Below are 72089 nucleotides of genomic sequence, written 5' to 3'. Positions count from 1 at the left end.
ACAAACATATGGACACCAAGGGGGGAAAGTGGCTGGAGGGGGTGGTGGTGGTGGTAGTGTGATGAATTGGGAGATTGAGATTGACCTATATACACTAATATGTATAAAATGGATAACTAATAAGAACCTGCTGTATAAAAAAATAAATAAAACAAAATTTTCTGTAAAAAGATTAAAAAAAAATTTGGTTTAGGAGAGGAGTAAAGGATGAGGCAATAGCCAGAGAGGTTGGACAGCAGAGAGTGAGGAAGAGATTCGTGTTGCAGGAGAGGGAGGAGAGACCTGAAGGAGTGAAGATCTTCTTGAGGAGGACAGGATGAGATCATGAGTGCCCCTGGAAAGACTGGGCTTTGGCAGGAGGAGGGATACTTCCTCCTCACATATTGGGTTGGAAGGAGATGCTGGTGGATTTAGGGTCTGATGCCTTCCATTGCCTCAATGAAGCAGGAGTCAGGACATCAGCTGTTAGGAGGAAGAGAAGGGAGTTGTTGAGAAGAGAGAAGAAGGGAGGAAAAGAGGCAGTTTAGAGAGGCTGTATTGGTCGAGGTCTTGCAAGAAGTAGATGCCAAGACAGGAGTAAACATGCAAGGATTTTATTTATTTTATTTTATTTATTTATTTGCTTTTTTAAAAAACATCATTATTGGAATATAATTGCTTCACAATAGTGTGTTAGTTTCTGCTGTATAACAAAGTGAATCAGCTATACATATACACATATCCCCGTATCTCCTCCCTCTTGCGTCTCCCTCCCACCTTCCCTATCCCACCCCTCTAGTTGGACACAAAACACCGAGCTGATCTCCCTGTGCTATGTGGCTGCTTCCCACTAGTTATCTATTTTACATTTTGTAGTGTATGTATGTCCATGCCACTCTCTCACTTCGTCCCAGCTTACCCTTCCCCCTCCTTGTGTCCTCAAGTCCATTCTCTACGTCTGCGTCTTTATTCCTGTCCTGCCCCTAGGTTCTTCAGAACCATCTTTTTTTTTTTTTTTTAGATTCCATTTATATATGTTAACGTACGGTATTTGTTTTTCTCTTTGTGACTTACTTAACTCGGTATGACAGACTCTAGGTCCATCCATCTCACTACAAATAACTCAATTTCGTTTCTTTTATGACTGAGTAATATTCCATTATATATATGTGCCACATCTTCTTTATCCATTCATCTGTCGATGGGCACTTAGGTTGCTTCCATGTCCTGGCTATTGTAAAAAGAGCTGCCACGAACGTTGTGGTACATGACTCTTTTTGAATTATGGTTTTCTCAGGGTATATGCCCAGTAGTGGGATTGCTGGGTCGTATGGTAGTTCTATTTTTAGGTTTTTAAGGAACCTCCATACTGTTCTCCATAGTGGCTGTATCAATTTACATTCCCATCAACAGTGCAAGAGGGTTCCCTTTTCTCCACACCCTCTCCAGCATTTATTGTTTGTAGATTTTTTGATGATGGCCATTCTGACCGGTGTGAGCTGATACCTCATTGTAGTTTTGATTTGCATTTCTCTGATGATTAGTGATGTTGAGCATCCTTTCATATGTTTGTTGGCAATCTGTATATCTTCTTTGGAGAAATGTCTATTTAGGTCTTCTGCCCATTTTTGGATTGGATTGTTTGTTTTTTTTGACATTGAGCTGCATGAGCTGCTTGTAAATTTTGGAGATTAATCCTTTGTCAGTTGCTTCATTTACAAATATTTTCTCCCATTCTGAGGATTGTCTTTTCGTCTTGTTTATGGTTTCCTTTGCTGTGCAAAAGCTTTTAACTTTCATTAGGTCCCATTTGTTTATTTTTGTTTTTAGTTCCATTACTGTAGGAGGTGGGTCAAAAAGGATCTTGCTGTGATTTATTTCATATAGAGTGTTCTGCCTATGTTTTCCTCTAAGAGTTTGATAGTGTCTGGCCTTACATTTAGGTCTTTAATCCATTTTGAGTTTATTTTTGTGTATGGTGTTAGGGAGTGTTCTAATTTCATTCTTTTACATGTAGCTGTCCAGTTTTCCCAGCACCACTTATTGAAGAGGCTGTCTTTTCTCCATTGTATATTCTTGCCTCCATTATCAAAGATAAGGTGACCATATGTGTGTGGGTTTACCTCTGGGCTTTCTATCCTGTTCCATTGATCTATATTTCTGTTTTTGTGCCAGTACCATACTGTCTTGATTACTGTAGCTTTGTAGTATAGTCTGAAGTCAGGGAGCCTGATTCCTCCAGCTCCATTTTTCTTTCTCAAGATTGCTTTGGCTGTTCGGGGTCTTTTGTGTTTCCATACAAATTGTGAAATTTTCTGTTCTAGTTCTGTGAAAAATGCCATTGGTAGTTTGATAGGGATTGCATTGAATCTGTAGATTGCTTTGGGTAGTATAGTCATTTTCACAATGTTGAGTCTTCCAATCCAAGAACATGGTATATCTCTCTATCTGTATCATCTTTAATTTCTTGATCAGTGTCTTATAGTTTTCTGCATACAGGTCTTTTGTATCCTTAGGTAGGTTTATTCCTAGAAGGATTTTATTAGTAGAACCATGTGTGAGAAAAAATGGGGAGGGAGCCAGAAGAGGATGGGAGAGCTGTCAGACAGTGATGCAGGTCTGACTCCAAGTGAAGAGAGAGGAAAGGAAGGGTGGGTAGAAGTGTACTAGACTGCCATGAAATCTAGAGAAGTTTCAATAGGCCAATGGGAAGCCAGAATTGGCCATCAGAGGAGTTCCCTGTTTCCTTGTTGTCCCTGCTGAGCTCAGCCATTGGGAAGCAGCACCTGGGAAGGTGGTCTTAGCATCAACACAGTGATGGATTTCAGAGCACAGCTGCTGGGGCCTTAGGCTAATTATGCTCCCTGTGAGGCATTCTCATAACTGCAACAATGGGGAAGATGAACTTACTAGAACAGATGTAGTCATGCTGCCAGGCAGTGTTGGGCACCCATTTGAAGTTTGTGATTATGAATTTAAAGTGAAAGCCAGGGCTCCCCTGGTGGCACAGTGGTTAAGAATCCACCGCCAATGCAGGGGACATGGGTTCGAGCCCTGGTCCGGGAAGATCCCACGTGCCACAGAGCAATTAAGTCTGTGCGCCACAACTACTGAGCCTGCGCTCTACAGCCCGAAAGCCACAACTACCCACATGCTTCTACTTCTAGAAGCCCATGCATCTAGAGCCTGTGCTCCACAACAAGAGAAGCCACTGCAATGAGAAGCCCACGCACCTCAACGAAGAGTAGCCCGTTTGCCGCAACTAGAGAAAGCCCATGCACAGCAACGAAGACCCATCGCAGCCAAAAATAAATAAACAAACAAACAAACAATTAATTAATTTAGAAAAATAAAGTGAAAGCCATCTTTCCTTGGAAACTCAAATTTAAACGCTTCATGAATGCATGACTGAGCTCTATGGCTCTAGTGGACAGTTGTCAACTTCTAATGTGAACAAAGTTTAGGCTAACATCAGTGTGGCTAGCATTCCATGGGTGAAGGTTTGAGATCTTGACTTCTCATTGGTTTGTGTTTTGGATTGGTCCCAGCATATTTGTTGAGACAAAGTTCATTCCTTCAGTTGTACTGCCCCAGCCCACCTTCAGACAGAGGTGGGATTGTCATTGTTCAGGAGAGTCATGGTCAGCTATTTAATTCTCATAACAGGTGCCAATAGATATCTTCTGACAAATTGATTTTTTTTTTAAAAGGAATTCCTTTATTTTTATTATTTATTTATTTATTTATTTATTTTTGGTTGTGTTGGGTCTTCGTTTCTGTGCGAGGGCTTTCTCTAGTTGCGGCAAGCGGGGGCCACTCTTCATCGCTGTGCGCGGGCCTTTCACTATTGTGGCCTCTCTTGCTGCGGAGCACAAGCTCCAGACGGGCAGGCTCAGTAGTTGTGGCTCACGGGCCTAGTTGCTCCGTGGCATGTGGGATCTTCCCAGACCAGGGCTTGAACCCGTGTCCCCTGCATTGGCAGGCAGATTCTCAACGACTGCACCACCAGGGAAGCCCCTGACAAATTGATTTTTATAAATATTTTCCCAATAGCAAAAGTAATACACGTAGAAAATTTGGAAAATGCAGTGTCTGTCATCTGCCCATATTCCTCAATCCGTCCTGGAGGTCCCCTACAGTTGATGGACAGTTCCCTTATCTGTCAGTGACTTCCTTTCTTCAGCATCTCTGTCCCCTTTGTGAGGACTTTATCTTCTTGAGGCCACAGGGGGCTGTTTGGCCTCCACACAGGGCAGGTCGAAAGTACCAGGGAGTTAACACCCCAGGAGCAGTCCTCAACAATGGGGGTGAGAGTGGGTGGGTAAATACCCCAGCTGTCTGACCCTTAGTGCCAGACAACACTGAGGTATGTTCCACACGGCCTCTCAGAGAGTCCCTGGGGATTTCATTCCAGTTGCTCACACTGGCAACCCACTCACCAATGCACTGCTTTTTGGCTTTCTTCCCTTCTCTGTTTCACTTTCCCACTCCCCTTCTAGTGCTTCCTGGGATTATCTCCAAACATACTACCTGCACCCAAATCCTTGTCTTAGGAGTAAGGAGAACCCAAACTATGCAAGAGCAAAGTGGTAGGAGTCTACTACCTAGAGAGAGACAGTTAACATTTATACTTTCCTTCTACTCTTCTCTCTCTCTCTCTCTCTCTATATATATATATACACATTTTTCCACTTAGAAGTAACCAGTTAATATTTTACATCTTTCCTTTTCTTTTCCCAGTGCTTCATGCTATACATCATATTTTGTTGCTGAATTCTTATTTAACTGTAGTATTGCGGACATTTGTCAGATTGTGAAAATTATGATATAGAAAATAATCGTTAATGACTTTCTAGTGTTTCTTTGGATATGTGTTAGATTGATTTTTAAGATTACTGATTTGCTTTTAATCAGTAATAGAAAATTATTCTAGCTGGGTTCTTTTCAAATAATATAACTTCTAACTATGTATGACTCAACTTTTAACAAATATTTACAGAGGATTGCTTGAAAGATATGCAGTCCACTCTTTAGATAATGTAGATCTTATTCTTGGATCCACATCGGGTAAGTCTAATACCATGGGTAAATGAGTTTGGCTTTCCTCCTCTATCACCTGATAGAATTGCTGTCCTAAATTGAGCTTTGGAATATCTGTCACCCTCAGTGACCCTACGGAAATTGCCATAGAAACTTAGTGTTGCTTGGATTGCTGGAAAGCTGTTGAGGGCACTGGGAGACTGCCCTTTATGAGGACTTGGAGGGGAAAAATCACTCAAGTCTCAGAACAAGGAAGAGTAGAGTATTCCTGAGGAACTGGTTTTTGATCTTTTGTACAATGTCAATTTTGTAACTTTCACATTTTCATTTTTGCTGTGTTTCATAGGAAGCTCACAGCCTAATTTAGAGCCTACTTTTGAAAATTTTATAAGATCAGTGTAAATAACTGAGTACTGACTTTCCTTCTACATGAATCTCCTTTCTTCTACCTCTCCCCCATTTTCTCCTTATACCTTATTTCTTTATCAAATTTAAAAAGATTTTTTACAGTGGGTAGATTTTGTAAGTCACCTAAAAAAATATTTTAATGATATGCGGTATATCCCCACCATTCGTATCATATTTAATGATATGCATATTTAATGATAGGCGGTATGTCTACACCATTCCTTCCTCTCTTGTGTGGCGTCCCAGGGACTATACTTCTGGGGTATTTTTGGAGTGGGGGAGCAGCGAGGACTGTCCTAAACCGTCATCTCAGCCAGTTCAGACGGGGCTCAACAGTTTCACGTGCCCCTCCTCCCTGGGGTGGGCTCCTCCCCCTGCGGCGTGGCCCCTGCCCCTGCAGCGTGGCCCCTCCAACTGCGGTGTGACCCCCCCCCCCTCCAAAGCACTCAGCCAGCTGTTGATGTATAACTTCAACCCCTTCTGCCCTGGGGTGGAGATCTGCTGGTGGGAAGACGCTGAACCGGCCGCAGGTGCAGGCATCATTTCTGCTCCGCCCGCTAGTACTCTACATGCTAGGCGCCGTCAATCTGTCACGCGGAATCTTCCGCAGGCCGCCTGCATCTCCAGCCTCCCTCTGTGCCATGCCCCACGCCGGTGGCGGGGGGCAGGAGGAGGCCCCCTTGGGAGGGTTGTCCTCTGCCCACCCCTCTCTCCCCTCCTCTTCCAAATTCAGTTCCCTAGAGCCTTGCATATTGATTCTCAAGAGCATCATTTGGAAGAAAGGGAAAAAAACCCCAGCTGAATATTAACTGTGTTTTTCTCTTTATATTTCTGCTAAGAGAATCGTAATTCTCCTGGGCAATGTGCAGGCCTCTGACTTACGAGGAGAGAGTGAATAGAGGAAGAAAAGCATAGTAACTGATTTATCTAGATTTATAGGGGTGAAATACATGCATATATATGTATTTCAAGTGTGTATACATTTAGAATAGATATTTTAGTTTACTTTATAGATATCTATATGTGTGTGTGTGTGTGTAGTATATATGTATGTATGTATGTGTGTGAGTGTATTTCTCAGATCTGATCATGTCATGCTTTAAAAGCCTTCCATAGTTCCCTCTTGTAATAGGACAAAGTCTAAACTCTCCTCGGCATCTCCTCCATACACAACCTCCTCCTCGTCAGGCTGCCTCCCCACCCCCACACGGGAAATACTGTTTGGCCTGCTGTGAACCTAGCCCTTTTCCCTGTCTCAGCCTTTGCAGAAGCTATTCACTCTGACTACCCAGCTCCCGGCTCCCTCCCCGTCAGGTGCCTCCCTTGGAAAGTTCTATTCATTCATCTCGAGTGAGCTCACTGTCCGTCCTGAGCTAAGCCTGTTGAGATGCCAGTGCCTAGCACAGTGCAACCAACACTGGATGAACTCTCAGATCTCCCCCACCCCCAGGGAGACATGAGTGCCCTCCTGTCTGCCCCAGACACTCAGCCCACTAGTCCCTCCTGAGAGCATTTCTTAGGTGCCTGCGACTCCCATTACAACCCTCAGGACAGGGCCCATGCTCCTCCTCCAAAAGAGCATTCTCAGCATCCTGCACAGGGCCTGGCACATGGTTGCCACCCAGTGCATGCTCCTTGAATGAATGAATGTGTACTTATAGATCACTATCCATGTGACAGATAAGCTGGAAACTGAAAACAAAATGTTGAAGGCCTTACCCAAGAAGCAATAATCAGGAACAGTGGTAAAGGCTCCCACACAGATGACTAGTTCACTGTGGAAAACTGAATTTGGTTTGCAAAGACGTAGACACCACCACAGCTCTCGAGGAAGGCAGTGGCTGTTTCTTTTTGGGTCCCCACCCCCCCATCGTCATGGGCGACCTGTGGGTATAACGGATTCATAGTTCCTGTAGCAACCAGAAAAGCAGCACCAGGGAAGGAGGTCGGGGGCCCCTCCCCCGGTCTGGGGGAGACCCTCTAACTGCCAGCTGCCCCCCAGACGTGAGGAGGGCTCTGCTGCTGCTGGGTCCAGGGCCCACCCCTCTAAGCTTCAGATGGCTCACGTCCATACATGTGTTGGGGGAAATTCAAAGTTGCACTTCCAATTTCCCACTCCCATTAGCCGTTACACTCTTGGCAGGTTTTTCGGCCTTCTTGATTGCAAGATCTGGGCTTCAGGCCTGGTGAGCCCTGGATACACCTATAAGATTGCAACAGGGTCAAAGGATATTTTCATACTCTGGGACTGAGCAGCCTTCTAATTATTCTCTTTATTATCATTTTTCCGACTTCCTATTCCTTCTTTCCTTGTATTAAATTTCTAACATCTATCAGTACGTAAGATCCACGACAGCACAATACTGTGAGCAGCAGCTGGTACATGGTAGATACCTTGCTGGATAGAAAATGAATGAATGAATGGCTGTGTATTGGAACAAAATGAATGAACGCTGTAGGTACTCCTTTGGTTGTTTTTTCAAGTGGACTATCTCCCTGTAATCTGTGCTGGCTTAAGTCTGGCTCTGTCTGAGGGCTAGATGAGCTGGTCTAATTCTTCTGGCCTCAGGATTCTAGGACAGTGAAGCAGGGGGAGAAGGAAACGAGGGGCCTGAGAGAAGAGGTGGCCGGGAGACCTTTCGGGAGCCTCACTGCCCAGTGAGATTTCCTCTGGCAGCTTACCTCCTTTGGCCAGGAGCCTGCGCCTGCCCACTCCACAAAAGGAGCTTGGCTGTGGTTACACCGTCAGGCTCCAAAGTCAAGAACAGTGAAGGGAGGAGGGGCCTGCTCTGTGGGGCCAGGGGTTGGGAGGGGGGTTGAAGGGCAAGGAGTCCGGGCTCCATGTGGTATCCGGTTTTAAACAACTCTACTTAGAAATAGAAGAAATCTCTCCGGAAAATGGGAGGGCTCTGGCATGCTGCCCAGGCCTGAGGAACAGCAAGTTCCTGCCAACTTGTGACGGAAGTAGGGGATTTGTGGGAAGGGCAGAGGGAAGAGGGCATTGAAGGGAGTGGACACAACTCAGCAACATTTTTCCTGGTTAAAAACCCTGTTCGGAGGTAAACATGTTTCTGAAAATGAAGAGAGTTTTTATTCTTCCAGGCCAGCCTACTTCCTAGGCTGGGAATAATGCAATTATTCCCAGGTGTGTGTGTTTGTTTTCAAAGAAGGAATATTATAAACTATTCATGGTCCCTGCCTGAGAATGCTTTGGAACAATGGAGTGCAAAAATCAGCCCCACCTCTTCGTGTTTCTGAGGCATGAACATGCCTTCTAGATTTTCTCTTCCAGGACAAGGCTGGGAAACTCTCCTGGGAAGCTCATTTCCAGCCCATTAGAGCCAGAGCCAATCATGGCCTTTTTAGGCTGGGGAGGGTAAGGGATACAGATGTGCCGACAATCTGCCTTGGCTGACTGCTCCGGCAAGGTGAACTCAGGGAAGGAAAGCTCTGAGGGGGAGCAAGGGGCCTTGTTGAAGAGGGGGAAAGGAGTTACACATTTATAATTGCAGAGAGGTCTAAAATCAGCATGGTTCCAACGAGACCCTAAGTGGATAAACAGACCCTCAGTCTGCAATAATTCATTCTCCTGTCCAGAACCCCAACCCACAGCTGTCCCTGGTGGGTTGGGGCATTTCATAATCTCTTTGACTTCAGAGCCTCACGGTGGCCTCCAGAGCCAAGGGAGCTCCCTCTTTTCAGGAAGTGGACTGTTAATCTGGTTCACCTGGGAAGCCCACCTGGAAAACCTGTGTGAGGGCAGGGGAAGGCAGAGGGGAGGAGTGGATGCTTTTTAAACCCACCCCCTTCACGAGGCTTTCTGAGAAGGTGGATCGTCTGTGCTGCTATAGGAACTCTCAGGTGTTGCTGGTGGGAAGGTGACTTGGTACAACCACTTGGGAGAACTTGTCACATTATACAGGGAAGACGAAAATGCAAAACCAACCCAGAAATTCCATTCCTAGTTATTTGTCCTAGAGCAGCAGTTCTCAAACCTTTTGGTCTCAGGACCCCTTTTCACTCTGAAATATTGTTGAGGACCCCAAATAACTTTTGCTTGGGTGAGTTATATTGACCAATATTTACCATATTAGAAATTAAACCTAAGAATTCAAAAACTTATTAATTCATTTAAAAGTAACAATAAAAACTCATTACACACTAACAACGTTTATGGAAAATAACTATATTTTCTAAAACAAAACAACTTAGTGGGAAGAGTGGCATTGTTTTATAGTCTTGCAAATCTGACTTAATAGAAGACAGCTGGAATTCTCATATCTGCTTCTGCATCTGTGTGTTGTGATATCTCATGTAGGTGGTGGAAAACTCCACCATTTACTTATGAGAGATTGAGAGTAAAAAAGCCAAAAAAAACCCTTTGTATTATTATGAAAATAGTTTTGACTTAACAGACTTCCCCTGCCCACCCCCCCACCCCCCCACTGAGATCATCTCAGGGGCTCCCAGAGGTTCTCTGCTATTCCAGAGAACATTTCTAACTTCTCTCCCAGTAGATATATATGAGCATGTTCAGAGTGGTATTATTTATAACAGCAAAAAGAAACTCAACTTAAATGTTTATAAATAGTAGAATTGATAAATAAAAACTATGAAATATTCATAGTATTGCTGAGTCTCACAGACAATACTTTACAAAAAACAATAAAATATGATTTCATATTTATAGAGATCAAAAACATAAAATATATTATTTAGTGATAAAAATATATGGCAAAACCTTAAAGGAAAGCAAGGATAGTGGTTATCTCTGGGGAAGAGGGAAAGGAATACCACTGCCAAAGGATATACATGAAGTTTCAGAGATATTTCTGTTTCAGTTATGATGAGCTGGTTATGCTTCAGTAACGAACAGCCCCTGAAATCGCAATGGCTTAGATACAACAGAGGTTCATTATGGGTCAGCTAATAGGGACTTCACCAATTGGTGTGTCTCTAGTAAGTGTGGTGGGGGGAGGGAACATGACAAGGCATGCACTGGCTCTTAAAGGCCATCTAGGAGAGGCACTTGTTCCTTCTGCTTACATCCTATTGGCCAGAGCAAGTCACATGGCCATGTATAACTTCAAGGGAGTGGGGAAGTGCCATCTGATCATGTGTCCAGAAGGAGGGAAACTGAGACATTCAGGTCATTTGGTATTGTTCTACTTCCTTAGGACCATTTGGCTTTAAGTGGAGTGGTAGGTTCATAGGTATTTGCTTGTTATATACATATAAATTTATAGATAAATTTATGCTTATTATTATATACTATATATGTATATATGTCTTATTTAAATATATATGTATCTTTATTTATTTTTTAGGTATAAAATATTGTAAAGAAAGAAACAAAAAGAGAGAAAAAAAAGAATAGGCCTTTAATTGTGGTGTACAAATTCATATATTTGGATAAAGAAAAATGGAGACCAAGAGAGGAGAGTGTGAGAGCTAAATTGAAAAACATTTGGAATTCCTGGAGCAGCGGTCTTTAAACTGAGGTAAGCATATTCCCAGGTCCATGAAGACATTCTAAAAGGTTCCAATACAGATTCTACTAAAGAATCAATTTCTAGATGCTCACTTCCAGATGTCCTCTTTACTAAAACTGGTCTCCCTGAGAATACTCCTGTGTTTGAGCTATTCTCCTTTCCCCTTTCCTCTTTTCAAAGTGTCCTTTTCCCATGTTTTTTCAGAAGAAAGATGTGGTCCATCCTGTCATTTTGTCATTGGTAAAAATCTCCAGACTCCAACCAAAGAGACAATTCAAAGTACTGGTTCTAGCTGAGAAAGTAAATTACTCTAAAGATAGGATTACAAATCCGTTTGCAAATCAGATATTATCCCATCATTTTAACAAAGGTGGAGGAGAAACTAATGAACATTTAATAATATCACATGATAAATGATTAATAATAATATTGTCATTATGCATGAACTCAGAAAGAGTTCAGAGAATCAAATAATACCACTACAATAAAATCCCTCCATTCTGAACAAGTTTTCTTGGCACTTATATTTTTAAAAGTGAAAAATTAAAGCTAGAATTGAGGCTGAACCCACTCTCATTCTAGAGAGAGTAATATTCATCCATGGATATATGGATAAAACAGCACCAATGCTTTCTCATTAAGACAAGCATTTCCTAATAAAATTCTTTGGGATAATAGTATTTTATCAAAATATTTAATGATTGTGTGATATATTTATGTTATTTTGATGAATTGTGTGTTACTACTAATTGTAATGATAACTCATTCTGGAAGAAAATCTTCATGCTGTAGACCAGTGCTGTCCAATAGAACTTTCTGTGATGATGGAAATGTTTTCTATTTGCTCCATCCAATACAATGTCCATACGCCACGTGTGGCTATTGAATGCCTGAAATGTGGCTAGTGTGAATGAGGAACCGAATTTCAATTTCTATTTAATTAAAAAAATTTTAATAGTCACATGTGGCCAGTAGCTACAGTATTGGACAACACAACTTTAGAGCTCTATGGCCACAGAAAAGGAAAAAAATTAAATTTGAATCTGTATACATTTTTAAGAGAACTATGACAAGGTGATTAATAAAATATTTAAATCATAAATTTATGTTATATTAGGGTAAAGTTCTATGGGGAAGAGAAATGGAAATACAAATTCAAGGAGATAAAGAAATAATGTAAAATTTCTGACTGTTAAAGGAGTGAGCATTCATGATATTTTTAAAAGGATGATGGAGGGTATCAATTATTTTAATGTTTAAATTCTATTTGGATACATTTAAATGAGTGACAATAGTAATTTTTAAATGTTTAAACTATTAAAATATTTCACATTTACAATGGACTTTAATCTTTTGCAGTTATTTAAACTTAAGATGAAAAATTTTAGATACCAACATAAAAATGTTTGAGGGGAGTGCATAGTGTCTCACGATTCTTTTGAGGGATATGAAAGCAAAATGCTTGAAGACCCCTGAACTAGATGGTGTCCATTGTTCCTTTCAACTCTTCGGATTTTGTGGATGTGGTCTAAGAGGTCACTCTAGGGAGTGGGCACTGTAAATAATATAGGAAAACAGCCCCAAAGGTAAAGCTTCCCTTACAAACAGGAGTCCTAACAAAAAAACAAAATCCAAACAAACAAGCCAAAATACAAACTCCCCTTGTCTCTCTCTTACGTGCACACATGTACACACACACACACACACACACACACTCCCCCCAACAGACCCCACTTCCACACTGGGAATTCTGGTGCAGGCGGCTCATGAACCACACTTTTGGGAAACATGGTCTTGATTAGCAACGTGGGGTGGTCTGGCCAGTGAAAAATCTCCGGAGGTGGGGCAGCCTCAAAGAGGATCATTAAAGATCAAAAATTCCTTTTGAAGTTGTTTGAATTGCTGCAGCCTAAACCCCCTTGGCCTGAATAGAACCTCAACAGACACACACAAAGGCCTCCCATGGGTGGTTGGTTTGGTTTTGGTGGAAATTGAAGCAAGGGCCTGAGTTCCACATCTGGGTGCAGACCCAGGACAGTGCACGCAGGTCACAAAGTGACTCGAACTGAAAGAATCCAGCAGAAGCAGAAACTAGGAAGCAGGGGTGATCCCAAGAAGATAAGTCTATTCTCCCCCTCCCACCCAAGGCAATAGCCTTCTCATGGAAGTGGGCCTTAGGTTGGGGTTCACATGCTTTGCGTTTTGTGAGGCACGATGGGCCCAGCTTGGTTATCCTCATTCTCCCATGGCATCCCTGCAGTGTTGCGCAACTCCAGGTGTCAGGAATGGTTCAGCCCATTCCCAGTGGCAGCAGGAGGGCAGGAGGCACAGAGGAGACTGAGCAGGCAGGGCCCTGAATGACCTCAAGTCACTACAACCACCACCCACCCCTGGTGCTGAAGGGAATGGGAAAATATTCCCGTGACCCAGTGAGTGCTTCCCATGCGGGTGAGCGCTGACAGCCGGAGAGGGGGTGCTGGGTCATCCTGGCAAGTGAGTGGTGAGGAGAGTGTGGTCATGTTGTGGGACCTGGGATTCCAGATTGGCAGCTCTGACTCAGCCTCCAATTGGCAAAAGTCAATTGGCCTCCCTTTCCCAAGGGCTTCCACTCTCAGCTGGGCCCTGCCCAGGTCAGGCAGGCGGGAGGCCTGGTGCTCAGCACTGGCCCTGGGACCAGCTCCCAGGAAGCAGCAAGGGACCCAGGCGGCCTTGGCACCATTTCAAAGGCTGGCTTCAGACGCTTATCAGTGGGCTTTTGTATAAGGCCCAGGCTGAGGTTGCATAAGAATGTGCAAAATGCCAGGGAAGTCAGAACAGCTTTTTAAAAATAAGGCTCAGACCATAGGCAGGGTGCTTCCACACCACTTGGGCCTTAGTGAAGGAAAATGCAAACATTAGCCCAGAGGTGGAGAAAGAAACAGACACTACCCTGTAGGAAGATGGGGGGATGACTCAAAGAGACAGGAGATGCAGGGAAAGGCAGGGTCTGCACTTTTTTCTTTGACTGTTGTGCCATTTGTCATCTCTGAATGCCTCAGAGCCTGGTGTCACATCACATGGTGAATGCCTAGGATAAGCTGAAAAGAGCTAAGAGTCAACAGCAGTGCTGATGGCCACTATGAAGAATTCTGGAGACTTTAAGCTATGGTGACAAGGACAGGGAGGCATGCATGCATTTAACAAACATTGAATCCTTGAAAAAAATCTAGAAAACACAATCATTCTCAACCTTTATTTTAATGCAACTCACATGACCTTTACCTGCATGAGCCACCCCATAGACACTGCCAGATTTTGACACAACCGTCAAATTTGTGTGCAATCCCTGGCTCTCTAGCCCGCATTCCATCTCTTCCTCTCCAGCTTAGGAGCTCAGGAAGAATGCATGTAAGAGTATTGCCATTATAGGGTAAACTTGAATTGCTGTAATTCATTAAAACAGTAAATTCTTTGCAAAACTGAGAATGAAATGAAGTTGCATCTCTTTCATCAGTTCTATTACTTTGGCTCCAGCTTCATCCCCTCTATTGTAAGGATGACCTTCTCTCTTTCCCCAGGTCATTTGTCCTGTGATAAGCCCAAGAAGTCCAGGTTCCCAGGATGATTACCTGGAACCCAATGGTCACTCCTGGTCTCTTGGGCCACTGGTGCCACCTCAGATGCATGCCTTCAGGCTGGGGGCTCCTCAGTCACTGCCAAACCCAGGGCTCTTGGGTGGGCACCAAAGCCAGAGGGGCCAGAGCCTGGACGACAGCTTGCATGGTTGCTGCCGTTGCTGCCAGTTTGTAATTCCATGACCTCGTTTGAGCACCAAAGCCTGTCCTGGTTGCTCACACTTCCTCTAACCCTGAGGCTGGGACTTCTCTTGTTGCTGATCCTGGAGTTTGTGGCACAGCCAGCAGCCCTGGTACAGGTCCCACTGGCAATTGTCCTTTGAGCCCAAGACAGGACAATCCCTGGCCCCTTGAACGCTATGCTCAGCTAAAGCTACTGCCCAACTGGAGCCACAGGGAGCCACTTCCCCTGGGCAGGCTGGGCCAGGACAGCATGTGGGGACAGGTTCCCATGTCTGTCTCTGGCTGACTGAGGACCACAGTTCCATTCTCCTCTGCATTCCTACAGCCCAAGCCCACAGCCAGTTCCTATCACTGAATGAGTTATGTGTCTTTCAAGGAGACAAACTCCTCTGGGTTTCCGTAGCAACAAAGTCCTTGGAATCCATCTCGTAACCAAGGGGTTGTGATTCAGTCTTTGAGAACTGCTGAACTTGGAGATGGGCCCTCAGCACAAAGATCTGCTCATCCCCAAACCAAGCCAAGCTCTGAAGGCATCCTCCGTCTTGTTCTCAGAGGACCGTGTCTTGTTCTCAGAGGACCGTGTTGCAGTGGTATCATGCTGTGACATCAGCCATGAGTATCGGCCACAGGTCGTGTTAGTCAGGGTTCCACTAGCTTCTGTAACAGTTAAACCCCGATTTCAGTGGTTTAACACATTAAAAGTCTACTTATCACTCACATAAGAGTCCAGTGCCGGATTCCCAGTCAGCAAGTGGCTTTTTGTCATGTGGCTATTTCCATCACGTGGCTCTTTCCATCCTAGGACCTGAAAGTCCTCTGCATCTAACTGGCGGATGTAGAGAAATCACATCCTCTTCTTTTTTTTATTGTGATAAAATATACATTAAATTTACCATTTTAACCATTTTTCAATGTACAGTTCAGTGGCATTAAGCACATTCACATTGTTCTACAACCATCATCACCATCCATCTCCAGAACTTTTTCATCTTCCCAAACTGAAACTCTATACCCATTAAACACTAACTCCCCATTCTCTGCTCTCCTCCAGCCCCGGGCAACTATCATTCTACTTTCCGTCTCTATGAATTTGGCCACTCACATAAGTGGACACATATAATATTTGTACCTTTGTGACTGGATTATTTTATTTAGCATAATGTCTTCAAGTTTCACCCATGTTATAGCACCTGTTAGAATTTCCTTCCTTTTTAAGGCTGTATAATATTCCATGATATGTGTAAGCCACATTTTGTTTGTCCATTCATCCATTAATGGACACTTGGGTTGTTTGTACCTTTTGGCTCTTCACACCCTCTTCTTAGCCATCTTAACCTGCAAGTGACACCTTTCATTTGATCACATTCCTTAGGAGAACCTATTACATGGTCCTACCTACATGCAAGGGAGGGTGGGAAATGTAGTCCCTGGCTTGGTAGCCACTTCCCAGAAGTAATTAAGCCTGTGGAAGGTGAGGCACAATTTGTTGGTGGACAACTAGCCGTCCTTCCCATCCCCTCACCTTTGTACTTCCTATAACAACTATTTAGCATGGCTCAGGAAAAATGTCTTTTTTTTCCAGTTTCAGTTCCTAACAGGACGAAGGTTCTGAAGTCTAAATGCGCTTTCAGTAAATAACTATAGTAACATTTGTGTAGTCTTTTGCATTTTTCCATGTCCTTTTCATATGGTGTAGTGGTTCTGATTCTGTCTCTATTGCTTTCTCACCGGCTGATGTTTATAGAGCCCGCAGTGCTACAGTAAATCCAATAAATAATAATTATTAATCTTCACAGAAACACGAGGTATGATTATCTCCCCATCTGTACAGATGAAGATACTGAGGCTCAGAGAGATTACGTAACATGTTCAAAGTCAGCCAGATCATAAATGACAACTCCATCTCTCTGTACCTCCTGCTTAGGGAGCCATCCTCATGGATTTGAGAAATAACCTTGATTTCCTTCAAAGGACACTTTGAGCCCCCAAACCAAACTCTGCCCCCAGAATACACTCCTTGCACTAGAACTGCTGGACTCTCTCCAGGACCCAAGCTGAGCCCCTCTGGAGAATATGGTAAGAGAGGGAGGAGAGATCCTGTCACGCAGGAGCCTGTCCTGTGTTCCTGGTCCCGAGGAGCTTCCCAGGACCCTTGGAGCACAAAAAATATCTTCCGATGCTGCTGCTCTCACCACTTTCCAACAACATTCCCGGAGCGCCTCCTGTGTTCCAGGCCCCAGGGATGTTCGTAGGAATACAAAATGATTCCCAGGAGCCCAGGAGAGGTGATGTTGGACACACCATGTCCAACCACCATGAGACAGACACGGGAACGAATGCTCTCATATCATATGACAAGCAATATAGACAGACAAAGTGCTGCTGTGGGAATTTGGATGAGGGAGGAATTAATTTTGCTTTGTTGTGGCAAGCTACAGCAAGAAGGTGACATCAGTGCTGGCTGTAGACAGCTGGGAGAGGATTGGGGAGAGCTATTTTAGATACGAGGGACAGTAAAGTCTCGATGGTGTCAAAGAGCATGGTGTGTTTGAGGATAAAGAGTAGGTACTCTGAGGGTAAAGCACGAGTGGAGACAGGGTGGGGGAAGAGACTTGGGGAGATTGGTTGGGTAAAGGGCCATGATTCTGCAGATGAGGCAAGGAGATTATTAACTGGGGGCTAATACCACCAGAACCATCTTATACAATGCTTCCTCTGGCTGGGATGAACAATGGGAAATGGAACTGGTCACCCATTTCATTCCAACCGCACTCATTCTCAGAGGGCAGGCTCAACCCAGCCATCCTGGGGTCATCCCAGACACCACGTACCAGGGTCATTCCGAGTAAAGGCCAGCAAAGAGACCACCTGAGGACATCCGTAGTCCCATAATGACCCTTCTCCCTTAGTCTATAGGTGAAGGACTCGTGATAGACTTTCTCTCCCTAGTTGGCTTACAGGGCCAGACTAAGCTGAATCCTAAGTTGGTTATCTCGAAGCCAGGGTCTCTATCTGATACCTGCAAAGACAAGATTGAAGCCTGGGGGGTGCCAGGACCACTGTGGCTTCTCTCTTGCCCCATGGACTGAGTGTGAAGAAGGAAGCAGAGGGAGACAGGAAAAAAGGTGGGGGAGGTGACAGGAGAATAGTGTCAGAACCCAGTTCACCATCCACGGCAGGCACTCACCAGCACCCCAGCACATGAGGCCTGGCTTTCCCACCCCCGTTATGTCAGAATGGGACTCCCAGACACGTTTTTCTAAGTAATTTACAACTAGAGGTGGGAAGCAAAGGGATTCTGGGTTGACAGTGAACCTGTGGTGAGAAATCAAAATCTGAAGCCAGCACCTGCCCCGCCTAAGAAGCGGAAGCCCTTCTCGCATGGAGGCTGTGGGCCAGAGATGCTTTACTGAGAACCCACCTGTGCCAACCCTGAGGGTACAGTGTTGAAGGGGACATGCTTCCTGCCTCCAAGGACTTCACAGTCTGGTGGCAAAGGCAAACAGGTACACAGCTCCTGGCCTCCCAGGTGCCATGCACTGTGTAAACTGTGATGAATTCTAGTCTCTTCAAATGGAAAATCTAATCAAGATACTGGGTTATCTGGCTTCCCCTTCCACAAACTGGCCCTCAGTGGGATCCATGTCTAATGTTATGAAAGACACACTATATCATCCTTAACTACTCATAAATGACACTGTCAAACTGATACAAAAATCTATTCAGAAAAACAACTCAGATTATCTCATCAACACATGTTATTCTGTTGGCAAAGGCTCTAATTAATTATTTTATTTTCCTCTCCAATTTTGTTCTAGTCTTCAAATGACTTTATACAGCAAAGTTCTGGATTCCTTAATTCCCCTGAGCCCTGCCAGGTCTGGGGCTGTGGTAGTGTTCAGTGGTGCGGCTGCTGAAACATTCCGAATTCAAGGCAGGCCCATGACTGGGCTTCATAAGAAACCACGAGTCTAAGCTGCTGATACCTTAGCAGAGCAAGTTTTTTAAGATCCAGGATCTATTTTGAAGGAGTGGAATAGAGGAAGTTAAGAAATGACATTGATAAGGATAAAAGGATCTTTGGATGAAAGTTATAGGAAAGTGGGTTTGGGCTCAAAACAAGGAAGAGTTTATCATAGTTGGAGCCATCCAAGACTGGTGGAGGTAGTGGGCTTTCTGTTGTTGACAGAGGCCAAGCAGAGGTGTGATGACAGTCAGAGGTTCTTATACTGGGTGGGAGGTTGAATGAGATGAACTCTACAGCCCTTTGTGCTGAACTTAAGTCTTCTCCCCACTTTCAGCTGATGGAATAAACCTGGCCTGGCAACATCACCTCTCCTGGGCTCCATTTTATCATTGCTGAGTTGGAAAGAGGGAGCAATTGTCAGATCCCCTGCTGGCCACTGTGGGTGAACCCCAGACCATTAGCCCTGGACCTCAAAGGTGAGTGAGCATAGTCTTGGGATCTCTGCATCCTCAACTCCATCTGCTGACTCCGAAGCTGCTTCAGTCCTCAACACTGGAGACCAGAAAGGCTGGTTTGTCTTGTTCTAATTATTATTTAGATGACTATTTGGCTCATTCCTGAGCAAGGCTTAAATCAAGTCAGACCTGTTAATTGAATCAAGGTCATATAATCATATTTGGGCATTTAAATGCAAACCAATTATATTGGAGCCCAAGCATCTTATATACAAGGAGGGAGTTCTATTACATGTCGGGAATGTATGATAATACACAACCTAACCCCTAAAGTGGAGGGTGGAGTACTCCAGGGCACTCCTGTTTCGATGAAGTTGTAATAGTTATTGCTCTGGGCACATTCTGGGAAGATACTGGAAACATCTCAAACAAGTATGACATTGACATTACCCCAGCTTGTCAAACCCATTACATTTGGAACATGTCTTTCTGTAGCATTTGTCTTGGCATATAAATGTGTTATCAAAAATTGTAGGAGGCATTACAAGGAGCCCTCTCTTGGCCTTTCGGGTCCTCAGCATTCCCTGCTCCTCTCCCTTGACAAACATATGCCTAGGGCCCAATTAGGCATTTCTGTTTTTCACTTGGGCCTCTTTCTAGTTTCCAGGCTGAGTCTGCAAGCCTCCAAATCTTGAAGTCCTCAAATATTAGCCTCCTCTGCAAAGAGAGAGGAAAACACGGAGGAGTAGGTAAGGAAGTCATTGACGAGTTGAAGGGGGGACTAGTAACATGAAGCAACACATCAGGAAGAAGGCACCAGACTCAAGACTAAAGTGTTTGTCCCTAAACGCTCTAAGACTCATCCAGGCATAACAGCCTCGGGGGGCTTCTAGCCCAGAGGCTCCCCGTATATTCTGCGCTCCGCGCTTGGAGGGTGAGATACCAGATGCCTGTTTTCTGTCCAGTGTTAAGAACTGAGCTGGCAGGCTTTGTCAGGATCACTCAGCCTGAAAATCAATCAGATGCCATCACTGGAGATGAAAAAGAGGCATTTTCTGCTCTCACATTTTGTCTATGTCTCTGACACGAAGGCATCAGTTGCCTCTGAAGAGAAGCATTCTGGGGAGAGTTTCACTTTCACCACCATCCTGGTTAGGGAGCTCTTACAGCCTTGGAATTGCAAAAGTCAGGGAGGGGCCACTCACTAGAGGTGGGGACCTTGCTGCAGGTTTCATTGTAAACACATGGCTGAAATGTGTCACACGTGGGCAGGCATGCTAGTGTGTCCAAAATCAGCCTCTAGCCAGAGGACACTGACTTCAGCAAGACCAAATGAAACAGCAAGCTGATTTTTTCCAATAGGTTTCATCAGACCCACAGAGCACTAACCCTAAACCTGATTTTGGATTACCCTTTTCTTGCTAGGAATTATATTAAATGATTCTATCTGGAACTGAAGGTCTTGATAGACTGGTGTAGCTTCTCAGTCTTTTGAGAATCTGCTATCAAGGGCTCATACTTATCCCAGGTCAGCCCTTAACCCCCTCCCCTGCAGGGCACCTGTGACACAGGCAAGCGCATGATGTCTGGCAAGGCTGGCAGGACTGTTAACTTTAGGTGAGAATGTGGGTGTTACCACATCAGAGTAGATCTGAGAAAATATTCCAAACCAACCTGGCCACACTGGGAGCTCAGTCCCTAAGAAAGAATCAAGATAAGGGCGACCATCTTACCTCTGAGAGGGCAGTGCAGGGTAAAGGCCACGCCTGCTAAGTGCAGAGCTCAGGGAAGACAGAGGCTCAGCTGGGCCCTGCTCAGTCACTTGATGGACTTCCATAAACGCTACGCTGGAGACTAGGGTGTGTGAAGTAGGAAAGAACACCATCTCTGCCCTGAGCTCTGAGATGGTGGCTGTAAGCCCCCAAGATGCCTACAGAGCTGAAAAGTGGCCTACATGTGGCTTGGCTGAAGGATAATAGACTCAGGCCTAAACTTATTTGCCTCATTCACCCAGAGAGCTCTGACCAGGAGCTACTTTCAGATGACATAGATCCCCACAAGACACTTGCCTCTTGCCTGTGACACTTCTAAGAGTGACTCTTGCCACATGACTGTAGTGACAAGTAGAGCTTTTCTCCAATGATGTCATTGAGAATTCCAAACTTCCCAAAAAGGAAGAGGCTATGACTGGGAATACAGACTTCCCAGTGTATCCTACTTCTTATACTCCCAGACCTGTGGGCATAAAAGGAAATCTTAGAATGATGAGTATCCTGAAAATGAAAAGAAAAATACTTTTCAAGTTATGAAATCTAGTTGTTATCATTGCTAGTTTAAAATATATGGTGCCGCTTAAGTTTCTAACACAGGAGGTGGCCAGATTCAGAGTTCGAAGTAGCTAAGTGGTTGTTTTGGTACAGGTGTTTTAAGGACACTTAGTGGAGAATATTGGGGCAATAGGTTGGTAGTCACTTTCCCAGCAGTGCTCTGAGGTCTTGGGTCTCATAAAAGATAATCATAATTTCTCCTTTTAAGGAAAATTGAGTCTAAATGTAGTTTTTCCTTCCTCTGACTCCTTATTTCCTAATCCTATCCATTCTTCAAGACCTAGCTCAAATGCCACCTCCTTTCATAAGCCTTCCATGATTAACTTTAGTTGGAATTTCCCTCTCCCTCGTCTAACTGCCATGGCACTTTATCTACACCTCTCTGATGGCCACTTTCCACTTTCTATAAAGTAAGTTACACACTTGTTTTATGTTAATACATTTCAAAAGATTGAAATCTTACAGAGTATATTCTTTGACCACAATGGAATTAAATTAAAAATTAATAAAATAACTAAATAATTCTAAATATTTGGATATTAAATAACATACTTCTCAATCACCATGGATTAAAGAAGAAATTTTAAGAGAAATTAGAAAATATTCAAATTGAATGTTAATGAAAATTCAATATTACATTTCAAAATTTGTAGGGTGCAGGTAAAGCAGTGCTTAGAGAGGAATTAATAGCACTAACCTGATCATATTAGAAAAGAAGAAAGGTTTAAAACTAATTATCCAAATTATCACTTTAGAAAGAAACAAATAAGGAAATTAAACCCAAAGAAAGTAGAAAAATAATAAAGACAGAAAATCAATATATTAGAAAACAAATTATAGGGATTTTCAACAAACTTGAAAATTCGTTCTTTGAAAATTTTCATAAAATTTATAAACCCCTAGCAAGACTGATCAATTTTTAAAAAAAAGAGAGAAAATGCAAATTACCAATATATGGGATGGAAGAAAGGCTATCATTACCAATCCTACAGGCATTATAATGGTAATAGGGAAATACTATGAACAACGTTACGCCAATAAAGTTGGTAACAGGTGAAATGAACAAATTCTTTGAAAAATACAACTTACCAAAATTGACACAGAAGAAACAGAAAATCTAAATCATCTATATTTTATAAAGAAATTGAATTTCACTATAAGAAGCTTGCCACAAAGAAAACCCTCTGCCTAGATGATTTCACTTGCGAATTATTGATTAAGGAAAAAAATATAAATCTTGCATAAACTGTTTCAAAAAGGGAGGAAAAGGAAAAGTTTTCAAATTCATTTTATGATGTCAGCATAACCCTGATATCAAGACCTGACAAAGACATCTAAGGAAATGAAATGACAGACCAATATACCTGTGAACATAGACACAAAAATCCTTAACAAAATATAAGCAAATGGAATGCAGCAATACATAAAAATAATAATTCAGTGTGACCAAGTGGAATTTATCCCAGGAATATATATAAAATGCATAAAACCCCTCTTTAGTAAATTTTCTTTGAACTTTTAAATGTTATGGACATGTTTTATTACATTGGTTTCTAGCATCTGTTAAGAACCAATCTCAGGATTACATAAAACCTCTTTTACTATTTTTGTAATTTCCTGTGTCTATAATTATTTCAAAATAAAGAGTAAAAAACAAACTAATCAAAAACAACAACCAAGTTCAAGAACACCATAACAAATCTTTATTGCAAAATTATACTTGAATTAAGTATTACATTTCTTGTGGAAATCAGCTCTATTACAAATTTAGAAACCATTTAAATATGGGTTTGAAATATCTGCATATTGAGCAATACTTATACATGTATGAAATAACATTATTTTCCCCAAACATGTTCTTTTTCTTTATTTCCCATATTTAATCCTAGTTTTAAATGCCTTTTAATTTCAAAATTGTCCTATCTTTGTAAGATAAAATCTGAAAATTTAATATTTTATTTCTTGTTGAAAAATAATTTTCAAGCCATAACTCAGGGAGGGGTAAAGCTCTGAACGCAGGTCCAGCTTGCTGACTTCTGTAAAAGAGGCCACAGCACAGCATCCCCCCATATTCCCTTCTGAACTGGCCCCCTGCAGTGGCGAGAGTAGTTTGTTGGGTCATCACTGTGATCTGGTGTCAGTGGAATTGGGGGAGAGAGTGGGAAGATGGGAATGGGCCCTGTATTTGTGGCTAAGGTTAACTGGACTTCATACTCCAGGCACAAGAGAGTCACTAAGGCTTTTAACAGTGAGAAACACCATTAATCTCTGTTTAGGAAGGTACCACATTTCATCTAATCTAAGGTACCTGATTGTGTAATCTACCATTATTATGAGTACCTCTAAAAAAGAGGAAAGTGCAGCTCAGAGAGATTAAGTCACTTGCCCAAGGTCACACAGGTAGAAGCTGGACTTTGAATTCAGGTAGTCCATCTCCTGAGCCAGCACTCTTTAATGCCACACTATTATTCACACTCACAAAAGGCAAAGGAGGCTGACAAAACTGTAGGGATGTCAAATAAGATTAGGTCATCCATGCCCGGCACAGGAACAATTTGTAAAGGGAACAGTGTGGTGGGCAGAAACCAGGTTGCAGCGGGTGGCGGAGGGACTGGGTTTGAGGAAAGAGAAACACCACGGTGGACCTCTTTCATGAGGTGCAGCAATTAAAAGGAGTTGGTGGTTGGATTTTTTTTTTTTAGTGTTGGGAAGGACTTGGGCAGCCTTATTGGTTGAGGAGAAGGAGCCAGGGCAAAGAGAAAATAACCAGGGCCGGGAAATCTGCAGAGGTAACAGGAATAGGATCAGGAGTGGAGGTGAAGCCTGGAGGAGACAGGGGACACGTCCTCTTAGGCTGAACACACGGACCCAGGGCTGTTTGGAGATACCGGCACGTTTACGGGAGCAGGAGGTCGAGGGGCTCATACACTGTTTCCTTGGTGGAACAGGTGGTGAGGCCATTAGCTGATAGTGAGAGAAGTAGGGCCTTGATGATGAGGTGCTTTGGTATGGTGACTATGGAAAACAGGAAAGAAAGGGACAAGGAGCTAGACCCCACATAACCCCAGGAATGTCCTCCAAGACTTTAGCCATATTATGCATTTCCAACTCATTCCACAAAGCAACCTCTGACTCATCCTGAGAGGAACAGTCCACGTCTCACCTATGGGAGTAGCTTGCGGACATGCTTGGCTGGTGCCATGGCATTACTGGAAAGCAGATTTGGTTCCTTTCTTTAGGAGGAACGATTAGAAAAGAGTGTAGTTTCTAGATTCCTAGATTGAATCCTGGCTCCAGTATGCCCCAGCTGTGTGACTTTGAGTAAGTGACTTAACCTCTCTGTGCTTCAACTCCTAATCTGTACAACAGGGATAAAAATAGTGCCTATCTTATAGGAGTGTTGTGAAGATTAAGTGAAGTTATATGTATGAAACGTTTTAGAACTATGCCAAACACATAGTAAGTGCTCAAAAATGTAAGCTATTATAATGAGATCTTATTCTGATCTCTTATCCTAGTTGGCCTTGAAAGAGGCAGAGAAAGGTCTGGCTGAAGCTATCATGGACCAATAACTCATGGGAAGGCTTTAGAAGTCACTCATTTTTTCAACCAGCCAATGTAGATTTTTCTCTAGCTAGTGTCCTATCAATTATCTGCCAGATGCCAACGCAGGATGCCTGGCTTGCACTGACTGCTCTGGCCCCACCCCTCCTCTCTGCCATCTCTTCTCTAGTGTCCAAACATTTCTCCCTTTCTCAGGCAGAACAGTTTTCCAACCCTAATGGTCCCAGGAGAAGCTCAGAGTCTGCTCTTAAGTGCCATGTCGATGAATTTCTTCCCTCCAAATTCTTTTCTCCTTCATATCATTGTGATTAACTCTTTTACGTGTGTGTGTATTTTTTCTTTTGAATGAACTTTCAAAGAGTGAGATCACATCTTTATTCCTTTTTATTCCTATGGCCACTTAGCTTTCTTAAGATGGCTGTACTCAGTCACAACATCCAAGGGATTTTCATACACAACAATTAGTTCTCATCAGTATGTAGACCAGGAAAAAAGACCACTCCTGAGGGCACCAGCCTGGCCACTCTTAGACCATTTCCCTGAAAGTGATGATACTTCTCTAGACTCAAGGTGACTGTCCATCTCAAACGTGTCATCATCCGCATTCATGCATTCCACAAACACTAAGTGTCCACCTGGAGCGTGGAACTGTGCTGTGTGCTAGGCTGAGTGTTACAATGGTGTGCAACCAACATGGTGATCTCTGCTTTCTGGCAATGTGACCCATGCATCTTCCCCCTAAAGTAACCACTACTACGACATCTGTCACCATAGCTTAGTTTTGCCTGTTTTGGAACTTTGTATAATGGGATCATAGAGTATGTGTCATTTTGGGTCTAACATCTTCCACCCAGCATTACGACCATGGGCTGCACTGTATTGCTCCCAGTAGCAATGGCCTGTTCTTTTTTCTTGCTGTCTAGTAATCCATCAACCAACTATACCATAATTGGTTTATGTACCCAAGCTTTTATTTGTTACTCCTTTACCGGATTGATGTGAACAGATGAGAAATAGCTTATGAGCATGGAGGCAGAGAGAAGCTTGAGGAAGTTCATTGTTAGGAATTCACAGAATTGAAGGGGATTTTTTGAACTCTCATGGGCCTTGAACTGGATTTGGGGGGAAACTTTAAGTCTCTAGGGAGAAGGGATGCTTCTGGGTTATACTGACTGTGTGGCAGGCCCTCTGCTAAGTGTTTGACCCTCTTTACTTCAGCTAATCCTCAATAACAACCCCTCTAGGTATTATTAGCTGCATTTTAAAGATGAGGAAACTGAGGCTCTTTGAGTTCAATGACTTTCCCAACAACTGCAATAGGTATGTAGAAATATGGGGAAGCATAATTAGAAATTTTAAAAGTTGAATAAATTTGTAGATAAGATTGATAATTATGGGTACAAAGACTGGAAGGGATAGATATATAAAAGATTCTTCTTAAAGTTCCGTTAAAGATTAGTGAAATCACAGAAGCTTAAAAATTTCTTTCACTATTATATTGATTTTTCAATGGAAAAAAGTGATTTGGAAAAACACTTTGAATCCTTCTTTGCACCTCCCAAACCACCATGCTCAAACTTTGCGACTCAACTTAGCCTCTTTCACCTCACTCTACTTTTCTCTTTCCCAGCCTTCAGATCAGATAAGACTGCCTATCTAAGTTACCATATGACCCAGCAATCCCACTACTGGGCATATACCCAGAGAAAACCATAATTCAAAAAGACACATGCACCCCAATGTTCATTGCAGCACTATTTACAATAGCCAGGTCACGGAAGCAACCTAAATGCCCATCAACAGACGAATGGGTGAAGAAGATGTGGTACATATATACAATGGAATATTACTCAGCCATAAAAAGGAACGAAATTGGGTCATTTGTAGAGACGTGGATGGACCTAGAGACTGTCATACAGAGTGAAGTAAATGAGAATGAGAATGAGAAAAACAAATATCGTATGTTAACGCATGTATGTGGAATCTAGAAAAATGGTACAGATGAACCGGTTTGCAAGGCAGAAATAGAGACACAGATGTAGAGAACAAACGTATGGACACCAAGGGGGGGAAGTGGGAGGATGGTGGTGGTGGTGGGATGAATTGGGAGATTGGGATTGACATATATACACTAATATGTATAAAAGAGATAACTAATAAGAACCTGCTGTATAAAAAAATAAATTAATTAAAAAAAAAAGACTACCACGTGTTTCATCTAGTTTCTCCTGTGATCTTACATTCTCCAAATACACGCACACCCTGTTTTGTGAGATGAGGCCTCTTTTTGGAGTCATCCAAAGTCAGCTCTTTGCTTAGGAAGCCTTGCTCTGGTTTGATAATTTTCTGCTCTACACTCATAAAAACTACTGGGACATTTATGGTTCTACATACATAAAAACATTAGCACCCTGTTGTGGAGATGGGCCCCTCACCACCTCTAGTGTGTGAGTCTGGCTTGTGCAGCCTGGTGCAGTGGTCTTCAGAAACCTCCGACCTCACACAGAGACCGAATCGGCCCCTTGGCACATCACAGCTTCTGAGACGCGGACAGGCAGCTGTGCCACTGGCAAACCTCTGTTTTCTATGTTGATTTGCCCACTTATTATTACAGATATTGACCCAGCTGTTGTAATGAAGACCTGACATAACAGAGCCTTAAACCAGGCGGAAGTTGATTTCTTTCTCTCCTAAGCAATCCAGGATGGATAGAAGGGCTCCATCTTGTTGGGGACCCAGGTTCCTTCTATTTTGTTGCTTTGTTAAACTTCAGTTATTGCCTTCACCTGCTTTCTCCAAGGTGGCCTGCCACCATATCTACATCCCAGCCAGAGAGACGGGGGAAAGGGGTAAGGAGGCCATGACCCTCCCTTTAACATCCTGACCAGGTACTGCACCCATCAACCCTTGCTTAGGAGGTAGAGCTGCACTGCAGGAACGTGGCCACAGAGAGTAGTGGTTAAGCACTTGGACTCCAGGGCCAGGCCACTTGGGTTTGAATCCTGGCTGTACCACTTGATAGCTAGTTCACCGTGGACAAATTATCTATTCATTCAATGCCTCAGTTTCCTTATCTATAAAGTGAGGCTAGGGCTTCCCTGGTGGCGCAGTGGTTAAGAATCCGCCTGACAATGCAGGGGACATGGGTTTGAGCCCTGGTCCGGGAAGATCCCACATGCCGTGGAGCAACTAAGCCCGTGCGCCACAGCTACTGAGCCTGCGCTCTAGAGCCCGCGAGCCACAACTACTGAGCCCACGTGCCACAACTACTGAAGCCCGTGTGCCTAGAGCCCGTGCTCTGCAACTACAACAAGAGAAGACACCGCAACGAGAAGCCCGCGCACCGCAATGAAGAGTAGCCCCTGTTCGCCTCAACTAGAGAAAGCCCGCACACAGCAACGAAGACCCAATGCAGCCAAAAATAAATAAATAAATAAAAGCGAGAATAATGATGATGATAATAATAGTACTTTCCCCTCAGCATTGTTGAAGCTTAAGTGGGCTATTATGTGAAAATGTGAAGCTTTACATTTATATGTAAGTTAAATTTATATAAATTATATATAAATTTGTATATTAAGTGTGATGCTTAAATGAGCTATTATGTGGAAAGTGCTAAGAATAGTGTCTGCCATACTATAGGAGCTTTATGTATGTATATACATGTATACATTAACTAGTATTGTGGAGGTGCTTTTTTGGTGTAGCATGAAGTCGTGGTGGTTGTCGGTGGCGGTGATGATGGTCATAATGGTGGTGGTGTTGACCGTGGTTGTAGTAGCAATGGTAGGAGATGAGGAATCAGGTCACGTAGGTCCTCATGTGCTATGGTAAAGAGTTTGGAATTTATTCTGAGTATAATGGGAAACTGTTGAAACCTTTTGAGCAAGACCGTGGGGTGACCTGATTTATAATTTCAGAAGATCCCTCCGGCTGCTGTGTGCTGAGCAGACAGAAGAGGAGCAAGAGTAGAAGCAGGGGGATTAGTCAGGAGGCCCCTGCAGTGGTGCGGGGTGGCTTAGACCAGAATGCTCGTGAAGCAGAGGGTGACGACAGTCAGGGGTCACCCAGAATGGGTCAAGCTCACTGGGGTCATCACACAGCCTTAGCATGGCTGTTACCGAAGCCTGGAAAACCCTTCCCCCAGAACATCCTCTGGCTCACCTCCATCCCTTTATTCATGTCTTTGTTCAAATATCGCCCCTCCCAGAGGCCTTCCCTGACCATCCTAGCTAAAACAATAAATTGCCCTACCCTGATGTATTATTCTTTATAGCACTTATCTAAAGTCATGTGATTTATTTTTTCCGCTCACTTGTTTGTCTCTTTCCCCCGCCCTATAACATAGATTCTGTAAGAGAAGGGACTTGCTTATCTCCCGCGGCGCCTGACATATGTTAGGTGCTCAACAGATGCTTGTTGAATGAATAAATACGTGAAAATTCAAAGTGCTGGTGAGAAGACTGGAAAGTGTCACCTCCAGAGGCAGCTGCACTCGCAGGAAGAAGGAGCCATTGTATCAGCCACCCCTGCTTGATGGGGGTAGAGAAGACATGTAGGTGGTTTCAATTTAGCTCCGAGGTCAGGCTTTATGACTTATTTGTTTATTCGTACCCCACCTCATTCCACAAAGGGTTAAACGTGGCTTATAGGAAATGCACAGTGCGTTCGTGAAATATAAATGCAGAATAAAATTAGGATGAGGGAAAAGACCAATCAGAATAGATTCTCTGGACGACAGGGTCTTATACACCTGAGATATCTGGGTAGCAAATGTATCTCTGAGTTTTCTGGTGGCCAAAAGCAGAAGGCACGAAACTTCCTATGAAACTAGGTAAGGACACAGAAATGAAAGTAGGACTGTGGCTGGTGGGAGATTGTCGGTGGTTCACTGTGTATCTCATTAGAGGAGCTGGGTTGGTGGACCCGGTCTTACCTTTCCTCTTGCTCCAATATTTTGGGGGTGGAGGGGAAGAGAGGGCTGGGAGGGAGGAATCTCTTAATGTCTATTTAGGTCTTCTGCCCATTTTTTTTTTTAATATAAATTTATTTATTTATTTTTGACTGTGTTGGGTCTTCGCTGCTGCGCTCGGGCTTTCTCTAGTTGCAGTGAGCTGGGGCTGCTCTTCGTTGCGGTGCGCAGGCTTCTCATTGCAGTGGCTTCTCTTGTTGCAGAGCACGGGCTCTAGGCGCACGGGCTTCAGTAGTTGTGGTGCGTGGGCTCTAGAGCGCAGGCTCAGTAGTTATGGCGCACGGGCTTAGTTGCTCCGCGGCATGTGGGATCTTCCCGGACCAGGGCTCGAACCCGTGTCCCCTGAATTGGCAGGCGGATTCTTAACCACTGCGTGACCAGGGAAGCCCTGCCCATTTTTTGAGTGGGTTTTTTTTTTTTTGCTATTGAGTTGTATGAGCTGTTTGTATATTTTGATAATTAAGCCCTTGTCGGTCACATGATTTGCAAATATTTTCCCCAGTCTGTAGGTTGTCTTTTTGTTTTGTTTATGGTTTCCTTTTCTGTGCAAAAGCTTATAAGTTTGATTAGGTCTCATCTGTTTATTTTTGCTTTTATTTCTGTTGCCCTGGTAGATTGACCCAAGAAAGCACTGGTACGATTTATGTCAGAGAATGTTTTGCCTATGTTCTCTTCTAGGAGTTTTATGAAGTCATGCCTTGTATTTACATCTTTAAGCCATTTTGAGTTTATTTTTGTGTATGGTATGAGGGTGTGTTCTAACTTCATTGATTTACACGTGGCTGTCCAACTTTCCCAGCACCACTTGCTGAAGAGGCTGTCTTTAGAGATGTATTCTCTTGAAAGAAATCACATTCTAGGAATGCGGTGATTTAGACTAATGAGTTTAAGATAAGACACAATCAGAAGATGTGTTTCTATGCTTTCACTGTAAAATTCCTATCAATAATTTAACATGACTAGAAAACAAATTACTGTTTACATTCATCTGCATACTCTGAATAAAACTTCCATTTGTGGTCATCATCAAGGAAGCACAGAATAGCCTTTGAGAGAGTGATTGGCAGCTGGTGGCATGATGAATGATGCAGCATCATGAGTAATGATATAACCAGTATTAAACAACAGTATTAGGGAGGTAAGAAACCTATACTGTTTAATTACAAAGGGTTCCAAAGCACCATGGAACTGTGAGAAATAATGGTGTTGCTACCCTTTTGGGTGCTTGAACTTTACAAAGAATCTTCAGGTAAACAGCTTTACTGATTGAACAATAAGCGCAAACAGAAGTACCTCTTTCCTACCCATTATTCTAAATCTTCATGGATAAATGGCTATATCTAACATGGACCTGTGAATTTAGTAATACGTTTTTAAACCATATGGTTCTTATAGACAGAGACCCCGAGGGGTGGCCCTGGTATCTCCTCTTATCTGTGCCAAGCTTGCTGCCTTGGTTCAAGAAGCAGCTGCCCACAGCCAGGTCCCCAAGTCTCTCATGAAACCATTCTCCTCAATTCCTGCAAGTGCTTCTCAGCACCAGAAAGCCCATTCTGGTGGTGATAGTCCCCAAAGCAAGTAGTACTCTTCGCCAAAGGTGAAAAGAAGTACCCACCTCTAGAGGCTAAAAAACCCCCGGCACCTTTAAGGTAATGGTCATTTTCCAGGCTCTTAGCCCCGCCATGAGCCCACCCTGCTTCCTTTCTTGTCATTCCAGTTTTAAAATCTTTAAGTCAGCCTCACCACTCTGTGTATGATGAATGTGTTATTGACAACTTTTGAAGTCAAAAACATTTGTCTCAAAAACTAATCACCATCTTGCAGGTATGTAACCTCAGGAAATCTACTTAACTGAAGCTTCACTTTCCTTTTATATAATATAAGGACACTTCTCTTTATTTTGGTCTGAGAATTAAATGTGTTAACATTGAACTACCTAGTACAGTGCCTGGCATAGAAGGCTAGATGTGTGATTAACCTCAGTCCCCTTATCTTTCTTCTCTTTAGCAACAGCAACTTAAATTTTTTCTCAGCAGGTAAAGTTTGCCTATTTGGATTGTGAAAAACACACTTTCCCAAAGGTGTTTTACATCCTCTGGGCTCCACTGGGTCACATTCTAGAGCAAGTGCTGGGTTGCAGGATCAGGGCTGTAGTTGCAACGGAGGAGGGAGAACAAACCCAGACTGATTGTTTTTGCTGAAGCCTCCTGAGACAGAAGCAGTTTGAAAAATCACTGCTAATTTAGAAGGTTCAAAGCCAAGCTCATGAAACTTTCCCATAACTGCTAATAAAAGTCTAATGAGGAGAAAACAATCATGTTTTGGGAGACAGATTTTTCTACAAATATAGAGGTTCTCCAGGTTCAATATTCTCTCCGTGACAGGACAGGATGGAGGGCAGAAGGAGTAGAGCTACAGAAATAACAGCTCTCATTAGTTCAGCACTTGAGGGCTTAACAGAGCGTTTCCACCACACTTGGTCCTACAACTGCGTGAATCAAACAGGCCATGTATTATCTTCATCCCCAAAGAAGACTTGAGCCCTGGTGTCAAAATGCTACTCTTTCTGTTCTACCCTCTCCCCAGCATAAAGTTCTTGCATTCATTGGTTAGGAGAAACTGTTCTTTTTTCACTTGTACAGCAAGCTCAAGAAGACAAAGTCACACTGTGGCGACAAGGCACACTGAGCAATCAGCCCGCTTCTTCATGGACCTGGCTTCTAACTGGGCTTGAGATATAAGTGTACCTTCACTGCATCAGACAGACTGAAGCTGGTGAGGGGAGTGTACCTGGCAGGCACTTTCTACAATTTTGTTTGAGCTCTTCTCTGTGCTGGGCACTGCCCCCAGCTGCAGTGCTTAGTTCCAGCTCACAGCCTAGCGGGGGAAGAGCTGACAAGGGGAAATAAATATTACATAGGAGAGCAAAGGGAAATTGGAGCCAGGCTGGTCACGAACTCCACCTGCCATTTCTTAAGTCTGCAGCAGGATCAGGGGGATCTTTTCAGATTCATCTTTGTTCACCTTCCCAGGAGAAAGTCTCATAAGAAATGATCTTGCTGGACACTGTGGGAGGAAAAGAAGAAAGACCAGGCTGAGTGGATGGGCAAACCAGTATTGACAGTTCTGTCCAGAGCGGCTGGGGCTACTGTTCATTGAGGATGGAGAATCTGAGAAAGCACGTGGGCATTACTTTCTCAATGACAGGAATAGACTGTTGGTCTCTGATTCTATTAGACCAACCTCAGACAGAAGGGGGAGAGATGAAAAGAGAAAGATGTTGTCTTTTGAGACTGCAAAGATGAGAACATTTCTAGGCAGAGCATGAGGGAAGCAAGGTTGCCAGGTCAGAAGCTAGATTATAGGGAGCCTTTGTATGAATTAGGAAAAGGTGTCCCTTCTAGGTACACAGCCCAGTGAGCAAAGAGGGGTTTTGTGCAAAGGAATAAAAAGGATGCAGTCTCATACCAGAGTACATGGCTTGGCAAATAAAGCTCTGGCTGAGTTTCAGCCTCCACTCATCCCTTCAGCAGGGCAAATTTGTGCAGTATGCCACCTACACAATAGTCCACAATGGCCCTAAGGGTCAACTGAGTTATTACTGAGAGAATCTGAAGTTACTGCTTTTCCTGAATGGAGGGAAATATATATCACTAGGAACTCTACCTTTCCTGCTGAAGATTTTCGCAGCCTACTCTGAGGCCTGAGTTTGGCTGTGGGAAGTATCAGTGGAAGTTCTGATGAAGGAGGAGGAATTGTACACTACCTTAGGACCTTCCCAGACTGAGAGGAGGAAGCACGTTCCTGGTTCATGATGGATAAACACCCATGAGTGGAGGATAAACTCCAATGAAGACCACACCTAGCATCACCCAGGGAGGGAGAATTGCCAAAACTGCAGGAATGAGGAAGAAGGCAGGAGACAGCATCCCTTTGGGGCCAAGGGAGAGACTCCTCCCCAGAGGTGAAACAGCTGTTCCTCTCCTGCGCAAGGCTGTGGAGGGAGGCAACTGCATTCCACAGGCAGCAGGTCACACTCTCTGAGCAGATGTGGAGTGAGAGTCGAGATGACTTGAGCAGGGGAGGGGCCCATCACTGTCAGCCAGGTCTCAAGGCCCTGCGGTGCTCCACTTTCTTTCTCCCACCCCACCACTTTTTCTGTGACCTGAGCTGGTGTTTATCTGGGTCAGGCTGCCAGATAGGGCTTACTCAAGCAGGAAAACGCAGGTGCCCCGAAGTCTGGCTTTACAACCGGCCTCAAGGCCCGGTCACCTGCCTCGACCCAGCTGGCCTTGACTGAGGTCAACGCATGGTTGAGAGAATACAGGAGGGGTGTGCATGTGTGTGTGTGCGTATGTGTGTGTGTGTGTGCAGGGGGTGATGTGGAATCTCCATAGAGGGAGTCCTAATCACTGTGTGTCTTCTCATCAGAGTCTTTGTACCTGAAACTCAGGGAACATGGCTCCTCAGGTGAGGTAACCCCTGTGGGAATCACCACCTACTCTCACCTTAGTGTGCCATGGTTGGAAGGAGTAGGAGTTACTGAAGGAAGAAAAGGCTCATATTCAGTGGTTGTCCCAGTTGTGGGCTGAGGGCTCTGCAGGTGGCCTAGAGGGGTCTGGCCTTCAGTGAGCAGGCTGCAAGGCGGTGGCCCCAGGTCTAGCTCCACTGATGAACGGGAGACCCAAGAGGACTTCCTCCTCAGTGTTCATCTTGTTTCTCTCCCAAGAATATTCTCCCTCACCTTTTATCTATCCTTCAGGAGTCACCTCGTTTCCCCTCCTCTGTTCCCGATAACTCGAGCCCCTCACAGGCGTGTGACGTGGGAATGAGCAGGGCAGGAGAGCAGAGTCCCATCTCTGAGAGGAAGGCCCACGGCCACCCCAGAAGTTGCTATGTGCAGTCGTAGACAGGCACTCCTGTGGGAGGGGTGAAAGTCGGTCCATGTCCCTGCCCTGCTCTCCGCAAGCTCTCCCTCTTCCTTTAGGGGTTCTTTGACCCACAAATGTCCCTGGAGCCTCAGGCTTGGCATGGTGTCCTGTCAGCTCAACTCAACTCGGCCTCCCCAGAGATGTTGCTGGAACTTCACAGCCACACTGTCTTAAGTCTGGCTCCTGGGAGCAGACCCTGAGATGAGGTTTGTGAACACGTGCTCTCGTGGGAGCAGGGAAGTAGGCAGGGCAGGGATATGGATATGACCTCAGATGAAGCCCAGCTCCAGCCGGGCCCCGAGGAGCTCTGGAGTGGAAATCATCCCTCAGTGTTTGTACCACCTTTAGGGAAGGTTGCTGAGCGTTCATCCTACAGTCATCCACGGCTACAGGTGAGCCTGGGGATGGGGTTTACGCATTCCCAGGGCTTCCTGCTGCTGAAGGAGAAAGTGGCTCCATTAGCCCAAGGGCAGGCCTTTAAGGAAGCCACAGGTGCAGGTTGTTGAAAGCAAAGCCCACACAACCGGGAAGAGGGATCTGGGAGGACGGGATGGAGCATTGGAGCATCATCAGGATACTCGGAGCCCCTGGGAATCAGCTGCAATGGGTGGGGCCTGGGAGCAGACGAGGGGCTCCCACACTGGTGGCTGGGATGGCCTGTCAGAGTGGAGAGACTGGGCGCAGCTTTTGAGATCACCACAGGTATCCTTTCAATATCAAGCTTTCAGTGGAACTAATGGATTTTCATGGCAGAGTCCAAGGCTTTCTTTTCCAGAATTATAATTCTCCTTCCCACTCTACTCTGTCCCCTTCCTCTTATCACCTGTTTTTTTCATTCTTCTGAATTCCCATGTCACGTACTGTTTGTACCACTCTTGGGGCTACTCAGATTGCCTGGCATCCCTATAGGGGTAGCTCATAGTAGTGTTTCAGTCACAGCCTCTGGAGATGGACTTGCGCTTGGATTTGGACTTGGACTTGATGCTCGGCTTAGCCACTTACCTACTGTGTGACCTAGAGCAAGTTACTTAACTTCTCTGAGCTTTAATTTCCTCTGTAAACTCTCATAACAGCAGTACCTACTTCAGGTGTACTGTGAGGATGAAAACGGGTCATCCGTGTAACGTGCGAAGCACATATATCTGGTGTGGCCCGTACTTCCTAAATGCCAGCTACCGTTTTGAAATGATAGTCGTTATTCTTGTGTGCAGATATGTGTTCCACAGTACACTGCAGTGTCCTTGAGGGCAGGCGCCAGCTACAGTACCTTATGTACCTAAGTACGTGCTCATACATGCGTGGGGTTTAAACACAGAACATTCTGGGCAAGGAGAGAATACAAGGGTTCGGGCCCCACAGTCAGTTTCATAACAAAGCCCCGGATTTCCATGTTCCTCGCATGGGACCTACTTCCCCGAATTCAGGGCCCGGCATCTGCCAAGAAAAGCGCCCCCTGGCACCATGCTGCCTTTTTAGTACCCCAGCACCAGGGACGTGAGGAGGGAGGGCTGCTAGCCCTCGGGGAGGGAATACAAGGCTGTGAGCCAAGAGGCCACGTTAGAGGCTGGCGTCCCCCCACGCCCTGCCCGCCCCAGGCAGTGAGGGGGGCCTCCGGCGTCGCGCTCTCCCCAGGACAGCGGCGGGCCCAGAGCAGAGAAGGAGCAGGCCTGGCGTTTCCAGCCCTGGCTGCCCCCCAACTTCTCTGAGTTGGGCGCTGCCTTCCCGGCCTCAGTCCTCCGCCGGCCACTGTTTCCACCGCTGAGGAGATGGGGCCGAGCGCTGGGGCCGCCGCTCCGCGGAGGGAACAAGGCTTCGCTTCATCCTCGGCCCCTGCCCGGGGAGGGGGAGGGGGAGCGGGAGGGGGAGGGGGAGGGGGAGCGGACGCGCATCCTGCTGAAAATAAACCCAGCCTGACCTGGAGAACCGGATGATGGGGCGGGGCGCTGTGTGAGGAGTTCAAGGTGGGCAGGGATGGGGGTGTTGGTGGCAGGAGGTTCGTCCTGGAGGAAATTCCAGTCATTCTGAGTAAGTGTCACAGAGCCCAGGAACACTAGGGCTGTGAACACGGAAAGGCAGGCACATGAGACACGGCCGCCTGTCGTGTGACACGCACGCTCAGTGTGAGGAGGACTGCAGCGCTCGCTCGCTCTCACACACATTCACATCCTCTCACACACACTGTCTCACACTCTCTCACATACATATTCTTTCTCACACACACTCACACTCTGCCTCACACACCCACACTCACACACTCCCTCCCTCACATGCACTCTCACACGTACACACTCTCACATACACATACTCCCTCACACACCCATACACTCTCACTCGCACACTTTCATACACTCTCTTACACACACTCTCATACACACTCACACTCTCTCATACACACATAGTCACACACTCCCTCACACACCCACACACTCACACACACTCACATGCACTCTCATACGCACATTCACACTCTCTCATACACACATGCACTCACACACTTTCACACTCACACTCTCTCACACTTTCTCTCACACTCATACACACTCACACTCTCACACACTCTCACACCCTCTCTCTCTCTCTCACTCACACACATCAATGTTCAAGATAGAGGGTGACAGATGGCCACTAATATGCTCCTCTACCTTTCACGTTCTCAGAAAACCAAGTAACCCATAGTCTCTTTCTATGTCCACAGAGGCTGGTCTAACCCAGATAACCTACCTCATTCCGTACCTTGTGCCAGAATGATGTTAGAACTTACCCGCTCAAGGCCTTCTAGGAACAGCGGAAAGTTAAAACTGTGGGGAAGACAGTGGGAAGTCGATGGGCCAAAACTTTTGCAGTTTCATGGACAATTTAAAATATCTGAAGAAAATTAGAGGGCTCTCTCTTTAGAGAAATGTGCTTAAAGCCTACAGATGCAATCCCCCATATACAATTTCAGGGAGTCATGGGCCCTGCTCCCCAAGACCCATCTATCAGCCCTGGGTTAAGACACCCCATTCTGAAGGATTCAGTCCCAAGGAATAGAGCTGCCTAAAACCAAACACGAACAATGCCAGCACCACCACCCACCACACCCAGAGTCCTGAGCTAGATGATGTCATCCTGAGACTCAGAGAATGACAGGTGACAATGTCAAACCAGTGACACATCCCAAAGAGAAACCATCCCTCATGGAACACTTGCTTCCACAGCATCTAGGAGCTTTCTCAGAACCACCCATTTGGTTGCAGACCTTCCAGCGTTCAGGGAACCACATTCCTGGGCCAGTGGGAGAGCAGGCTTGGAGTGGCTGATGAAACGTTCTGGGCTGACAGTCCCCAGACGTAGCAAATAGGGAGCTAACCTACTGTGGTGAGTTTCCCGCCCTGTGGAGGAGGCAGCAACAGAACAATTCTGCACAGAGTGCCCTCCTTGGGAACCTGGGGACTGAGTCTGGAATGTATTGTGATGCAAAGTACACACCCAATGTGCAGCAGGTGGTGTGGGGTCTCTGAAGGTGAACTTGAATGCCAGGGCATGGGATCTGGGGGCAACCATCCACTTCACCTTGCTTGGGACATGCACCTATGCATTGAGCTAACATTTATTGAGCGCCATGGTATACTGGACATAGAGAAGCAGATGCAGTGACACAGCCCCAGTCTTCAAAGTACTCACAGTCTTTTGGGAAAGAGAAATCTACACTGAACATTACAGGAAGGTGCCATGTTATAGATGCAAGCCCAAGGCTCTCTGGAGCTGAAATCCTACTGCTAGAAATCATCTGTGGTGAAGAAAAACCTTGTGAAGCTGGTGCCGGCGTGGCCCAGAGTTGAGCTCTCAACCTTGGCTGTGCATCTGAATCACCTAGGAAACTGAAAACCAGACCATACCCAGGCCATGTAAATCAGAGTCTCTGGGGAAGGTCTCCGCCCTTAGCACTTTTTAAAGCTCCCCCTGTGATTCCAGCATACCAGGATGGAGAGCTATGGGGCAGAGCTTCACGGCCCCTCTTATGTGGTCTTGCTCCAGAGAATCTCCCTTGTTGGAAGCTTCATGGTTGATGAGTTAGGACCTTAGGGGACAGCCATGGTGGGAGATGGACAAGTGAGTAAGATGACACACAAAAAAAGCTTTCAAATGTTGTTTTATGTTCGTGTAACTCAGGAACCTGCCCCCTACTAGCCTTTTCAGTGTCCTCAGGCCTTGAACCCAGAGAGATTATGGTTTCCCTAACTTACATCTAAGGCACAGAACTAACTCTTCTGTGATTGAATGGCAGTGAGAACATCTCTTTCCTTCAGGGAAACCCTCTCTCAAGTCCCACTGAAAGGGTATGGCCTGGCCCTGTGGTCCCAGCAAGGCAATCATCATAGTTTATAGAACATTTCCCAACATTCCAGGAAATATGTGGGAAGTGGACTTTTGTTGGTATTGGGGCATGGGGGTCATGATTCAAAATATCATGGAATTAGTAGGAAAAGGCCAAATAGTCCAATAGAAATAAACGCAGGGAAAATGACACATAGCTGCCTATCAGGATACTGTACACATGGCGAGTGAGGATAGAACTCTAGGTCACACACCCAAACCACACTTCTCTCTCTCTCTCTCACACACACACACACACACACACACACACAGATTTTAGCAGCAGGCATTATCACCCAGGATGAAGACAAGAATAAATTCCTTTAATTTTCAAATGCTCAGAAATGCAGATCAGCCCTTGTTTTGGATTGGTTGGCTGTGAGACATCCTTGAGACACTGACCAAGGAGAAGCCACAATGGCAGGTAGTTCTGTGAGCCAGTCTTGGACTGGAGAGGTCTCAGTTGGTAGAAATTTGGGAGTCAACAGCATAAAGAGGGAATTTCAGTCCCTGGGCACTGATGAGATGACCCAGGGAGAGCATAGGTAGAGGATGACAGAGGCTGAGACAAAACCCTCCAGTTGCCCCAACATGTGAAGTTGGATCGAACAGGCTAAGCAGATGGAGGCAGGGAGGGAGGAAGGAAGGAAACCAGCAGATAGGTTGACCCGGAAGCCAAGCTAGGGTCCAGGAGGAGGGAATGGTCAGATCAAAAAAGATTAGGATAAAAACACAACCATTGCACTTGAGCAGTCATTGGGGACCCCGAGACGGGTCATTTCAGTGGTGCCATGAAGGCAGAGGCTTCGGCAGTGGGCAGAGAAGTATTCTAGAAATTTGGGTACGATGGGGAACAGGGAGGTGGGGCTGTAGCCAGGGGATATGAGAGAATGGGAATTTTTCATGTGTAATTTCTTTGCGAATGGGAATGATTCAGGAGAGAGAGAGGTATCAAAGCAGCAGGAAAAGAAGGACTTCACTCCTTGTGGAGTGAAGACCTTGGGAAGATGAAGGGGATCATCCCATAGGAGGGAGAAGCTGACATTTGGTAAGATGAGGGACATCTAACTGTTCACGTGCAAAGGAAGGAAGTTAAAGTTTATTCAACTTTGCTGTGAGGGAAAATATTTCTTGATTCTTTTCCCCCCAGGTGGTGTGTGTATATGGGGTGAACCTGGGAGAAATCTCCTCTAACAGCAAGTGGAATGTAAGGTAAGTGATTCAAACTCTCCTGCCCTGAGCTAATCAGAATTTCAAAAGGCATATTTGGATGCCCTGTATTATATCAGAATGGTATGGGTGAAGCATGAGCTGTTCACCACTATCTGGGTCGGACTTATTAAACTGTAGAACTCTGAGCTCTCTTTAATCCATAAGATGAAAACAAATATTTCCAGACAGCAGCAAGAGTACAAAGGAGCATTCCATCAGTGTGACCTCAAAATCATAGAGTTTTAGAAAAAGTACAGCAAGTGTCATAGTCCAACAGTCAGGAAAGCCAAAGCAACACCCAGATACTCTGTTTTTGTCTAACTTTATGAGAGAATCCTCTACTCTTTACCCCACTCACTGACAGGATAGCCAATAACCCTTGAGCATGCACGTGACGATTATTTATGAAAATGTGTTAAAGTGTTCCTGGGACATAGCACACGAGATATGTCCTGAGATATGGTATATCTCTGGAAATGGACTATTGGTGATGAAATCAGTCTTCCAGAGAAAAAGTTGTTTCTTTATGTTTCTTCTCAAAAATGGAGGAAGAGATATCCAGGGAGACAGAAAAAATATGCAGAGAAATACATTATTTGTGTCAATTCTTGAGTGCCCATAGTGAAGTAGGTGCAAATAGGCATTGCACAAACGAAAGAAGGGAGAGGCTTGCATGGGTCTGAGGTAAATAGGGACAGTGCTTGGGATCTTGCTTCATCTGGTAATCTCCCTTCAGAACCCACCCTGCAGCTTCTCTTTCCTTCACGTGGATTTCCTTCAGCATTTAGGCATTTGATCCTTGTCATGATTTCACAGCCTGTCTTTCCAGAGACATTTCCTGTTCTCTGAACACTGGCTACCACTCGTTGCCCCTCCTCCTCAACAGAGGGTTCTTACTCTTAAATTTGCCTCCGCAGCAATCACCACTTTCTTGAACGCCTTAATTAACACTAGTTGAATTGAACCAAAAAACATGTCTGCTCTAGGCTAGGTAATGCTGCCCGAGGGTGGAACCACAAACTCTGCTTGCTTTTTCTTTACCCTGTAGTCTCTGTGTCCTCCTAAATTTGAATTAGACCGAGGGCTCAGAGAGAGCGGAGGGGTTCACTCTACTCAGGACTTACTGTGGCACCTGGGAGTTCACACACCACCCAAGTTTTCAACAAAGTTTCCAAGACCTTGTGAAGGGTGGGAATGAGTGGAGAAGTCTGGGAGGGGCCCCTCAGCTGAAAGCCAGAAGGAATTGAAAGTTTGCCAGCAAGCCCTAGAGGGTGACTCAGTGGGCAACAACTTTATAGAGAAGAGTGGTGAGTAGGGATGTGGCCAAAAGAGGCGTGAGGAGAAGACGCCTTCCACACATTATAAAGCTAACGTGGCTTGGTGGTTCAGTCAGCATTTCTCCCCAGTTGGTATTGAGATCTCTCCCAGCCCGGCTTCCGCTTACCCTCCAACTCTGGGTCCTGTGGGACCCTGGCTCTTAAGAGGGTTCCTCCCTCCTACTCTCCCAGTGACCTCCTCAACCATAACCAAGAGAGCAGAGGAAATCAGTCGCCTTGGGAGCAACTGATATCTTGAGGGTACATGGTGACCACAAAAACAAAGAGTTGTGTTTGTGGTTTGGAATGTCATTCCAATTGCCAGGATGTGTGTAATCCCGAGTATGCAGAAGCTTGCTTGCGGTTCAATGGGGACAGATTAGAAACTCCGTCATGTGTTTCTAGGAAACACTGATACCCTTTTCTTGGGGATTATTATTATTAGACCAAGATGCCAACCATGCTGATGGCCTCAGACCTGTTCCCCGTTGGCTTGGCTCTGGGGTATCCAGTAGCACTGACACTAGATGCTGTGCCAGTCTGGAAGAGAGGCCTGGATGCCTGTGGGCTCCGGTGGCACCTGAAAAGACGCTGGCTCCATGTTGCCAGTGTCAACCACACACACAAAATATGACAAATGTGACTCTGCTCAGCACTCTTCACCAGCTAGATCGTCTCGTCCAGAAGGAGCTGGGTGGGTCCCAGTCTAACTCATAAAACCTATTCGAATACTAATTTTAAAGAAGCTGCAATTGCCAGTAAATGACCAAAAGTTATTGCCTGTTTGTACGTGAGGAGGAGAGTGTGGAACAAGGGTGGGAGAAAGGCTTCTCAACGTTTACCTTTTTACTTCTTTTTGAATTTTGAACCATGTGAGCATATTATATTTTTTAAGGCAAAAGAATAAGAAAAACCTCATTATCTCAGAAAGTTTCTTCTAGCCAAGAACCTCCAAATGGTGTTTCTTAAAGTTGTTTGGTGTACAGAAGTACTAGTCATATGTTCTGTATCAAGGATGTGCTATGTGCCCTTGGACTCAAGGTGACCCCTCCCCAAAGGTCAGAGACTCCCACACATCAAGCAGTGAGGGTGGGATAATGTCGTCCCCAGTTCCCAATAATCTCGTGGCCTCTAGAAAGGTGTGAAACGGGACAAGATGACTTCCTGAATCCCCAATCCTAAAGGGCATCCCCAGAGAGCCAAAGGGTTTTTTGTAGACCAAGGGGAGTAGTAATCAGCAGGGTTACCCAGGTTTGACACAGACACACCCCGTTTCCAACTGGAGACCAGCGGATGTGGTTTATTTACCACCCAAGCCATGGGGGCCGTGTTGGAGTCCAAAGCAGAAGGAAAGCTGTGTGCCCCCATATGTACTTGTTAATTATTACTTTTTTCCAGAACATTAAAGTAGTTGAAAAAATATTGAAAGATTGAAAAGTAGGTACATTAAAACTCACATTATTTTAAGTTTGAATATTTGATTTATACCCCAACAGAATTTACTCTGATTTTAGTTCTGCTTAATTAATTTAAAATTATTTAAGATTGTCACTTAGTCAAGAGAAACTGTCAAACATGACAATTCTCTCAATTAAAAATGAGAGAAGCAGAGAAGTAGATTTGGAAAATATGACTGATGAGTTTGCTTCCACTAAAGCCAGGGACTTAACATTTTTCCTTTTGCCTCAGGCTCCAATATATTATGGCCCCGTAATAGTCTTTGTTCATCTTGGATTTTTTGCATTAATTTTTATTTTTAAAAAATATGGCATTAAAATATTATTTTTCTTGATGACTGAGTTTTTGGTGTCCCCTTAAATTTTGCACTGGAGGTGAGAGCTTCACCCTAGTCCTGACCCAGTTAACCACAGTGGCCCAAAGGCGGCCCTATGGATTGCTTCCTAGATCGATGTTGTCAGACTTGTATCTTCATTCAAATCCTACACAACCATAAACCGTCCTCTCAGTGCCCATGACTGAGGAGCCACTTGCCCTCAGAGAACTTGTCTTTGCATTACATCCTCATGATTTAAAGCGCTAAGCCCTGGAACCATCTTCAGTTATTCTTATTTTTCACGTGTAAAGCTATTCAGAGGCTTGCCTGCAGTTGTCCTTCAGCCTTTGGCTATATGGAGCATACAAATGTAATTCCCTTAATCTCTTGCAAGGCCTTTAATCATTCATGACACACTTAGCCTGATCTGGTGTGCTAATGGAACCGCATCCTGACGAGGTAGATAACAGGAATAAAGAATGACACCAACAATGCAAGAACAACTGACGCCCACCTCCTTCTGAGCCCCAAGCCCCTAACACCATCCCCATTCCTCCTCTTGATGCTGCCTTGGGAGAAGGGGCATTACAGTGACTCCTTTTCATTTTCCCAGCTGACACCTACCCCCCCCAACCCCCGCCAGCCAGATGTTTTACAGCTGGAAAAGAGGGTGGGCAGTAAGTTTCCTTTGTAAAGAGCTGTGGTATGAATATATTTTCCACATGCTGAATCATGAGGCTGTCGGTGCCCTTGACCCCAGCACACGGTTCCAACTCTTTGGCTGACTTAGGGAGTGGGGTGGAGAAGTGACTTTGATCTAGTAATTTAAGTTACTCCTTGCCTCGGTTTTCCTGTAAGGAGAACACTTACTCCCTTCTGCAGGCAGGGGACAGACTCAGTTACCCCTCACAGTCTCTTCCAACCACAGGATTCTATCGGGCTATTATTAGAATCGTCTGGACAGAGCTGCAGTGTGACATGAGGCTTCTAGGGTGTGCAGAACCAAATGAAAATGTTTACAGGTGTTTGGGGGCACCAAACTGTCTCTGACTGTCTTTCTGATGTCATTCAAGTTTACTAGGGTTATTTCTCTGAGCATTTCTTTCTGCTAAATGTCTCTGTTTATTTTCCTCAGTCTGTTCATTTCTTTAGCCTTTCTCTCATGTTTTCCATCTCGACTAGGTTCCACTTACATAAAGGCAGGGAAGCCTCATTCCTGCTGGTACCCACCACCATGACCCACATCGAATCAGGCAGAGCTGGTTGGTTCTCAGCCTGCTCTTTGCTACCTTGATGGGCCATTGGGCAGATGACCTAACCAGTCTTTGGGCTCCAAATTCCTCTTTTATAAAATGGGATGACAGTATGTCACTCATGGAATATTGCACAGATTACAGCAGATCAAGTACAGAACACAGTGTTCAGCATCGAGTGAAGAGTAAAAAATATTAGCTGTTTAGTGAATAAGTGAGCCTTTGCATGATAAAAAATAGCGCACAAGAAATACGTGTGTCCCTGGTGCATAAATTCAAATAATACGGAAGTATACAGCGTCAAAAATGAGACTCCGTTCATTGATTGCCCCTCCTCACTTCCCTCCCTTCCTCAGCATTAATAATAATTCTTTCTTTGTCTCCTTTTGGGAGGAAGGAGTTAATTATCTGATATGTAAATATAGTCTTACTGTAAAGATCCAAATGTTCAGAAGCAAACCACCTCCCAAAATCTGAAGAAGTTCCCCTTCATCATCTCTTTCACTCTTACCTCTGCCTCTGGAGGTAAGCACTCTTGACAGAGATTATCCCCATCTCTAGTCTGTTAATTTACATGTATAAAATATAGATACTATATATATGCATACACATATATACACATACACATTTATACACCTTTTTAAAAATACGTCTTTTAAAAAATATTTTACCAGGGATGGGAGGCCACTTCCAATTCCATCTAGAAAAGTGAAAACGTGCTGGTCACCCAAGAAAGCCCTGGATTAATGTCCCTGGTACTTTCCTGCAAGGGGGTGAGGGTGATTTTTGCAAAGTACCAAGGAATCAGGAACACAGTTGTAAAGAAATCAAAACCTCTGAATACAAGCTTGGCCTTGCCCTTTGAGGTGGACCACTGCGAATGTCAGAGAGGGGGTATTTGGGACATTAGGGATAGAAGGAGACCTTGCTTCTCCTCAGGATCAAAGATTTGCTGAGCAGAAAGATGAAGCATGCCACCAAGTCCAGGAAAACATATTTTTCTCAGGGGAATGGTGAGTAAGATTTTAATCTATAATCCATAAAAGAGAATGGGATGAATAAGTATACTAAGATTTGTTATCAGCCAATAGACCAGTGGTTCTCAACCCATGTACTGTGATGTCCATTCACAGGTTTGCTATCAAATTTTTATTCATACGTACAATTTATTTTTGCTAAAACACAGGATGCATATTACTACAGTGCTATTTGGCAGATAAAACACTTTGTCAAGGAAATTATCTAATGTCACGTCAAGTGGAGTACAATTCATTGCAAGTAAGAGGTACAAGGCATGATATAATAACAACCTAGAACCAAATGAAATTTGTGGATTTACTAAAACATGGGAGAACAACACAGGCTAGAACAACACAGTGGTTAAAGGTTCAGACTCTGGAGCCAGCTCCATGGGTTCAAATCCTGCCTCTTCCAGTTATGGGATCATGGGTGAATTTTCTTGTGTGTAAAGTAGGGGTAGTACTACCCAACCCATAGATTGTTAGGAAGATCATAGTATTTCTAACATGCTCAGAACTTTCCTGGCACATAAATATTAGCATTATCTACTAGATTATACTACCTGTTATTCACTATTCACTCAATAAATGCCTGGTATCTATTATGTGTCAGGCATTATGCTAAGCTCTGAGGATAAGTGGTAAGAAAAAAAAGAAACCACTTGCCCTCATGGACTGGGAGAGAAAACATTAATTAATTATTACACAAACAATATAAAATTGCAGCTGTGATGAGTGGTGGTACTTGGAGCCATGAGAGCTGGTAATGACCAACTGGGGGCAGGCCTTCTTGAGGAAGTGACATTTACATGCTATTTGATGCATTCACCAGGTAAAGTTTCACTAAGTAAAGATGGAAGGTCAAAGACCAAATATATATTTCTTATTATAAATCACAATGTCACAGGCAGGTAGAGGTTAGGGTCAGAGACATCCTTGAAAGGGCTGTAGATTCTGGGGGAGAAGGTGATAGACGGCCTGGATAAAGATTGTGGTGGAAACAAAATAAATGGGGCACACCATTTCCCTTCTTAGAAGAACCTCTGAAAGGAGAAGACCTATGTACCCCACTGCCTCTATGGGCCACATCCATAGACATGCAACTAAGGCCAGGGTAAACCCATCAGCAATATCTTCTCAGCACCCATGGGTTCTGAGCAGGCATCAGAAGAAATGCAAAAGAGAAGCATGTGTTCTTTGGGTAATGTCTGTTTTCTCTCTTGGAGCATTTCGCCAGGAGCAGGCGTGCTCTTTACAGTACTGTAGGCAGCAGGTATGAGGGTACAGGCAGGGCCATGCTGCACAGTCATGAGCGGCTGGGAGTTAAAAGCCTCTAAAATCAAGACTAGAGCCTGTACTCACATCTGATTCATTCAGTGTGCTTCTAGCTCCAGCTTAGCCTACACAGAGCCGGGTGTGGCAGCCAGGAGAGAGTGTTTAGGTTGGAGATAAACAGGGCTAGAATAAATAAGGAATTGATGATGGGGGAGGAGGGCTGTGTATAGCAATTCCACCCCATCCTGTCACCAGATGAAGACGTGCTCTGAGAGAGGAAGGTGTGTAGGGGTTTGTTATGTAACTGTATGTAAACCAGTGAGCACAGTGTCTGGCGTTTAATCTATTTAACTTGATAGGTTCTACTTATCATTATCTTCTCCTATGCATAGAACTGAATCATTTCACTTCATTTAAGATCTTGGGCTTCGCTGTACACCTGAAACTATCACACCATTGTTAATCAGCTATACTCCAATATAAAATAAAAAGTTAAAAAAAAAAAAGATCTTGGGTAAATGCTTGTGGTGTCAACTTTTTGAGGGGGAGACTTCTTACCTAGTGTCTGGTTCTTTGCTGGCTCCTGAGACCCACATCAATGCTAGGGTCTCCTTGCCTTAGAGAAAAGTGAGACAGAGGCCCTCAAACACCATCATTTTCTCCCACATGGTCTGGCCTGTACCTCGGAGTAATCATTTCGTTTCTCTCTCCTCTCACCAGGGTGCTCAGGGCAAGAGAACTGGGAGAACTCATCAGACTATAAACAGCCAACCAAAGGGGGCATTGCTCGCCTCTGAGGTGAGTACTATTATTACCCCCATTTCACTAATGAAGAAACTGAGGCTTAAAGAGGTTAAGTACCTGGTAAGTGAATAGAGTAGGAATCTGACATAAGCTGTCAGACTCCAGGGCTCATGTTGTCAACACTATTTATCTAGCTTTTCCAGGAAACCACCAAGGCCAGCTGTCCCCAGCTCTCCTTTTCCTGTTCCTAAGCAGCTGAGTGCATCTTAGTAGCTGGGGACTGCAGGGTATTCAACAGGAGATTGCACACATCTCATCGACTAGTGTGCCTGCACACACACAAGCTTTCCCCACCCCGGTTCTCAGCACCAGGGATGCATTCTGGGTAACAGATCCCATCCTTCACGCATCTGCTTTGACTGAACTTGTGGCTGTTGGTGAGAGGTGGGTAAAAGAAGTATCCACTTACCCATTCATCCAACAATAGTGATAGAACACCTACCCTGTGCCAAGCTCAGTGCCAGAGGCTATGTGCCAGAAGAGATAAAGGCAGGAGCAAAACCCCTCTCTTCTAGGAGCTGACAGCCTGGTCAGGGGTGAGAGACAAGCAAATTTCATGGAAATTCTCATGGGGGTCACACCGGGTTGGGTGGGGACAGGACAGAGTAGGGTGGTCCAAGAAGGCTTCCTGAGGGCCTGAGCTGAATGCTGAGAGGAAAGTGAGTAAGTGAAGGACATTCCAAGTAGAGGGATCACTGTGATGAAGTAAACAAGAAGAAATGGGAAGCTATGGAAAAGAAAAAAAAAGCAACAAGAAATGGCTAAACCAGTGGTTCTCAACTGAGGTGATTTTGTCCCCCAGGGGACATTTAGCAACATCTGGAAACTTTTTTCTTTTCTTGCTTTCTTTTTTTTTTCTTTTTGCTTATCACTCTGTGTGTGTGTGTGTGTATATGTGCGCATGCCTGCTACTGGCATCTAGTGGGCAGAGGCCAGGGATGCTGCTCAATATCTTACAACGTGCAGGACAGCCCTCCACAACAAAGAATGATATCTGGCCCAAGATGTCAATAGTGCTGAGGTTGAGAAATCCTGGACTAGATCAACAAATGTAAAAACATACCATAGCACTTTGATAATTAAAAACGTCATAAGGAATTCCCTGGGGGTCCAGTGGTTAGGGCTCTGTACTCTCACTGCCTAGGGCCCAGGTTCGATCCCTAGTCGGGGAACTAAGATCCCACAAGCCACGCAGAGTGGCCAAAAAAAAGAAAAAAGGAAATCTGTAAAACAAAACAAAAAAACTTCAAAGCACATGAATAGACAGACCAATGAATATATATATTTTATGAAGACTATAAATACATTTAGTATATGATAAATGTGGCATTCCAAATCCAGTGACTCTTCAATAAATGGTGTTGAGATTCCTGGGTAGCCATCTAGAAAAAAATTAAGTTGAAGCCATACTTCACACCATATACCAGAATAAATTCCAAATGGATTCAGCATTTAAATGTTGACCATAAAACCATACAAGTACCAAGAGAAAACGTGGGAGAATTCTTTTATAATCTTAGAGTGGGAAAATTATTCCTAATTATGACTCAAAAACCACAAGCTGTAAAATAACAAGCTGATAAATTCAGCCGATAAAAGTTAAAAAAATTAGAGCTTGTGCATGCCAAACAAACAAGCACACCTGTATAAGCAAAGTAACAAACAAGTGAAAATCTGCAAAGAATATATACAACTCAGCAGACAGAGGGCTAATCTCCTTAAATCATGAAAATATAAACAAACCTCTAAAGAAAGGATTTATAAAAATATGAGCAAAGGATATGAAAAGACAACACTCAGAAAAAAAAAAAATACAAATGGCTGTGTGCTGAGATGCCTCTTATTTTTTTTAACCTATTAGCTTGGCAAAAACCCAAGTTTGGCTGTGAGGACATGACATTCCCATCCACTGCTGGTGAGCATGTCCACTAGTACAGCCCTAAAAGGGTAATTTAGCAATCCTCATCAAAATAAACGCATACACCTTCTGACCCAGCAACCCTGCTTCTTAGAGCTGACCCTACAGGGAGAAGTATTTGGATACATATAAAATGACATATGTACATGATTATAAATTGCAGCAAAAGATTAGAAGCGATTTAAATGCTCATTAATTGAGAACTGGTTAACTAAGTTAGGGGTCAGCGAACTCTCATTAAACTGGCCCTCTGCCTGCTTTTGTAGGGCCTGCAGCTATGAATCGTTTTACATTTTTTAATGGTTGAAAAAAATCAAAAGAAGAATTCTATTTCATAACACATGAACCTCATGTAAAATTCTAACATCAGCATCTATAAGTACAGGTATATGGAATACAGCCGGGCCCCTTTGTCTACGCACCATCCAGGGCTTCCTTTACACTAGAGCAGAGAGGGGAGTGGTTTTCACAGAGACTGGATGGCCCACAAACCCTCAAATATTGACTATCTGGTCCTGACTATCCTTGACTATCTGGTCCAAAAAAGTTTGCCAGATTAGAGTATATCCACGCAATTGATTACCACAGAGCTCTGAAAAACAATGAGAAAGCTCTTTATGAATTGCTATGGAAAGGTTTCTAGGATATTATAACTAAATTTTTAAAACACAGATGTAGAAAGTGTCAATTACATGTTATCATTTGAGTAAAAAAAGGGAGAGGAATATGCATAAAAATTATCTGGAAGGAAATACAAGAAATTAGTAAAGAGTGGTGCTTAGGGAAGTAGGATATTATATGTGTGTGTATTAGTATTACCTACTCAAAAAAGTAAATTAAAAATTATTTTTAAATATACACTGTGCCAGATGAGAACATGGATTTAGGCCACTGCAAGTGCTTGGGCCTGGCTGGAACAGAGCTTGTGAGTGGGGCTGGGGGTGAGGAGAAGGTTGGAGAAGTCTGTGGGGCCTGATAGGAAAGGGCTTGTAGCTTGGGCCAAGGAGTTTGCATTTTCACATATCCAAGGACAAAGAAAAACAGGATCAATTTATACTTTAAAAAACAAGATTCTGGAAAGCAGAAAAGGGTGGTTGGACAAGGCTTGGGCCGGTAGGGAGAGAAGGGGGTAGACTGGAGGTAGGGCATCAGTGGCTGCTTCTGGGGGAGGACCTGGGAGGCTGGGGACCAGGGGTGCAAGGGAGGCTTACTTTTACTGTAAATGTTTTCATCAGATTTATGCATGTGCATTCCTTTCCATGTGTATTTATTTCCTATAGAAATCATTTTGTTTATTTTTAAAAGAGAAGCCCTTCAGACCAGGTGTGATGAGGCCTGAACTGTGTCAGTGGTGTTGGGGGTGGAGGCGGGGGGAGCAGGGAGGAAGGGGAAAGTCAGGAGCAGAGTTGCCAGAACTGACTGGAAGTGGGGGTGATGGGCCTGGAACTGCACCCACACCTTCGAGGACCTGGGGAACAGAACCTTGTAGGGAGGAGGGCTGGAAGGTAGAAAGTTCACCTGCCCCAGGTGACTTCCCTCTGACTTCCTGGGGCCACAACACAGGCATCCCGAAGGTACAAAACATCACGCAGGCACTCTGGGCCTTTGTTTCCACTTTGACCCCAGCAGGATATTTATAGCCTGGACATGACCTGGGGGCAAGCGCCATGTTATGCAGATGATAAGGTCCAGCCCAGGCCACCAGGAATCCCAGCTGGTCCCTTCTTCCCATCTCCTTCCAGCCCTGCCAACCCCTTCCCTTCTCATAGCTCCAAAGGGAAGCCCTGCACAACCAAGCTAGAATATTCTCTAGGACTTCTGTGAGTCATTAATTTTCTTTTTATCTGTACATGCTATATATGCCCCAATGACAGTACACCACAAGCTCTTTGGAGGCAAAGACTTAAAGGTCTTTGTGACCTCACAGAGGCACACCATTTCTTTTCTGTATGCTAGGTACCACGAATTGGCTGGTTGATGGGGACTCCCCAGTTGTCTTCTTAACAGCACTGCCAACATACCCGCCCTCCCAACACATTTGCCCTCCAACTCTGCAGAGCCCAACCTCCACCGAAGTAAACTCTTGCTCGTCCAAGAAGTCAAGGGTCTGCTCAGTGTTCACCCCTCTTAGTTGGTTCTCCACATTCAGCCCTCCTTTGCCCAGGTAGTACCACCCAAACAGAAACCCAGTAGCCAAAAGCTGTCTTTAAGCAAGTGTTCTGTTTGGCCTCTTGCACATGGAAGGGAACATAATAGTGAAAATGATAATAAGCAACAATGATCATCACTGTTTCAAAGAGACAACATCAGTACCAGCAGTTCCAGTGAGACCCCGGGGTGTCAGTCACTTTATCTGCAAACAGAAAATGAAACTCACCTGCCTCTGTAGGTATAAAGAGTGCTTATAATGCTTAGAAACCTGGAAATTACTTTATAACTGCCACTTATTGCTGTTGTTCATAAGAGCGTTGTGATCACAGCAATCAGGAGGCCAGTATGCTCTTGATACATATGAGGGTCAGTGCAATGAAATTAAGCGGGTACAAAATGTCAACCTCAGCTCAGACCCCTGGACAGAAAATAAACCCATAACTCAGCTCCTGGGGGCACTGAGGATGGATGGTTTCACCCTGAGAGGGGGCGGGGCCTGGAATGTAATGGCCTGGGGTCAGGGCTGGAAGTCCCTCAGCTCCCTTCCCAGAGGGAAGGGCAGATGCTGGGCAGCTCACAAAGGAGCATCATGGATCTGCCTCTTTTTTTCCCCCACCTCCTCCTAAGGGAGAAAGTTCTTTTCCTTCCTGCCCCTCTGGGCAGAGCCGAAATTGAAAAGACCCTCTTGTTCCTAACAAGTTATATATAGCTCAGCAAATGACCTCTGGGTCTCCAGCCTCAGGGCTGGGAACTGCCTTTCGCAGCCACACCCGGACAGCTGTCCCAGTTAGCAGAAAAGCCAGGGGCGATCTTCTGGTGGCCCTTTATGCTTGTGGCATAAACTGAAATAGCGCCCCACGTCTCTGGGAAGGAGAGGACCTCACTGCAGAAACAATTTTCCAGAAAGGGATGCGGTGTTAGCTGCCTGAATAACATGGGGTCCAGCGCCACCTAGTGTCTACTGTGGGGCTTGACGTGCGTCCCGCTCCTTTGATAGGGTGTTTTGGAAACTGAAACCACCAGAGGGACTGAACTGAGGACACACGGTACCAGAGCACAGGGTTGTCCTCAAGCCCACGACAAGGGTCCATGATTTTGGTGGGAGAAGCTGAGAAGTTACAATTCTAATGCGTCATAGATGACGGTGTGGGGTGAAGGAATGGGGGTGTCTTTCTCTTGGAAGGAAGCTGAGGTGACTCAACAAGTAATATTTAGAGTCTTATTCCCAGAAGATTGGCTTGGGTTTGTCTGCTTGAATATTTTTGCTCACACTAAGGAAAAAAAATACTGGTGCTATTTTATGACTTTTATGCTTTTCAAACTAGGTTCTCAGTGTTCCCCCAGAGCCAGCATATGGGCTATTTACACAAGTCCTTGCAAGCTGTCTCATCACTGAACCCACTCGTACCCCTTGCTAATGTCTTTGTGGGACAAGCAGTCTCCTTTTATTATCCTCCCACTTCCTGGCTGCTTCAAACCACCTACTAATCAAAGCCACCGTTCACTCTTTGCTTTACATCGTTCATTTAAACCTCAGCACAGCCCAGAGAGTGGAAGTTAGTATTCTCATTCTATATGTAAGAAAACTGATCCTTGGGGAGGTTAAGTGACTTACCCAGGATCTGTCAGCTAATAAGCAGAGGTGGGATTTGAACCCAGTTATTTAGCTTCAGATCTTTTGTTCATTTCCCCAGAGTATTCCATCTGCACCATGAGGGGGTAAGCAGCTAGTGCAGAGGAAGCTACCGCATCCAGGAGGTTCTGCAGGAGACAAACACCCCTCCAGCTCACAGGACACTTCCTACTTTGGACCAGTCCCTGTGACCCCCAAGGCTTGGCTGGACTCTTGGTGTTAACACCCTCCTTCCTCACAGCATCAGTCCTGCTGCCTCCAACCCCAACACAAACACTTCCGCAGACTACACTCCTCCACACTTGGAACCAGCCCAGAGGAATAATGAGAGCAAAGAGCAGGGATCTGGCAGACGTTCAGAATGCCAGGAGAATCGTGGAGTTGTCTGACTCCCTGGGTCTTGGCCTCATCCAGTGGAAAACTGAGAAAATTCCCTGCTGGCTCCTCCCTTCCCCTCCTCCCCCACCCCCTTCACCACTCTCCACCAAATACACACACCTCCAGAGGAAGGTTAAGTCAGGCCGCTCTCTGGAGTCCTCTGAAACAAAATTGTTGCTTAAATATACAGATTCAGAAATAAAGTTTAAATGGGTAACACACTGTAGTAGGATACAAACGCCGACCTCCACAAATGGGGTAAGTGTCCAGGCTGCCGGCAGCCCGTGAGAGGTGGTTTGGGGTATTGGAAGGAGCACAGGATTAAGAGAGCTGGACTTAAATCCTCAGTCTGTCACCCCCCAGCTGAGTGACTTTGGGCAAGTTGCTTAACCTCTCTGAGCCTCAGTTTCCTCATTTGTAGAATGAGGGCAATTTTTTAATTACCTACAAGGTAACAGATGAACAAGTGCTTTGTAAAGGCTGCAGGGTCGGGGGTAGCATATGAAGGAACGAACAGTGGGCATTAGCAGGATTTAGTTAAGAGATTTTTATTCACTTTGCCCTTTCCTTACTGCCCCCCGACCCCGCCATCCAAAAAGAGAGACGTCTCTTACAAAGTGTATCTTAACACACACACACACACACACACACACACACACACACACACACACACACAGTCTCGCAGTCCCTGAGGGCTCATCACTTTTTTAGAGCTAACTGATCTTGGAAAACAGCTTTTCCAATAAAGACCCAGTGGCCAGGGACTGCTGGATACACTTTCTTTAGAGGAAGCAGGAAAAGCAGAAGCAGGAAGATCTGTGGCAGCACATCCATTATTTGCAAGAGGAAGGCCCAGAAAGGCTATTTGCTTTGTTGCCGGCTAATAAAGATGGACATTTGTGGCCAGCCCAGGAGCAGATGCGTCCACAGCAGCCCAGCAGAGCTAATGCATTCAAGGGGAGAGGAATAAAACCCTGAGGGGGAGCTGTTAGAGAGCCGGAGGTGGGGTGTGGCATCCTCTCTCCCCCCTGATGAAGCCAGCTTGAAATCCTCTTGATTTCTTCACACGCTCCACTTCTAATTTAAGGCGTCTCCACCCAGTTTGGAAAACGCTGTGCCTCTGCACGGAGGGAGGAAAGAGCTTCCTAAGAGAGACTCAGGAAGAACAAAGACCTCATTAGAATCCGTCACTTATTCTGACTACGCATTCCCAAGAATGTCTATTGATGATCTCAGGTACAAATGAAGTGGTAATTAAGGATAGATGCAAATGATTTTCAGCTTAGTAACTCTCTTTGTAATTGAAATTTACTAAATTAAGTCTGAGATTTTTTTAAACTGGGTCTTTAAAAAAATTCCCCCAGTTATGATACCCAGTCTCCTCCCTGCCACCCACCCCTCTGTAATGTAATTACTTAAAAATAAGATCCACAGTGGTGTTGACAGTGCCCTGCCTACGGATATGTTAAAGTTGGCGCTCGCTCTCTGAAATGCTGGTCTCCAATAAACAATCCCCAGGAAGCAAATGAGGAGGGGCCTTGCATCAAGCTGCTGTTGTATTATCACACATGGGACAAGGAAACTGGACATAGGACTGGTGGCATTGGCAATGCTGGACACAGATTTCTCAGCTTCTCTCTCCTGGTCCTTTCCTCTGATCTGGAGCGAACTGAGGACCGCTCAGTGGAAGGAGTGAACGATTATTGCTCTATTGGAGTAGGAGAGGAATTGGAATCTTTCCGAGGTCCTGACAAGGGTGCTGACTCGGGAGACGGAGGGTTTAGGGAAGATCAGAAAGCCGTCTCTGTTTTCTTAGAGGCCAGAGAGCCCACGCTCAAACTGGAATAGCCCTGGGACACCTCCAAATCCTGTCCTCTGCCACCTGGTGCGACCACCGCTCGCCTTAGCTGGTTTCTCCCAAGCGGAGGGCCATGCCCACCAAGCTCAGTCAGCCGGGTGGGAAGCAAGAGGAGCCTTGTGGCCTGAGACTGGGACCCCGGAGGCACTCCAACCTCCCCCTCCTCACCCCCACTTTGGCCCTTGTCCAAACAGTAAAGAGGACTGAAAGTTGTCCGGAGGATGTCTGACCTTCCAGAAGAGCACATTAGCTGTTTCATTGAACTCAGATGAAAACACCTGTTTGCCTTTGAGATCAAGCTCCAGTTTCCTCAAGAGCAACCAGCAGAATTGATGTGGGAGAACAGGAGCGAGTCCCCTACAGCTGCCTCCTTCCTTCTCTTCCCCTCCCCTCGCCGCCCCACCCTCTGGGTACACAGCTTCCTGAAACACCTGGAGCTAATTGGCCCTCACGGTCCAAAGTCCAAGGCTGCAGTTCCATCTGAGAACTCAGTAAAACGCAGCTCTCTGGCAGGAAGCACAGACTGAAGGAAAATGCTTCCTCCCACTGACCCTACCCCTTTATTTAAAAAAAAATTTTTAATGAGATATAATTGATATATACTAGTGTATTAGTTTTAAGTGTGCAACAGAGTGATTCGATATGTGTATATATTGTGAAATGATCACTACGACAAGTCTAGGTAACTTCCTGCACCTCACATAGTTACAATTTTTTTCTTGTGGTGAGGACTTTTAAGATCTATTCTCTTAGCAACTTTCAAATATACAACACAGCATTACTAACTATGGTCACCGCACCGTGCATGACATCCCCAGGACTTATTTATTTTATATCTGAAAGTTTGTTCCTTGACCCCATTCCCACCCCTTTACATTGTGTGTGTATGTGTGTGTGCGCGCACGCCTCTGTTTTCTCTCCATCAGTTCCCATCACTAGTGTTTGAAACTTTAGTAAATGTTTAGCCAAACAACTTCTGTTGGCAGAGACAAGCAGCAGAGTTGTTTCTGGGGAGCGTAATAGGTGTTTGTTCCGTTAGTAAATCAGATTTTAAAAAAAGACAGGCAATAGCAATCTCGTCTACAGATAAGCTCACACTTAAAACACTGGCCTGAACTAACATGGGCATGTTTTCTGTTGGGTCCCAGTGCCCAGTATGGGGTCTGGCACATGGAAGGTGCACAATAAATATTGGCTGGATGAATGAGTGAATAAATGACTCATGTTCACAAACTTTTAGTAGCTTCTCAATGGTACAGGGAAAATGCCCTAATTCTAGAATCTGGTATCTAGGATTCTGCAATCAGACGCCAGCCCACCTTGCCTGCCTGGCCCCCTCAGACACTCTCTGCATGCTGACCGCATTAGGCCAGACATCAGAATCACCTGGAGGGCTTGTTAAAACACACCCAGCAGGGGCGCACCCCTGGAGTTTTTGAATCAGCAGATCTGGGGTGGGGTGGAGGATTTGCCTTACTAACAAGTTCCTGGATGCTGCTGGTGCTGCTTGTCAGGAACCACACTTTGCCCACACCTCTCCATTGCCACCAAGGGCACCCCTCCCCCCTGCATCCCTCCAGTTGGTCAAGGTCAAATGCTACCTTGTCACCAAAATTGAATAGGCGAGCAGAAACTGCTCCTTGACGCTTCCACACCTCCTAATGCTACAGACCCCTGCGCCCTCCAGGACACTTCTTATTTCATCTGTTCAGCTGTATCTCCCTGACCTTGCAGGTCTACAGCTCCTGCTTCCCTTGACCCACAGCTGCCCGATCTTCTGCTTCACTCTCCACGTTTTGGAATCCCACTCACCCTCTGATGCCAGCAGAAACCCCACTCTCCCGGCCTTTCCAACCTCTCAGTAGAGAGCACCACCCCGTGGACTTGGAACCATATCTTCCATGATAACACTGACTTCCCCCAGTGCATCAGTTTTCTCACCTCCCTCACTCCGATGGAGCTCCTTAAAGGCAGGAGGCAGGTCTCAAGCCTTTTCAACTCACCCCTTAAGGGCCTTGTGCAGTGTGGCCTTATAACCGGAGTGAACTAAAGACATGTTCCTTGCCTGCTCAGATTCCTTCCGCTGACTGAGACCTTAATAGGGAACTTAATAAAGTACCTGATACTGCACTCACACCGGGGATCCAAAGGTGACTAAAACACAGAAAGTGCCCTGGTATTAATATCTGTTTTCCAGTTTAAATGTCACTGCTCATTATGCCTGCTTTGCTTTCCTTCCAGCCCCTGGCCTGGGCTGCGACTGACCTACAGAGACCACTGGATGTCCTTCCTCATCTAAACAGGTGAGGGGTCCCCATCACTAAGACACAGTTCCAAGTTCTCGGCTTACTTGTTGTCTCTGAGACTTGGAAGGGAAGGGTGACTTTCGGTGGTGAGCCAAGTGATGTGACTCATCCAAGACAGGTGAGAGGCAGATGAAAGGAGACTTTCTGCAGCCTGCTGAAACATCAGTGACTAAGACCCAGGGAATGTACCAAGAACATTCTCAGTTCTCAGTTCTGGGCACCTGAAAGGGTGGTGCCTCACCCCATCCTCCTGTCGTTCGGGCTTACAGCTTCATGCCCTCACAGCCTCATGATCCTAACAGTATGTTATAGAAACCCAACTTAAGCAAAAGGGGAACTTTTTGCTCACCTTTGTGTCTTAACTCAGGGAAGCTCATGGAATTGAATAAGGAGCTATTGCATAGGAACCCGGATTTAGGGACCAAAACTGGTCCCAGGTATGCCAGGACCCTCTCTCTGTCTACCCAGCTTTCATTTCTGCACATTTTTTGCATGTTGGCCTAACTCTCCTGCCACAGGTGGGAGAAAGGGTACCACGATCAGCCCAGTCTGGGTTCCACGCCTACCAAGGCCATGTGAAATGGGAGGGGGACTGTTCCCCAAAGGAGAGATGGGTGTCAGGCAGACCAACATCAGAGATCCACTACAAATAGTTATGTCTTATAACATTCCAGGCACTGAGTTAAGTGTTTTACATACATGATCTCATTTGATTCCCAAGCTGATTCTATGAGGCAGGTCCTATATAAGACATTTGCCTTTCTTTTTTCTTTTTTTTAATATTTATTTATTTGGTTGTGCTGGGTCTTAGTTGTGGCAGTCTGGCTCCTTAGTTGCGGCTCGCCCACTCCTTAGTTGTAGCATGCGAACTCTTAGTTGAGGCATGCATGTGGGATCTAGTTCCCTGACCTGGGATCAAACCTGGGCCCCCTGCATTGGGAGTGTGGAGTCTTAACCACGCGCCACCAGGGAAGTCCCTGCCTTTCATACAAATGAAAAGGCACGACACAAATTGTAGCTAGGTCCTTTCTGCCAGCTCCAGTGCTGGGCTTGGGACACTCAGAAAATATGGTCTGGAAATGAGAACACATTTTCTTTGGAAATAAACACATTGCTTAGGAAGAGGACCTGTAAACCAATGTTTTAACTCTGGTTGTCTCTATATCAGTAGCTAAGAGGCTAAGACCATAAATGTTGTTTATGTTTCCAGTTGTTAATTCTGGATAACTTAAATCTCTCTACTAAGCTACCAGCTCTCTGTGAATCTACATTGAAGGGATGTAAGTCTCATCATGGAAGATCAAAGGGGCTTCCTTCCCTGTCCCATCCAGTCAAGAATACACATCCTTTGGGATAACATTTAAAAGGACAGTCAGATTAGATCAGGATAAGGCATGGGATTCTCTCTCCAGCCAGAGGGTGTCTGCCATCAGGAGAGGTTTTCATGGGTCCTGGGACCCCACTCAAAGAAGGCCCTCTCCTCTCTGCTTTATTTCTATAACCAGTTCTTACCTGTGCTTCCTTCAAGAAGAAATGGGCTTTGAGACTTGCTCACAGCTTTACCACTAAGAGAAAATGGATCATAACATACCCTGGTCACTGCCTGCTCGAGAGGTCCCGTGTTCCACCAGGGGTGTGGCTCTTTGGGTCCCAAGATTCTCCAGGGCTAAGAGCAACCTCTCCAGTGTTCATACTAGACTGTGAACTTCATGCAGTTGTAGACTTGGCCTCTTATGTTCACCATCACATCCTGACTCCCAGCACAGTGGCTGGCACACAATAGGTGCCCAATAAATGTTTGTTGAATGAATGAATGATATTCCATTCTCAAGTGATGCCTCATGTAACTACTGAAATTAGTTGGTGACGATGAGCCAGGGTCACTGTGCTGGCCACTGTAGTTATAAGCAGAGAGGACCATCTTTTTTAGTTTCAAAATAAGGACCCAAGTTTGTCAAAGACACCCACCACCGGTCAGTCCTGAGGGTCCTACTACTTTGGTTTTCATCAATGCAAATGCCAACTCTTTTGGTAAATATTTTCATAAATTCTCTATAGTATTCTGCCATGTATTTGTTCAATATAAACATACTGTTCACAAACTTCAAATCTGGGGCAAAGAACATTCAACTGAAGTCAGATGACCAGAGTTCACCAGTTCTATCTCCACTAGCAAGAGCTAATGTTTACTGAACACTTACTATGTGCCTGGTGCTTTTATGCATGATCTCATTTGATCGTCAAGAAAATACTATGTAAATGATGCTATAAACATCTTCATTTTACCTATGAGTGATGTGGGGATTCTAGGGCATGAATACATAGTTCAGTGCCACATAGCCACATGGTAACTAGGGCAATCGAGGCTATAATCTGTCTGTCTGACTTCCATGCTGGTGTTCTCTGCAGCAATTCACGCTGTAACCTTGCAAGTCATTTAACCTCCCGAGCCTCACTTTGTCTTCTTTCTAATGGGGATAAAAATCATCTCATGGGATAAATATTATGTTGCTACATTGTGTAAACTGTAAAGCACCACTTACCTTTTAAGGTAACATCGTTATTGTTCCAAATTCAACAGGAAGTGTTGGAAGCCAGCAGTACACTGATAAATGCTTTTTTTTCCCCCCCGTAGTCACCTTGCCAATGCTTCATTCATCAACAAACTTTACCAAACACCGGCTTTGTGCCATTCACACAAAGATGAAAGAGGGTGTCCTTGCCCTCAGGGGGCTCACAACATTATGAGCATTTCCATTGCTTAATGAGGCTCAAGGTTGGATCTACACTCACCCCAAGAGTCACCATTGCCTGATAGCATCCTATTCCTCTGGAAGAAAGGCAAAGGTGAAGTTTGAGCCTAATGGTCAGACCCCTCCTACAAATGATGGTTCAACAGATTGTTTAATCGGTTCAAATAGCTCCTTGCTTTCCTGGCCACATGACCTTCGGTAAATTACTTGACCTCTTTACAGCTCAGTTTCCTCGTCTTTTAAAGAGGGTGATAGGGACAATTTTTAGTAATATGTGTACAGAGTTTAGTTCAGTTCCTGGCATGTAGCAAACGTTAGCTGATGTACAGCCAAAGGCAGTGGGAACAGCAATACTGGCTGCTGTGGGGACGAGTGTATGAGCATGTGGAAGGGGACACAGCGGCCATTGCCTAGAAGGAGGGCAGATCCTTAAGGAAGGGGGAGGGAGATGCACCCCCTCCTCAGTGAATTGGGAGGGGGCATTTGGAACGAAGCATTAGCACCATTAGACAGCCCTCACTTACACAAGGTAGCCAGAGAAAAAAGGGCCAAAGCACCAAGTAATAAAATCTGAATGCCTTTTCCACACTGAAAACTATTGTTTGTTTGCAGGTAGAGAGTATCAGGTATTTGTGTTATGCTTTCAAACTCATCATCTCATTAGATCCTCAAAACACCCCCCACCCACCAGGCACACAAGAAGAAAATGATCACCCCCATTTTATAGATGGTAAAATTGAGATCCATGAGGTGAAGCCATTTGTTTGAGGTCACACTGTTAGGAGTGGTGGAATTGAACTAACACCCAGTGCTCAGTTCAGGGTTCAACACCATCTTCCCAAGCAAATCTTTGCGGAGAAAACTGAAAAAATGTGGACGCACATCTGAGTCACCTGGAGAAGCTTTAAAACTCCAGATTCCCAGGCCTTCCTGAGACCTACTAAATAAGAATCGGTATGTTACAGGAGCTCAGGAAGCTCCCTCAGGGGAGCTGATGCAGTTGGGCTGGCGGGGTGGACTGGTGTCTGGAAGCCAGTCGCAGAAGCAATAATGCTGTGTTTGTGGCTGTAAGAGGGTTTGGAGGCACATGCCCGCCCCAGGCAAGCCTCCGGCTGCTTTGGCCAGGACAACTGCAATAGCCCACCAGCTGGGGTTACACCCATCAACAATGCTGCCACTTCTCTTGCCCTGCCCCATCCACTTTCCAAATGCAACTAGCGTGAGCATGCCTCTATCCCCCACTGACCCACATGCTCGCAAATCCTGCTTAAACCCTCCTGAGTTTTCCCAGACCCCTAGCCTGACTGACAAACACTGCCTGATTCCACTGCATTATCCACCACTCTCTGTTCCTCACAAGCCTTCCTTCAGTCCCTAGAAATGCAGAGATCCCCTCCTACCACAGGGCTTTTGCACTGCTGCCATCTGCAATGCCTAGGGCTGCCCATCCTACTGCCCCACCCCTTCCTCTAGTTAACGCCGCCTCCTTCTAATCTCAGCATTATTTCGTCAGGGGAGTCTTCCTTAACCCCCATCTAGGGCAGAGTCCTCTGTTACATGTTCTCTTAGAACCAAGTTCCTTTCCTCAGCACTTCTTGTCACTGATTACAATTGTGCATGAAGAGTGTGGCTATTTTATTTAGGTCTATCTCCCTTCACCACCGGCTGTGGAGAGGCGAGATCTTGGAGAAATCTGTCTCCTGTCTGCTCTGCTCATCAATGCCTTCTCATTGCTGGGGACTCAGTGAACACGTGTGGAACCGTGTTACATGATTTGTATAATAGGGCGGGCCAGGAGCCTGCTGCCTCCACCTCACCATCCCCAGGAGGTGGGACATTTGAAAGAGGCCTGTGTGATGAAGCCACTTTGACATTAGTGCCCTGTCAAAGTGCAAAGTCTCGAGGTTTTATTGCCAAGTAACACGCACAGCAGACACTCCCGGCTTTGTGCTGCTCATAACCCCCAACCCTGACCCTGAGGGACTCCCACAGTCTTCTTGATCTCTGTTTGGTTTGAATTTTTATGAGGTGAATTATTTTTATAACCAGAAAAGGCCATAAAGAGAATTTTTTTTTCTCATTATCCTATCAAGCATTGTTTACTCTTTTTTTTCACACACACACACACTGTATTTTATTTTTACAAGAGATAAATAGACTGACACCAAGCATTGTAAATGGATGACCACAACAAAAGCAACAATGATTGCAATTACCAAACACGAAACACACTCATACTATGTCATAATATTGACATTCAGTCCAGTCATCCTCCACTGTAACAGCTCCTTTACTTTGCAGTGAAAATTGATTTGTATATTCTTTGCCTCTGAGTCCTTGTGGGATTTTTTTTTTTTTAATTCAAACAGAAAGTCACAAAAATTATAATCATCCTCATCAGTTCACTCAGTCCCATGTAATTAATTTTTTTTTTCATCTTGATCTTTTGTTAGCACTTTTATGAGTTCATCAGTTTTTCATTAGAGTTCTGAAAATGCTTATTCATTCAGTTCAGCAGTACAGTTACCAGAAACCTGTACTTGTCAGAGTCTTTTCTATGAATTCCTTGAAGATGAACCCCTTTTATAGGAACATATTTGCAAAAGCATCAGAGTACACCCAGAACTGTCTGTAAATGACAAAAGACTTAAAAATGACCACAGTTAAAGATTTGATGAAAGTTCATAATAGTGCAATTGACAAGGAAATTTAGTTATTTCTGAGATATACATTTTAAAGTAATAACTAGAATTATGACTTATAACATTATACCAGAACATATAAGATTTTTAGAAATTTCACGTAATGTCTGAAATATTTATATTAACATATTTCCATACAAATAACCCAATGAAAGTTTAGTATTAGTTGTTTTGTTTGTTTGTTTTTTTATACTGCAGATTCTTATTAGTCATCAATTTTATACACATCAGTGTATACATGTCAATCCCAATCGCCCAATTCAGCACACCACCATCCCCACCCCACTGCTGTTTTCCCCCCTTGGTGTCCATATGTCTGTTCTCTACATCTGTGTCTCAACTTCTGCCCTGCACACCGGCTCATCTGTACCATTTTTCTAGTTTCCACATACATGCGTTAATATACGATATTTGTTTTTCTCTTTTTGACTTACTTCACTCTGTATGACAGTCTCTAGATCCATCCACGTCTCAACAAATGACTCAATTTCGTTCCTTTTTATGGCTGAGTAATATTCCATTGTATATATGTACCACAACTTCTCATAAAGAGAATTTTTAAAGTCTGCCAGAACTGGGTAAGACTCTAGGGCTACATTAGTTTTGTCTCTAAAAATCATAAGTTGGGAGGAAGCGTAACGTATTTAATGTATGTCTTTTTTTTTTTTTAATATGTGAGAGGTTCTTGGTATTTTGATTATTATTTATTTATTTTATTTATTTTTGGCTGTGTTGGGTCTTCGTTTCTGTGCGAGGGCTTTCTCCAGTTGCGGCAAGCGGGGGCCACTCTTCATCGCGGTGCGTGGGCCTCTCACTATCGTGGCCTCTCTTGTTGCAGAGCACAGGCTCCATACGCGCAGGCTCAGTAGTTGTGGCTCACAGGCCTAGTTGCTCCGCGGCATGTGGGATCTTCCCAGACCAGGGCTCGAACCCGTGTCCCCTGCATCGGCAGGCAGATTCTCAACCACTGCGCCACCAGGGAAGCCCAATGTATGTCTTTAATAGAAAGTATTTTTAAAAGCCCTAGAAATTTCATTGGTGTTTTTCTGGGCATTCTGAAGTAAGAAAAAGAGATAATGTTATGGTCCAAAGGTCCTCACTGTCCCCCACACAACAGTGTGTTGTTACCTTTAAGGGATGGAGCAGAGAATTTGAGAGGCAGACCATTAAGATATAAGCGAACTCTCAGAGAAGGGGCAATTGCTGTCTGTCTGACTGATGACACCTCCTGAGATGAGCAGAGCAAACACAGGAGCCTGATTCTCTGTGCCAGGTGGTGCCGGCCCTTCCCCCTTTAAGCTCCCCCTTTCTTGGCCCTCACTTTCCTCCACTGCATCCTTCCCTATCCCCTGCCTCACCCCAAACCCTGCCCTGCAGAAAGGAAGGCCAGGGATGGAGTGAGATTATTTGATTTTGCACAGCATTTGTTACTTTTTAAAGCCTGAAGATTTAGTAGGTGTTTCTGTTTGGCTCTCTTAAAGGATAAAATGACTGCATTTGAATTTCACTCACCCGAGCTGGTTCCTCCCCTCTGCCTGCAATGACCCTGGATTCTGGCTCACTTCTGGCTTCTTACTGGTAAGAATCTCTTTGACTACTCGGTTAGTAGAAAGAAATATCAGATAGCTGTTAAAGAATTCATGCTTTTAGTTGGGTCTGGAGGTCACGGCAAAAGGCTGCTTTGACAGGAGCAGAGCAGTTAATAATGGCAAGAAGGTCAGGGGACCCAGCCCCAGCTCAGTCAGGCAATTCTCTTCTCCTTTAGTGTCGGTGGCTCTTACCAAGTGACTTTTCTCCCTTTATCTCTGATGGGCCAGATCCAATGGTATCTCGTCTGCTAACCTGTCATTGAGTTTTGAGCATTGGAATGGGAGTGGGTGATGGAAGGAAGAAGTTTTAAGCACACCAGATTTTTGGAGAGTCAGAGGAAACAATTCTTCCTGGATTTAATGATCAGGTGGGCTGGGAGACTGACAGGCAGATAAAAAGAAATGTGGTGGACCGGCGTACCCTCCTGGTTCTTCTCCGCAAAACCACTGTACAGAAATCTGTAAGCGTTTATGTGACCAGCCCTTATTCTGAATTGTATATGTCTACCACTTGATTATGATTCTGTTGGATGGGTTGATGGATGGATGGATGGATCGATGGGTGAATAACAGCTTTACTCTCAGTATTCATCCACTGCAGCAGACACTGTCAGTGCCTTGCCCATATTATCTCTACACACCAAAGGCTGCTTATTTCGCATACCTGCCACTCTGTCCTGAGAGCCTTTGCCTGGCCAGGGGAGCACATTAGGCCGGGGAGCCAGAAGAGGAGAGTTAATATTCTAGAAGTAGCCCTCAACCCATGGTGGATGGGGACTTGGTGGATAACGAGCCCAGCTGCCTTTCATCTCAGTTGGGGTGACCGAGGCATCTCTGCATTGTTGCATGGCAACCCAGTTGCCCTCAGTGGTAACTACTTAATTACATATCCTTTATAGCCTTTCTTTCCTTCCCTGTCTCCCTTCTCCATTGCCCTTCCAGTGTTTCCTGGGATCACCTTCCAAATGAACTACTTGTCCTGCAATCCTTGTTTTGGAGCACGAGTCTGTGGGAACCCAAACTAAAACCTCCATCTTACTGATTGCTCTGACATATGACTGAACAGTCCCCAGGGGTCACCCTTAATCTTCTATCTGCTTCCTAAAAACAAGAATAATCTAGTTGGAAGAATAGTGACATTTAGCCTCGTTGGAATAGTATTAAACCCTGTCAAAGTGCAAATTCACTAGATTTTATTGCCAAGTAATGTGCACAGCCAACCTTCCCCACCTTTGAGCTGTCAGTAACCCCCTCCCTGACCAGAGGGACTCCCACAGCCTACTTGATCTCTGGTTTGAATTTTCATGCAGTGCATTATTTAGCCCACACCTAATTGGAATAGTATTAAACTCATTCTTAATTAATTCTCTCTGGAAACTCTCATCTTATTAAGTATTTAACAGAACTTCAGTTTCATTACTGAAGCTGATCAGAATCTGTTATTTAAGGACTGAAAGGAGGACGAATGTCAGACCCACAAGCCCATTTTCCTGGTCAACCTTCTCGGATGACATGGTTTTCCCATCTCTAAGGCAGTCATGTTTGTTAAAGGAACAGTCCTTTTAGCTTTTCTCTGATTATTAAGTTTCTAAATTCTCTACAGCTCCTCAGAAAACTTTTGATAGTTTCAAGCAACACTTTAAAGTGATGATTCTCTGCCCTAGGTGTGCATTGGAATCACCTGGGGAGCTTTTATGTCCAGGGACTCTTGGGACCCACTCCAGACCAGTCAAATGGCGGTGTCTGGGCAGCAGTTTTAAAGTTCTCCAGGGGGTCCTAATGCTCAGCTAGGGCTGAGAACCACTGATTTAAGGGGCAGAGCTTCCGAGGCAATGAACACCAGCTGCCCCGGGAGCTGCAGCTCTGGGCAAAGCAGAAAGGGTTAAGAGTGTCATAGATGGCAGCCTCACGTGACAGCACACATCCTAATAATCCAGTCTCTGCATGTGTGGCCCCTCCACGCTTCACTCCATCTTCCACTCACACTTTGCTCCCTGCACTTGAGCCAAGAGGCCTCAGGAAGCCTCTCAACAAGCTGCCCACGCTCTAAGGAGAAAACATCCACTATGCAAGGCAGTAACCTTTTGTTCCTATCAGAGAGCAAAGAACTCTGCTCCCCAAGGAGATTTCAAATCAGGAATTTTATTTTCTCGTTTGAAAGTTTGTGCAGTTGAGCCTCATGCATTTTCATTTCTCATGCATTTTCATTTCCCTATCTTCCAATCTGGGTAATTTGTGCTCCTGGCTGAACCTTCGGGTATTTTCTCAGCCCTGGTGGATGTGGCTGCTTTTATCCCTGGGGCGTCATTCTAGAGACAGAGTTCCTCATGTTCCCAGAAACAAAGAAATCCAAAAAAGAAAAAAAAGAAAGAAAATGGAGCCTACAAGCTGTGACATCTGTCTACGACTGGCCTCTATTAAGCCTGGACCTTAATGAGCTTAGGGCCTTGGAGGACTTCTTTAAGCTTGATAATGCTCTCTCATAAAACGTTAAGAAACCACAGTGACCATTTGGGACTCCAAGCCAAATGGTAACACAATTTAATTAAGTAGGTCCGTGAACTTTCCAAGATGTTTGTAGATTTTGGTGTGTACATGCATTTTTCTGAGGAGACAGTCTCGAATTCTCATACGGGTAATGTGACCCCACAAAGTTTAAGAATTAACGATTTCATGCTTCCTCCCTCTTTCCCAAGAGCCGAAACACAGATGTTTGACCTGAGGGACTAATTGCTGAAACTTTCAAACACCCTTGGCCTCCTCCCTCACCCCTTTACCATCCAGGGGCTCTGGAATGTCATAGCATGTAAATTCCTGGTCTAGAGAAAGGGGATATAAGGTCACAGAGCACCTAGAAGCAAAGGGTCAAGGGACAAAGTGACCTGGCTCTGAGGGTCCAGCAGTCCTTCAGCATAAAGACCTGGCATGGATTCTCAGGTGGCCCACGAGTTTCCCAGCAAATATTGTCCAAGACAAACGTACCTGCAGGCTGAGGGCCGAGTTAGTCAGAATAACCTCCCTCTCTTCTGCAAGTAAGTGTGGTTATTTTCTTTCCATGAATTCTTAAAAAGGCTTGAGAATGTGGTCATCTGTCACTGTCAGGCTTTCCCCTGCATCAAAGCGGACGCTAATGAGTGGAGGGAGAGAGAGATGGAGCCCTCACCCTGGCAGACACTTCACTCCCTCACCTTGGCCAAGTCTCACCTCCTCTGTTATGGGGAAGTGATTAATGATGTCTCCCCATCAGGGAGGTGGCGCAGGACTTTGTAACTAAGTTCCACAGAGGGGAGGGGAACCGTGAGTGTGGATGAGGGCATGGCGGGTGGGTAGGGGGTGCACAGGGAACCGACATCTCGTGACTGTCTACTTGTGCCAGGCCTGTGTTAGATCCAAGGATACTGCAGGGTGAACAGCTAGCTGCAGGGCATGCTCAAACGAGGGAGCAACCACAGCACAGAGCCGTACTGGACAAAGTCCCCAACCCCAAGGGACTTACTCTTGAAAGGGGCAGAGTAGATCTTTATACTGCTGGTGACAGTGACTGCCAATCGTGCCCCTTTCTCCTCTAGCAGCACTGTCCAGTAGAACCTTCTGTGATGATGAAAATGTTCTATATCCACCCTGTGCAATGCTGTCACCATGAGCTACATGTGGCTGTTGAGCACTTGAAGTGTGGCTAGGCTGACTGAAGAACTGAATTTGAAATTCTATTTGATTCTTTTAGATTTGAATAGCCACATGGGGCTAGTGGCTACCAGTATTGAACAGTGAAGTTCTGGAGTAGCCCCAGTTTTCAGCTGGGCACACGGTCACTTGAAATAAAGACTGTTTCACAGCCTCTCTTGCAGGCATGTGATGATGTTTTGGCCAATAGATGTGAGGGCACGTGGTGTAAGTGACTTCCACATTATGCCCTAGAAGAAAACAGCTTCCCCTGGCTGTCTACTCCTTCTTGCTGGATGGAGTGGAAGGTAGCCATGCGCCATCTGGAACCAGGTGATGAAGACAACACCTTAGGGACAGCAGAGCAATCAGATAGAAGGAACCTGCATCCCTGAGGATGACTTCAGGTAGCAGAGTCCCAAGTCCAGCTCAGACGTCTACGTGTGGAGAAGCTAAGATTCCATTCTTTTAGCCACTGTTATTGTGGGTGTCTGACATCGAGCTGCACCGATATCCTATCCTATCCAAGATACTGTCCTCCTCTCTCTTACAGAGATTGTGGGGAACAAATGTCCTAGTTATAACTTTGATCATGCGATTGCAAAGCTTCTGTCAGGTCTTCATGCAGCTTAAGGGCAGAACCCCGAAGTCAGAGACCTCTGCTTAGCAAAGCACCTTGGTGAGCTGGTAGATCTGCAAAGGTAGACGTGAGCTTAGTTGGGAGCAAGGCATGGAGAGCTAGATGCTATGCATGAGAAAGAAATTAAAATCCAGAGAAGACTGGCCCCTACAAAGGGAAGAAATGCCTGGAGAGAGGAGAAGGATGGACCTGAGAAACAGCATCAAGATGGGCCCAAGGGATGGAACGGCCAGCAGGAAATTTCCCCAGGTGACAGTAATTGATGGGCTTTCACATCAATGAGGTCTGTTGCTCCTGTTGTTCCTATAACCTCTCCATTTCTCCAAACACTGTTATACACCACAGCTTCATGTTGTGCTTTGGAGAAAATGAAGGATTTAGGGCAGTGTCCAGCCTAGGACAAAACAGTGGGGAGAATGGAGCAGTTCTAGGAGGCAAGACACACGGTAGCTCAAGAGTGCAGTGGAAGCAAGAAATCTGAAAAAAGAGGTGACTAGGAGACAAGTAAGCTCCTTGTGGGGAGGGGCACGCTGGCTTCCACCACATGTGGGATGGGGTCCTTGCCACTCTGCTTGATGCTGGAGAAAAGTGTCACCCCAGAAGTCTGTATAACCTGTGATATCCAGGCAGCTGACACTGGTTTTGCGGTTCCCTGTGGCACTATCTTTCCTCCTGGCCAGCTCCCAAAGACCTGACAGCCAAGCAGAGAAGAGAAACAAATGTTTTCTTCATGCTTGCTCTGCATTGGCCTGGATGAAAGGAGATCTCCTCCTCTTAAATCTAGAGCACACAGTCATTAGGAAGAGTGAGAAAATCTGTAATTGGTCAGAAGGCCAAGATGGAATGGTGAACCTGGTGTTTGGAGACATAGGGAGCAGGAGTTTGGGAATTCTGGATTTGAGATGGGCCAGAGCCCTACGTCTCAACTGGCTCCTGAGGCAGAGCATGTAACACTTGCAGAAAAGTGTTTGCCGTTGTTACTGCTAATAGTAACACTTGTGTTCAACACCCAAATATACTCTGTTGACACTTGCTCAAGTGATGGGATTTTAGGAGCTGTACCTGGGACAATAGAAAGGTGACAGGTTTCTATGGTAACCCTCCTGAATACGGTCCTATCATTATCTTTAGTCAGGTCAAGGCATAGACTGAAGGTTGGGATCCATTGGGAGAAAAACATTTGGGGATAATAATCATTGATGTGTATTGCCTTCTATGTGCCAGTATTATTCTAAACACTGTATAGTCTATATATTCTTCACAACAAGTCTGTGATGCATTTTAACAGATAAGGAAACTGAGGCTAAAGCAGATTAATAACTGGTGCAAAGTCACACAGCTAGTAAGTGGTCTGGCAGGGATCTGAACCCAGGCCAGCTGCCATCAGAGTCCACACACTTAGCCACTACCATTTTCTGCCTCTTTGCTCTGTGGGTGCTGTACTTGGGCCTTGGGTGCACACAACCCTTCAGAACCTTTCAGAGCCCTTCCACGAGCACAGAACCTAGAGCAGAGGACCATAACCTCAGATGGCAAATATCCTGGGATGAAACCACATGGCTATTAATTAAGGTGCAGCTTAGAAGGTTTTGTTTTTGTTAGTTACATACATCTGTTTATCAGCTTAGTTACTAGTCACATCATAAAAACCATAAAAACAGTGTTTCCAAAACATTTCTGTTTGACGTTTCAAGCAGTTTGGATACCAGGCAAACAAGAATTTACTGTAATTCGAACAATAAAGGGTCATTTTTCAACCTCAACTTTAACTTTACTGAACATGTACCTCCCTCATCTTGTTATTTGTTGCCTGCCAAAATAACGACATCCATTTTTATTAACTTTTCCATTTAGTGGGAAAATATTTCATTTAAATATACATGGATAGTAGTTCTGTTGAATACAAACCTTAATGAAGCTCATTTTGAAGCATAACAGAGTATCTGATTGAAGATTGTATACATGGTATATTTCTCTATGTCCTTTCTTAGGTTAATAAATACCTAGAGACCAGCTTAACTGTCAACTTGACTCTTTTATTGCATACCTATCCAAGTACCTAATGATTCTGGAAGAAGACAATTTCTTCTATTTTGAGATAGCATCTCTAACCCTAGAATTAGAATTTGAGGTTTATCTGATACTGACTTTGCATGGTCAAAAAATACTTTGGAGATGATGACATTAATTTTTAAAGAGAGATGTCCAGGATGGTCATCCTGTTATATAAAATCTGTATTTTAAATTTGTAATGCATCTTCAGTTCTGTATTTTGGCGTATATTGAACCCATATAACTCCATTGGTAGAAAGCAAGGAGAAGGTTTTAAATTTTTCTGTTATATTAGCAGTTACATCAGATGTTGTAAAGGAGAAGGTAGACTTGAGCAGCTTGTAAAAGTAATGCATTTGATTTTCATTTTGTCAGATTTGTAGAGTGATTTGAGGATTTAACCTCATCCTAAAAAGGCTCTAAGTGAGAAGCATGTCAGTTGTATTGAAAAGGGCCTCAAAAGAGCTTCTCCCTGCAGGATTCAGAACTTGTACGGTATCATCAG

The 72089-nt window shown here is 44.8% G+C and overlaps 1 long non-coding RNA gene across 1 annotated transcript; it reads left to right on the top strand.

Moving 5' to 3' along the window:
• Positions 1–40443: 40443 nt before the first annotated feature.
• On the top strand, positions 40444–65156 carry LOC133074746 (uncharacterized). The gene is made up of 4 exons (XR_009697221.1): positions 40444–40500; positions 47858–47935; positions 58121–58182; positions 65122–65156. It is a non-coding gene; the product is annotated as an uncharacterized LOC133074746 (long non-coding RNA).
• The last annotated feature ends 6933 nt before the right edge of the window (positions 65157–72089 follow it).

The sequence above is a fragment of the Eubalaena glacialis genome, chromosome 14, assembly GCF_028564815.1.
Source record: "Eubalaena glacialis isolate mEubGla1 chromosome 14, mEubGla1.1.hap2.+ XY, whole genome shotgun sequence".
Lineage (NCBI taxonomy): Eukaryota > Metazoa > Chordata > Mammalia > Artiodactyla > Balaenidae > Eubalaena > Eubalaena glacialis.
Note: the sequence above shows the minus strand (reverse complement) of the source record. Positions and strands in the feature narration are given on the sequence as shown.